Source organism: Eublepharis macularius, chromosome 1, assembly GCF_028583425.1.
Source record: "Eublepharis macularius isolate TG4126 chromosome 1, MPM_Emac_v1.0, whole genome shotgun sequence".
NCBI lineage: Eukaryota > Metazoa > Chordata > Lepidosauria > Squamata > Eublepharidae > Eublepharis > Eublepharis macularius.
This window is the reverse complement of record NC_072790.1, coordinates 75,768,424-75,840,512: the sequence shown is the minus strand read 5'-3', so window position 1 is coordinate 75,840,512 and position 72,089 is coordinate 75,768,424.

The window sequence follows — 72,089 nt, the reverse complement described above, 5'->3', positions numbered from 1 at the left end:
AAAGGAAACAGGCATCCTGCCTCTTGAGATAAGCACACAGCAGCCGCTCAAGGACCCTCAGCCTTACCAGGCTGGGGCCCTTTACCAGAAGCCTGCTGGCTGCCAGCTCCCCCACCTCCAGGTTTCCATGCTTCACCACCCTGTCTGATCTTGGGACAGGCATTGCATGAGTGGTACCCAGCACAGGAAGGGCACTCGTGCCTAAACCTACAGGGCTTCCGACCACACTGTCCCTTAAATGCAAATTTCCAGCAGAGCAGCCGGGGTTGAACCTGCTGCCCCACCACGGATCAGGTAGTATTAGTTGAAGGCGCCGAAGCCGTGCGCTGAATAGGGGTAACAACCTCAAGGCCCTCCCATGTGACCAGGTCACATTCCAGCTTGCCCTTGTCCCCAAGTGGCATCACCCGCCCATGTGGGCTGTGATGGCACCGATTGCTGCACCCCAGGCAGTCCCGAGCCTTGCAGCTGCCAAGGATGATGGCCTAAAGCAGTCCAGGCAGGAGGAAACTGCTGAGGGGCCCCTGAGGCAATCCCTGATGTCCCCTGAGTAGGTGTGTACCCCCAAGACCCCCAAGGCCAGGGAGAGCAGGTTTGAGGTGTGAGGTCCTTACCCACAGGCTCCACAGGATCAACCGCCACTGCCACAGGAGCAGGGTCCAGGGCCACTTCATGCTCAAGATCCAACACTGGTTCTTCATCCCTCTGGGCCGCTGCTGTCTGGGCTTCACTGGTACCACTCAGTGCTGACCCTGTAACATCTTCCAAAGCAGAGAGATGTCTAAGAATTTCTCTATTTGTAGTATCCCTGGAAGCCCCTCTAATAGGCCGAGCCCTGCTTTTACTGGTTGCCGCTGCCAAAGACACACCTCTGCTCCATTCCAGAGCTGCCAACCTTACCAAAATATCCTGCTGGCTAACCTGATCCCCTTCTTCATCAGAAGAGCTGGGCACCGGGGCCAGGCGCTTACCTGGTGCCCGTTTAGTGGGCTGCTTGTCCTTGGAAGGGCCAACACCCTTTTTAGGAGGCATCCTGCTACCCCAAGCCTACAAGTAACAACTGCTGCAGGCTGGGTAAGTGACTCAATGGCCAGTACACACTCCTCCCCGAATAACTCTAAAATGGCTGCCGCCCCAGAGGCAAAATGGCTGCCCAATTTACCAGCTGGGTCTTGTGAGTCCCAATGTCTCTCCAGAACCCACAGAAGCCCAAATATAGGGAGGATGTGCCCTAGGATGCCCTCCAAAAAATTCTCACAAAGGGCCCCCCGAAAGTACCCAAGGAACTGGGGGGGGTTGAGGGGGGTAGGCTTGCCCCAAAGTCACCACCCACACACAGGACCAAACCAACCCAGGCTCCTTGCCCAGCAAAAGGGGAGAAGGGGGGGTGGCAATGAACCCTTTCCCCCAAAGCACTCCAGAATAAACAAGCAGGAACCCCAAAGACTGGAGGCAAGCTTGCAGCAGCGCACAAGCAAGCTGCCTAATTCACAGCAGCAACGTTGTGAAAGGCTGCAGCCACACTTAAGAGAAACAGTGCTCCCGGGAGCTGGGACACCGCCAAGCCCAGTACGGCAAAAAAGCCACAGCCTCTGAACATGCACCAAGAAACACGCCGCCGAACCACACTGCTGCCTCAGGCCCGCTGCTGTGCCATGCTGAGCAGGCGCCGCAGCACACGCCGCCAATCCGCGCCGCTTCCTCCAAACCACCACCGCGCCGCTGCACCTCACAGCAGCCTGGCAAGTCACCGCTCCCAAAGCTCAGGAGAGTGAAAAAACGCATCTTTCCTCTCTGAGCGTTGGCGCAACTGAAACTGGGTGAGCGGAGCCGCCCAAAGAGGCTGTTGGCTCCACCCACCCTGGAGAAAAGCCCCGGATGCCCGCAAAAGCTGCGTTGTCCTCCCTCCTTCCAGGAGGGCAATGCACGGCCCCCTCTGTGAGCAGCTGAAGCTGCCTGGAGGCATGGCCAAATTATGCCAACACAGAAATAGATGCCAGCTCTGCCCCTATATCTGCCCAGGGAATACAATTACAGGACCCAATGGCATCAACTACACTGTCTCTGGCTCTTACAGCTGCTCATCCTCCAATCTGATATATGCCCTCATGTGCCAACAATGTCCTTCTGCTCTGTACATTGGACAAACCAGTCAACCTCTACGCAAAAGAATAAATGGACACAAATCTGACATTAGAAATGGCAACGTCCAAAAACCAGTGGGAGAACACTTCAATCTACCAGGACATTCCACCAAAGACTTAAAGGTCGCTGTGGTTCAACAGAAACCTTTCAAAAACAAAATCCAACGGGAGGCTGCTGAATTGGAATTCATATGCAAATTTGACTCTGTCAAGCTGGGACTGAATAGGGACTATGAATGGTTATCACATTACCACAGGTAACAGATTTCCTTTACAGAGGTGGGGTCTGGGGGAGCTCAGTGGCACCTGGCGTGGGCTTTCGGGAACCACAGTTCTCTTTGTCAGATGCATCTGGCAGGGAGGGCTGTGGTTCTCGAGGGCTTGTACTGCAGTGGAATTGGTTGGTCTTGGAGGTGCTGCTGGACTCTTTTTGATTTTGTTACTACAGACAAACACGGCAAACTCCTTTGAACCTTTACAGAAGCAAACTGATCCCCACACCAAAAGGAGCTGTTTGCATCTCCATATCAAAGGAGTTGTTTGCATCTCCCCTCTCCTCCCCCTCCCCTCTCCTCCTCTATATCTGACCAGTTTCTGTTGGCCCTCCATGCATCTGACGAAGAGAACTGTGATTCTCGAAAGCTTATGCTACAATAAAATTGGTTAGTCTTAAAGGTGCTACTGGACTCTTTTTGATTTCACAGAAATAGAAAGTGTATGTTCTGTACAATTGGATGGAAAATCTCTTGGTTCTTCTGTACCCTTGAAAACATACACAATTACAAGTTCATTCTTTTAATGTATTGATGTATGTGTTGTCAAGTCCCAAATGACTTAAGGCGACCCCAGCAAATGGCTTTTAAGGCAAGTGAGAAGCAGAGGTGGTGTGCCATTGCCTTCCTCTGCAGAGTCTTCCTTGGTGGTTTCTCATCCACGTACTGACCAGCTTAGCTTCTAAGATCCAATGAGACTGAGCTATTGCAGGACACCTTCCCTCCTTCCTTTAATGTAGACATTCAAAGTTCACATGACAACAACACGCGTAGTATAGCAGTGTCTTATTTAAAAATTCACTGCAATCTTCATGCGAAATCTAAGGAGAGGGCCCCAATGCATCAATTCTGGAGTGATCCGGAAGCAATGAAATCTCACTGGGTCTGATGCTGTAGGAATTGGTGCAAAACATGTTTTTGCTATGTTTTGAGTTGATTCTAAAAGAATTAGCCCTGTGAGACTCTGTCACTCCTGTGTTGCTCTATAAGTGATGTCATCATGGGCTCCCCTGGGAGCACGTCTGTGCCCATTTTGCCATGTGTCTGCAGCCTGTCTGTAGCCTGCCACCACACCTTTTCCACCCACCAGCCAGGTGAGTAGTGGTGCGTGGTTGTGGCTGGGGGCTGGCAACCCTAGCTGTGACCAGCCGATCAATAAGGTTAGCTTTGGAACAGAGGCCCATGTAGGTTTGCAGGGAATGCCTGGAAATTTGGGAGCACAGCCTAGGGAGGACAGAGTTTGGAAAGAGGAGGAAGCTCAGTAGGGATGGGATTCCATAGAGCCCACCATCTGCAGTTGCCATTTCCTCCAGGGGAACTACTTTCTGTAGTCTGGAAATCAGTTGTAATTCTGGGTGATCTCCAGCCACCAACTGGAGGTTTGCAACCCTATCTCTTCCTGCTCTCTGTCTCTTCAAATTTCTTTTTGATCCAAAAAAGAATTGATCAGAAAGTTACTCAAAATTCCAAAAAAATAGGGAAATAAAAGGATTATTGGATTTCAGGGGGAAACTGGGTAAAGAGAATTTCTCTTAACCCTAATTTCAGAAGAACTCCAGGCCCCACCTGAAGATTGGCAACCCTAGGCCCATGGGTATTCTCATCTGCAGGGCTCATCACATTTCACAGAGCATATCTCTGAATGTTAGTGTTGGACCCACCATTAAGAAATAACAGAAACTGGCAAAGTACTATCAATTTGCAGCACAGAGAGGAGTAGAGAGAACATGACAAATCAAATATCACTAACTTTATATTGCCTTATCTTGCTATTGATTTATAAAACAGTCAGTGTGCCTTCATGGTAAGAGCAGTTAAAGACAAAAGAAAATGGCCTGAAAATGTGCAAAATGTGCTTGTGATCTGTCCTCATAAGGGGTGTTCCACTGCTTCAAAGCACACAGGGACAGAGATGTTCTATTGCCTCTCTGCTCAAGCCAAATTACTTCAGAAAGTACAAAGTACTGTCTCATTCTTTTTTCTGTTAGCTTTTCCAGAAGTCACTTAACACAGATTCTGAAAATAAGAAACTGCAATGAAATGTGAAACTACTCACAGAATACTGGCTATGGGATTACAACAAATTCTTTAGAACCGACACATTTAATAACATTCAGGCTCTTCCAGAGAAAACTGTCAGCAGCACATGACTATTACTGAACAAGCTGGTACACAGTATGTTTTGAAAACGCAAAGAAGCTTTTGTATGGGGGAGTGCAAACAATTAAAATGTCAGTCTTCCTCACATATTGGCCCATTTAGCTCCATATTGTCTGCTCTAGAGGTCTTCAGTCTTTCCAGACCAGGAGCTCCCAGGTGGCAGCTTGAGACCAACTTTGCTTTATGCTCCTGGGACATCACACCTACATGTCATCATAGTAATATGACAGAAGGAGGAGCCAGGGTTGTATCTTCATCAGTGCCAAGGCCTTGATTGTGGGCAGAAGATGTCAAGAGCGGGAGGCAGGAAACACAAGTTGAGCACCTGGAGGTGTAGTAAAATAAGGAACTAGCCAACACAGGAAAGTTCAGAAACCAAACTGTTCAAAAGTTCTCCGTTGCCATATTCTGCACCTGACACTTTCCGTACCTGGCATGGCTCAGTGTGTCATACTTAAGAGCCCTGACCCATGAGTTGAAACTACTGCGCTACTTTGATTTACAGCAGCTTTCTAGAATATCAGGCAGAAAAGAGGTTTTCCAATGCATACTATCTGGGATCCTTCAGCCGTGAAATGCCACAAACTGAGCCTTGGGCCTTCATCATTAAAGCAGTCACAGCCCTTTCCCTACAGTCCAGTGGCAGCCCCACCCCTCCAAAAACCCTCTTTGTTCTCATTTGACTTCAGCCCAAGCAGTCCTATGGCTGCAATATGGAGAGCAACAAGAATTTACCCCATTGTGCAGACTACCAGGTGACCTTTAGGGATTCTTAAATGACATCACAGCATCCATATTGTTAAATGCTATAACATTGCTTTTAATACGGAATGTGTGTATTTGCCACAGGTATGCTGTTGTCCCGCGGATAGCCCTGTTCCATATGTCTGTGTATACACAAGTGTACTGAGTGGGATTATCAAAGAATTTGATTTTTATACAGTCAGGATTCATGGACAGGATGTCAAAAACCTGATGGGATCTGGGGAAGATAGCACTCTGAAGGCATGAGCTCATCCTCCTCTGCTTGGGAAATGCAGTGGCTTAAAGCAAGTGGATTTTTTTCCTGCCTCACTACCCACCTTCACCCCCACCTCTGTTTTTATGGTAATAACATCTGCCTTTGGTCTTAGTCTGCTGAATGGTTTTTGAGTCCAGGGTTTTTTGAAACAACATGAAACAAATGTCAATCAGGGATATACATCAGCCTAAGTAAAAGGTTGGATATGGAGCCATCTGTCTGCATTCCACCACCACCACCCTCCATATTTCAAGAAGCTTAGAGAAGCATACATAGTTCTCCTCTTTTTTGTGCTCGCAACAATTCCTTGAGGTAGGTGAAACTAAGATAAAGTGACTGGCTCAAGATCATCTGGGGAACTTCATATAAGAGTGGGGATCTGAACCCAGGTCTCCATATATAAACAAAGGGCCAAGCTACAAGCGATGAATGACACTTGAACGGCATGTGAACAGACTCGTGTGTATTCCTCCCTGTTCACTTGTGCTCCACTTGATCACAACTTGTGCTCCACTTGATCATTATGTGATCAAGTGGAGTGCAAGTGAACAGGGAGGAATACATGTGAGTCTGTTCACCTGCCATTCAAGTGTCATTCATCACTTGTAGCTTGGCTCAAACTCTACCAAAAGTTTGAAATGAAATTTTAACAGTAAAGTCAGAGAATATTTTGCATCAGTTGTCCCTTTGTGCATCAGCTACCATATTTTGTTTGAACGTGATTCCAAACTAATACTCAATTTGAAACACTCAGCAAATATTTTCATTGAACCAAGAAGATTATCAACATTAAATAACAGCAGCTATGCAATCTGTCCCTATGGTAAGCAGTACTAATTCCTTTAATACAAAGGAACAAAACTTCTTACTCATTCTTTCCCATATGCCTGCTATCACTGAGAGACATTGCATTTTGCCGATTGCGCTATCACAGTAGATTTCATCTGAAGCAAAAAGTAATCCACATTCAGACTCTGATAAGCAGAGAATTTTAAAAATAAATTGTCACTCTGTTCTGTGCTTCTGAAACCAATCATTTCATATTATTCTTATAGGATTCTATACAAAAACATTTCTTACCTGGAGTCTGCTTGAAACTGGCTTCAGGTAGCATAGGATTCAAAGGAGCGGCCCCAAAATGCGTGCCAGCACCTGACCCTGCAGGTTCATCCTGTAAAGTCTCTAGGTTGTCTTCTCAATCTCATTTTACTATGCAAATGATCACCCATTGTGTGGCTTCTTGCCATACTTTGTTACATGAAAAAAAAATCAAAAAGGTAACACACCACTAACATGATGAAACAGGAGAAGGGGAAAAAAACAGAAGTCCCAAGAGCTCCAAAGAAAGTTTTATACTGATAATGGTAAGTCATTTAACATGTTGCCAACATGCTATTCTTCTTCAGAAACAGTTACTCTTCTTTAAAAATTGCAAAGGCACCAGTAACACACCAGTAAGGAGAAGATCTAACCTCTTCTATTGTTCTCCTTAAAGGAAAAAGTTACCAACTCAATTATATGCTGTAATTTTTTCCCCTTAAAATAATAGGCTAAAATCTTAAGGGTCATTTTGAATGCCAAAGACTCCATTCTGGAAAGCTAAAAGAGCATATTTCATGTGAGAAAACTTTCATCTCTCATCCAGTCCTGTTAGATTTTAAGCAAAGAGGGTTCCCTCTTCACTATGGCCCAAAAGCAGAATCAGGAAAAATACTAGATGGCTCTGGATGTCATATAAGATTGGTGAGCTGCATTCAGCTTGATTGAACACCAGTCTTTAGACATAAAATGTTTTCAAGAAGGAAGGAAGGTAGGTAAGTAAGTAAGTACATACAACAGGGATACCTGCCTAACATATCCTTGGACTTTCCAAGTAGAATTGGCTGTTAATTTTGAGAATAACATGCTGAAAAATTATTTTGGAAGAGTACCTTTAAAAATATTGTCAGTATAATCCTTATGTTCTTACCACCTATATTTGCATTCTTTGTAGACAAAATTTGATTTATTGGGTTGAGTCCAGCCAGGTATTTTTGTTCCATCTTGGTCAATTCCTTACTGCAGCCCCCATCTGGCATGGCCTTTGCGGAAGAAGGTCCTGCAATTCACCACACAGCCTTTTGGGTGATCAAAGGGGCCTCTTTCCTCTCTTTTTCACCAGTAGAAAAGCTGATTGGATCCTACTCAATGCTTGCAAACAGTACATGAGAAAGTAATTTCTTAAGAAGAAATCAGAAATTAAGATGGAGAGAAAAGGTGCATCATAATTTCATTCTTTTAAGAAATCTGAAGGTGGTTCTTTATAAGAAACAAAAAATAGCATAACCCAATCTTTAAACAGAGCCATTATCCAGTTGCTATCAGCGGCAGTGTTCCACTTATCACAACACAGTTTCATATATCTATTTTCAAAACAACACCTTGATGTATTCATACCATAAACACAACTGATTTAGTAGTAATTCCTTGTCTCCTGAGACATGCTGTTGCCGATGAGAAGAGTCATGAAGAAAATTACAATACGTTTACAGAATTATGATACCCAGGACTCTTCAGAGAAAGCCATGTCACTGCCAGTGAAGTCCTAGACATAATTACCTTGTTCTAAACCCATTGACTTCAATGGGATTAGCTGGATGTAACTGTGCTTTGGATTGTATTGCTAAGCAGTTAAACCTCTCTTTCTCCCCTTAGTGTAAAGGTATCTTTCCCGGGAGAGACTTGAGATTTGAACCCAGATCAAGTTCTCAGGCTAATACCATCTATTGGGCATTTCCTAGTCTCTCTCTTTGTGTGTAAATCTCTGAAAGCGGCTGAAGAAAGTCTTGATGGAGTGCATTTTTGTTGCAAATAGATCCCTCCAGGACTGAGAACACAGCTTATTCTATCTGATACACCATTCTTGTTGGTGTTGATGGAAAACACTCCATTTTCTCTGTTCTAAGCATGAGGTGATTGTGCAGTCTCTCTCATTCAATAACACAGGAGGAAGCAGAATTATACCAAACAACTTAAAAGTGCATTAAACAGGAGCTCAAGGAGATGATTGCAATTAGTTTCAGACATTAATGTGTAGTTTGGCAGAAGTCCGATTTGGCTCTAATGGCATGGAGGCGTACATAGATTGAGTTTAACAAATGATTGGTATGCCAAAGGCCTTATATTAAAATGTCTATGGCTAATGCCAGAAAGTCAAAAACCAAAACAATGGATGGTTCAATTAATTACTGATAGCTTTAGAGTGCACAGTAACTATACAATACAAAAATAGGGAAGGCTTCACATTCATTGCCTTATAGCACATTAAACTCCAAACAAATCACATTTGGACAAAAGAGAAGGCATTCCAGAACATTTCAGCTGGAAAGGTATTCATTGAAAAGGCTTTTTCAAATACCTCCCTTTTTGTTTAAATGTATTCCTGAGCTATTATCCATTTTTTCCCCTGAGAAAATATTATCCCATAATTCAGCAAAGTGCTTAGCTATTTATTTTTTTCCTTCATTTATATCCTACCTTTCTCTCCAATTGGGAACCAAAGTAACTTACATAATTCTCTTCTCTATTTTATCCTCATAATAATTCTTTGATGTGGGTAAGGCTAAATGTGTGTGATTGGCTCAAGGTCACCTAGCAAGCTTCCATGGCAGAGTAGGAATTGAGATCTAGGTATCACAGATTCTTGTTTGACCTTAACCACTACATTACAGTGGCTCTCAAGCACAGGTTATATTTCAGAGGCGCTACAAAACTGGTCTGGAATAAAACCTTTGTAATTCTCAAGCTCTCTCAGCTACAAAGATCCTTATCATGCAAGATGGGATGCCACAAGATTGTGTATACTCCCACATTACACTACAATGACTGCCGAGATAGGGTACATGAGTACACACAACATGCTTGCATGATATTCAGTGCTTCCCCAAATAGGCATTATAGCATGCAGCCATTTTGCGAAACACCAGCCCTGGGCCCTGCAGGAGGGTGGACCGAGCTGTTGGGCTATCTACCCTACACGCCCAACTAGCAACCCCCCAGTGCCGCTTTTGAGACCACAGGGCAGAGCAAGGGGGTGGGGAACAGGGACAAAGATGAGGAAGGGGTGATCGGGCCCTGCAACCAACGCGCTGCTACATGAGTGGAGCGCTGCAATACCCGGCCCAACAACAAAAACCCCATTCAGCCTGCTGCCACCGCTTCGGTAAACACTGGTCTTGCCGCCACAAAAGACGCTTCCGCAGGCCCAACTGCTCCTGTCGGCGCCGCTGAAGACAGCGAGCCCAACACTCAAAGACACGCCGCCGCACGTCCCTGCTCTCCTGGGCAAAAGTGGCCACCGCCACTGCAACAGCCGCCGAGCCTGCGGCTCTGTGCATCCTTGCTCTCCTGGGCCCCGCCATGGCAAAAGCAGCACCGCCGCCACTTCAACAGCCGCCTCCAAACTCCCGACACACGGGAGATAAAGAGAGGGCGAAGAGTGCGCCTTGCTACCATGCCGCTCTAGCTAGCTCCTCTCCCACGCAGAGAGCCGAGGTACACAAGCCCGTTGCTCTCAAGCTTTCTGCAACAACTGCCAAGAGGAGCAGAAGGCGGGGCTGGCATATATAGGCCCAGGCCCCGCCTTCGCAAATGCCCGGATGCCCGGGAACGCAGCATCTTTCCCTCCATGCAGGAGGGCAAATTAAGGCACCCGGATAAGCGTATGCTGTGCGCTCCGGGAGTACCTTTTTGATGGAACATGCAGCTGCCATTTTGTTGGAAAATGTGTATTTATATGTTCAAGTCTCAGTGTATTGCTTGCTCTCTTCTTTGTCTATTCTGTTTGGGTCTGATCTGGCTACAAAGAGCTGTAGCGGCTGCCTGGATGTGCTAATTAGACTAAGGTCTTCAGAGAAATGTTTCAATAGAGTTAGCAACTGGAAATAGGTACCCCACATTAGCAGCAGGAAAGTGGATATAGATTTTGCAGAAATGAGATGTTAATACTATGATTTATTTATTAACAATAATTAATGTTAATTCATTAATATCATGCCCCACATTTCCTATATTACAAACTTAACTGAGAAAAAAAACCTACATGAGTGCCTATTGGAGACTCAATAGCTCTTGAGTAGAGATGAGCACGAAAAGCAGTATGAACTTTAAAAAGCCACAAACAGCCCAATCAGCTGTTCGTGAACAAGCTGTCCATGAGGCCCCATTCTAAACGAACAGGTGGTCGTTGCAAGCCTCATTCGTTGCTGTTCATTGCTGTTCGTCAAGCCAGACAATCTAGCATCTGCAATCAATTCCCTTGGCAACCGGAGGCAGGGACTGCCTGAACTCTGTCTGAACTCATGCTGTTGCCCTGGAAACCCCAATCTAAGCCCAATTTAGCTTGATAGGCAGGTCTTCCTTTCAAGTATGGAGCTCAAAATTTGTTACAAGGGAGCAAAGAGCAGGGGGGAGGGGAGCTCCCAGCTCTTGTTTTGCAGACAGTGCGGGAGAACTGGGAACTATGGCTGATTTAGCCGAGGCCTTTGCCTACACGGCAGAGGAACAGGACCAGATACTGTCTACCAATAAGTCACTCCTTGGGTCCGGGGCCCCTGTCCCACTTGAGGACTGGTCTACTTTGGAGCAACTTAAAATGAAAAAATGTCGGATGCTGCTTAATGCTGCCTCTTTAACTGATTATTCAATTAGTAAATTCATCCCGAGGGGCTTACGTATACATAAGCCTCCGGAGATGTTCAAAGAAAATGAAGACTTTAAGACTCTTTTGACTGCGATTCTTAACAAATGTTCATTCGATTTAATGTTGCTCTTGATTAAAACTTCCAATACAGAAGCAGAGAAAATATCATTAGAGATTACTAGACTGGAGGATGAGTTGAGGATCAAGGTTACTTTAGAGGAATTTGAGACTAAAAAAAGCCGAATTGGATCAGTGCATCACCGAGAAAAGAAAGAAAAATTAAAAGAGCTTAAACTTAAAAAATTTGAAAGGGACAGGAAGGATTATACAACCAGGCGGATTTATTATTGGAAAGAGGATACCAGCACTAAACCACGTAAGAGAGTCACGTGGGCTAGGAATTTACAGTCTGGCTCCAACTTTGAAACATCCGAACCTTCAGAGATAGAAACTTCGGGTGATAAGGGCAGTAGCATTAGAACACTTAGGAATCGTAACATCACCCATCCAGCAAGGGGTAATTTTTTAGGGAGACCTCTGTCCCGATTCAAAAAAACCAACAGAAATCGGACTTAATATTTAATTTGTCATCTAGAGTCTTGACTGAAGCCGAGAAATCCGTTTTAAACAAGGGACTGGGATTTGTCCTGGTACCCAGTTATAATGCCTTTAAGACTCGCATTGATTTCTTTAAGCTTGTCAGACTCATTAAACTTAGAAAATGCTTTGGTATCTCCCCTAAAGTGGATACACATGCGGCAATTAGGTCAAAATCTTTTTGTCCGGCTACCTCTGATCCTCTGATTTACTCTTTTGAGCAGGTTGTGCTCAGAGATATTGAGAAATTAGAAAAGAAGAAATGTCCCCGCAACTATAATTTAACAAAACAAGAATGGCTTGCAATGAACTCCTTAAAAAACGACCGCAGCATTGTCATCAAAGCTGTGGACAAAGGCGGCGGCATTGTAATTCAAGATGCAGTTCATTATGTCCAAGAGGCAGAGCGTCAGTTGAATATCATTACGGACTACAAGCGGGTTCCCTCCAATCCTCTAGCACAAATACAGCAAGTAATCAGGATTGTGTTGGAGGAGGGTTTACTCGCAAATGAAATTGATCAGAAAACCTACAATGCCCTCATTAACAACCAACCTCGTATACCAGTTTTCTATATGTTACCTAAAATACATAAATGGGGTTTTCCTCCTCCCGGGAGACCTATTATCTCAGGTTCTAACTCGGTATTAGAGCCCGTCCCTTTATATTGATTTCTTTCTTCAGCCTCTGGTGATTTGCACTGCAGCATATCTTAAAGATACTACGTCCTTAATATCCCACCTGGAACCTTTACAGATTCCGGACACGGCATATCTGATGACACTAGATGTCAAATCCTTATACACTTCCATACCGCATGAGAGTGCTAAAGCGGTAGTGGAAAGTGCATTGCTTAAACGTAGTTCTCAAATTCCTTTCACTCCTTTCCTTTTGAATATCTTGGTTATAATCCTTGAAAGGAATTATTTTAAATTCAACAATGAATATTTTTACCAGACAAAAGGGGTGGCAATGGGATGTGCTGCAGCCCCCAGCATTGCTAACCTCCTTATGTCTCGGATGGAAGAGCAATATATTCTGGCAGAGGCTAACCCCTTTAGAGACTTCATTGTCTTTTACAGGAGGTACATTGATGACATCATCATCATCCTCCGTGCAGAGACTCCAGCAGAAGGCTTTGGTAATTGGCTCAACACTCTTGACACTAATATACAGTTCGCTTGGGAAGGGAGCGAGCAATGTATTAATTATTTAGATGTCACAATCTACAAACGAACAGCTCGCAGCCTGGGAGTGCGTCCCTTTAGGAAATCCATGGATCGATGTTCGTATTTACATTTTGATTCATTTCATCCTAAACATTTACAAACCAATATACTGATCGGGCAATTTTTAAGGATTAAACGACATTCTACCAACAATGATGACTTTAGAGAACACAGTAGACATCTTAGCTTTTGCCTCTAGAGGATATCCGGAGAGCGTGAGAGTACCAGCGATTAGGAGGGCGGAGTTAACACCACGGGACATGCTTCTCCGCCCAAGGACCCGACAGCCCGATACAAGGATCACTTGGGCGTTAGAATATACTCCCTTGTCTGGGGCCATTAATAAAATTGTTAAGAGGCACTGGCACCTAGTAAGCGGCATCACCGGTTGTGAGAACCCCCCAAGAGCAGGTCTTAGACGCACCAGGAGCCTGAAAGATTTTCTTGTAAGATCTGAATATCAGCAGCCAAGTCGGGAGCGCTCCCTTCCAGGGGGACATTTCCCCTGTGGGGATTGCTCCGTATGCAACCTGATGGTCAATTTATCCACGCTCAGAGTACCTAGAAGAGGTTACTCTCCTTGTTTCTCTAATTTTAGATCATCGAACGTGGTTTATATAATACAATGCGGTTGTCATCTGAACTATGTAGGGAGCACCACGCGACAATTACATGTCCGTATACAGGAACATTTGTCGTGTATAAGAACTAATACCAGGGAGGCGCCCCTAGTGGAGCATTTTTTGTCTAGACATAATGACACCAGGGAGCTGTCTGTCTCTGTCTTGGAAGTGTTGGACACATATGCCAATATTAATCATACTAAAAAACTTTTACAAGCCGAAACCAAATGGATTTTTGAGCTTAAGAGCCTGATGCCAGGGGGTTTGAATCTCTCAATGGATTATTCCTGCTTTTTAGGTTAAGGGTGATTGAGTTCTCTTCTGCACCTCCCTTCCAGCTTGTATGTATTGTGTATATATGGGTGGTGATTTATTTTTCATTTTGCTGCTTCTGTATTGTAACGTTATTTGTATGATATTGGTTGTATTATCATGTCCTTGTGGTACTGATTCCTTTAAGTGCTCATTTCTTTATCATCTCAATAACGTGACCCAAGGCGCAATATTTAAATATGGGGTGTGTCTTGAATTAATTGTAACTATTGGTTTCCTTGTGATTCCAACGGCGTGTGGAGTGAGGAGAGATGCTTGTGGACAGTAAGGAAAAAGACTTTTTATTGAGATTATAGTAATTGGACATGTTTTACATTTTGTATAATATTTATTATTATTTTTTTAAAAAAGAATTTTTATTGGATTAGAAACATATAATAACAATTATAATCACATTCTTTAATTTTTTCTAATTCTAACCCCCTCCCTTTCCCCCCCTTTTTATTGACTTCCAACAGTTTTCCAACCCCCTATCCACTTTCGCTCTACTCCTTCATATTTATTTTATTTGTTTATTACAATATACTTTCAGATTCTTCTAAGCACTATTTCCACTTCCTTTCACATATAAATTGTCATATAAATTGTCATATAAATAAAATCCTCTTAATCTATCTTCTTCATTAAAACTACTAATAATATTATTATTATGTATAATATTTATTATTGATGGGTTAATTTTATTGTAGTCCATAGAGTCTAGCCCAGGAAGAAGAAAAACCCAAACGGGAACTGGTAACAGCAAGCTAAAGCCCATCGGCTAGGTGTCTCTGGACTCGTCCAATTTCCACCTTTGGACATATGGACTGTTTCCACATACCAGCGGAATGCTTTCTTTCCATTAATACGCACTCTCTTACCACCAGTTGAACTTTTTGTACTGAATTTATGTATTTATTTATTATCCGATAGACTACCTCATTAATGCTGATATATGCACTTTAAATTGTTCTTGTACACATTTGCACTTCTGCACTTTTGCATAAAATAATAATATATGTATCAACATTGTTGTTGAGTGTTTGGTACCCTGGTTGCTGTACTTTTGAGTTGACAGTGAGGGAGAGACAGTTGCTGTTGGCATTTTGAGAGAGAGAGGCAGGGAGAGTGCATTGGAGCTTGAATTTTCTTTGTGTGTGGTGGAATAGGGATCTACCTCTTCAAGTTCCTGGGCTGCTGCCAGGCTCTGGGCCAAGCTACTATTTATTACTGGTACCATTCCTGCTGCCTGCTCAGGTAGGGTTTCTGGGAGTGGTGTGGTAGGGATCTTGATGGCTGGAGGAGAACCTGCTGCCCCCCATGAACAATGAACAACGAACATGTTCATGAACAGGTCATGTTAGTCAATGTTCGTTGTTTGTTGTTCATGGATGGCAACAAACAACAAACACCATGTTTGGTTTTTTTCTGTTCGTGCCCATGTCTACTCTGGAGTCTAGCAGTAACATAAATGTATATATTTCATTACATTCAAGAAGGTATTAAAAATGTCTTGCTTTCTATTCAGTTATTCAGAACGCCTGCACAGTAAGTTTCCTTTCAGCACCAAGTAAATTTGGCTGACAGGAAGTCAACAGTAGAGTCTTTTGAATGAAGAGTCTTAATTTGTTGTCTACCTGCTATTCTTACTACTTTTCCATTGTGTGGTATGTTCAAGGTTCTATCAAGCATACAGAATAGAAGAGACCATATTGGAAGCCTGTACAAAATTCCAAAATTTGGATCAGTCTGACTTACCCCACAAAACTCTGTATGTTTACCCCTTCAGGCTCTTAGGTAGGGAAAAGTATTAAACACATCCCAATGGAGGGCATAATACAATATGTGAATAAGAGATGGAGAGACTTAGGGACAATCCCCCCCACCTACCTACTCTCTATTGCAATGATGCATGAAACACTTGATTAACTGTATATTCAGCAAACAACAGCAAGGAATGTGGTATATTCAGAGGCAGAACTTTAAAATATAAGGACCAGGAGTTTCAAGCTTATGCTTATACATTAGTTATCTGCAGATATGGCTTTCTGAAAACCTTCAAGCAATGAAGAAATTATTGGCCTTGAGTGTACAAAACTGCTATTAGCTTGACTGTAAAACTGCCATCCTGAATGCTGTATCCATTTTACCCTGCTGGTCCTGTTCCAGGCCTGAAAATAGAGGTGTTTGAGTCTGAATGACCTACTCGTATTCCTAAATAGTTCTGTAACTCACTAAGAACTACACATTACAAAGTCCTCATATCCCCCATGCTTAATCCCTGGTCCTGTAGACCAAACATGCTCTGGGAGTTGCATGCTCAGAATAGTATATGTACTGGAGCCCATTAGTAGGTATAAGTTTCCCCTATGGAAAGAAACCACGAATCCCTAGGAGCAACAAATATATAAAGGGAGTGTGTGTCTCCGAACAAGCAGCTTAAAAAATAATTTATAAGGAAAATAAGCTATCTTTGTTTGGACATGTCCAAATTTTCTAGCCATTAAATAGAAAGTCATTTTGAAAAAAAGTGAAGAAAAGACTATTGATAGATAATGTGGTATAATGGTTAGAGCATCAGTCTAGGAACTAGAAGGCCTAGGTTTGAATCCCCACAGAATTGTCATTGTGAGGATAAATTGACAAAGGGTAGCATGATTTGATGAACCACTTCGGGGCCCCATAGAGAAAAAGCAATGAATAAAAACCTGAATAATTTACATTTCCTCCTTTTTTATGTCTTTTAAAGATATAATCATCCTCGTACAGATGTAATTATATAAGTCAAAGTAATCAAAAAAGAAAATGGAATCGTGTACGTGTTGTGGCATGTGTTTAATGCTGCAATTTAATGGACATTAATTTAAGAATATGTTGCATTGAATTCAGTGCATCTTGCAAGTCTTAGTTAATACGATTCATGAAAAGACAGACACAACGTTGGCAACTAAAATGTAAACAAGAGACTGTTCCATCTATGCTTATACTAAATGAAAAAAAAATTCTTTTTATTGCAAGACATAAAATAATTATAATAAATGGCAATTAGCCTGATGTATTTCCCCAGAGCAAGAGCTTTTTTCCCCCCTCGGGTCCTGAATGCATCAAATAAAAATCTAAGACACTATAGTGTTAAATGGCATATGCTGAGACCTTAGAAAGTATGTTTTACAAAAACTGCTACAATGTTGAAATAAAATTTATTTCTCAGGAATTTCATGCAGCATTGACAATTCATATGTTTCAAAAATGAATATCCACCTGCGCTGAAGATATATAGCCTGACTTCAAAAATTATTTCTGTAATTTGTCAGTGGGTCATTTTGGCCAGTGGTTCCCAAACTTTTCAAATATGGGACCCTTTTTAACATCAATTTTTTTTGCAGACACCCCCATGTGATGGTCACTGTACTATTAGTATCCATTGATTGAGAAAATACATAATGACAAAAAGATCAAAATGACAATGTTTGGTGTGCATGGGGATTCGCACCCACCCAGAGGTCCATTGGGAACCACTGATCTAGACCATTTGATTATAGATACCATCAAATTCTTACATGACTGTAGATTATTATAAACAGTGCTAGAAAAATGTTTGACAGATAACCTTCATGTTCAATTTAAGAAAAACAAATGGAGAACAAAGGGAACTTGTAGGGAACTTGTAATATTTAAAAGGACAAGAAAGTCTTTAGCTACCTTTCTTTATATTCCTCTACATATTATATTTTATGAATTAGTTTCCTTGACTTTTGAAAGGTACTTGACATTAGCATAGATGTAAACTACGGGGGGGGGGGGGCTGAGGGGCTCGAGCCCCCCCGGATTTGGCCAGGGGGGGCTGAGCTCCCCCGGGTAGCCAGTGAACTACATGGGGGCTAAGGGGCTCAAGACCCCTCAGATCTCACATGAGAGTCTCAGTTACAATAGCTGATGAAGCACAGGATTGTCTCCCCCTTCCTGTTATATCATATTATAATTTCTATGATTTTGGGGGGCTTTGTTCCTTTTTTTTGCTTGTATGTATTAGTGTGTTTATTAAGAATTTATCATTTTTAAAGGTATTGTGGTTTGTATAAACAATTTACAAATAAATGTTACATAAGAATTAAGAGACTCTGATAGAAGATATTTGATTTTGAAAATCAGGCTCCTGGAAGGCAAGATTTACACACTAGCAACAATATATGCACCAAACAATGAAAGAGAAAGTTTTTATGAAAATGTTTTCCAATCCATTTTCAATTTTCAAGAAGATAATGATCTTCGGAGACATGAATGGGGTAATGGATCTAAGAAAAAGATGGGGGGGGGAGAAGGCAAACTCCCCCAAAATGTGCTCTTTCTCCCCTCCTATCAAGAAACTATTTTTTGAAGTAATATCTTAAATAGTAACAGCGCCGGATCCAGGCGCGCGGGCGCCGGGGGCAAACCTTGCCTGGGTGTTCAGGGCACGCACAGCGTGCACACTCCTGGCGCTGCGTGATGATGTCACTTTTGTGACATCATCACGCAGGGTGGGAGCCATGCCCGCCTGCACAACAAGCCGGCCCCTCCAGTGCCCGGTGACCCATGGAACTGGTGGTGGTGCGGGCGTGCGCTGGGGCGGCTGGCTGGCTTGCCACGCGCACAGGACGTCCCAGCCCTGCGCTCAGTCACCCGTGTGGCAAGCCAGCTGCCCCAGTGCATGCTCTTGCTGCCGACAGCTCCACGGCTCACCAGGTGCTGGGGTGGCTGGCTTGCTGCGCAGCCAGCTGAGCACAGGGCTAGGAGGCCCTCCGCGCAGTTAGCGTGTCCCACTGCCCTGTGCCGCCCGCGCGGCAAGCCGGCCGCCCCAGCACACGGTGAGCCATGGAGCTGGCGGCAGCAATGGCATGCACTGGGGTTGCTGGCTTGCCATGCTGGTGGCTGAGCGCAGGGCTGGGACGTCCTGCGTGAGCGGCAAGCCAGCCAGCCGCCCCATTGGCAAGGCTGGTGAGGGTCTCCCAACCCTGTGCTCATCCTCCCGGGCAGCTGGCAGCCACGCCCGGTGCCCCTCTTTGGCGGTGCCAGGGGCAGGCTACCCCACTGCCCCCCCTCAATCTGGCCCTGATAGTATATGATGGCTTCAGTGGGTTAAATGTCTAAAAGATTTTTGATCCTACAAAAGGAGCACAAAGCTTACAAATTATCAACCAAGCTTGTATCTCTTTTACATTGTGGGCAACTAAAGCGGTTTACATAAATAAAAGAAAGGACCAGAGAGCATGTGAGATTTTGACAGCTGTAAATCCAGAGAACATTTACCTCAGAAGTCTCTCTCTTTTCTTCACTTCCCCCCATCTTCTCCAAAATGTGTTTAATTATACAGAAATGTTACAATTGGAAGATGCTTGTAGGATCAAAAATCTCAATATTGGAGACTATACTTTCTTTTCTGACAGACACCAAACACATTCAAGGATTGATATGTGCTGGATATAAAAAACATGAGTTATTTATATTGTTTGTTATATTAGGTTTACTCTTTTTCTTTTGACATAATTATAATTGTGCTATTGTTTTTATTTTCTTTTTTCTGTTCAGCTTTATAAAAATAAATTTTATGTTAAAAAGAATTTATACACTGCCTTAAAATACCTTTGACTATGACACACTAATTAGCTTAGTCCTTAACCCTGGCTGGCTCCACCCATTTTCAATGTAGCAAGTCAGATTGCAAGACCTCTGTTGGATATAAGTGCAATTTAAGTGCATGGCTACAATTTACACTCAGGGAATGTTAGAAGATTCCACTTCTAATGCTGTTCCATTCCTCAGGTTTCAGAGGGAGAGAAACCAGAAAGTTAGAAAGATAGACAGGTCAGAGCATCTGTTTACTGTTTATTCCTTTTCTGCCCTTTGATGTGTAGATTACTACTCAGGACTGTATACTGGTTTGTTGGGTCATATTTACTGGGGCAGTTTAAACGGCCATTTCCCCAGTTAAATGGCCATTTAAACTGCCCCTTTAAGGGCCCTGCTGCAGCAGGTTCCCCCCCCCACTGCCTGCCAGCTGATAATTTAAAGGGACCTGCCTGGCAGGGCCCTTTAAACTGCCCAAACCCCAGCGGCCTTCCTGCCCTTCAAGAGGCTGAAAACGGCCTCCCTGCCCCTCAATGGCTGCCGTGGCATTTGAGGGCCATTTGAGGGGCAGGAAGGCCATTTTCAGCCTCCTCTGTCGCCCTGCAGGCCCCCAGAGAAGTGGAAGAGGCCAAAAACGGCCTTCCTGCCCCTCCTGGGAGGAGAGGAAGGATGCTGCACTGCAGCATAAGGTAAGTGTGGGGCTGGGGCTGGGGGGGGGGCTGGGGTTTGGGCAGCTTAAAGGGCAGGTCCCGTTAAACTATCAGCTGGCAGGCTGAGAAGGGGGGATCCCCCCTGCCAGCTGATAGTTTAAAGGGACTTGCCGCTTGCAAGGCAGGAAAGGGCCCTTTAAACTGTTAAATGCCCCTTTCCCTGCTATTGTTAAGGCCAGAAAGTGGCATTTAAACCCCACGAACCATGAACTGGTTCATAACTGGTCCAGTTGCGTGGTTTGTGAAACCCACGAATCACGAACCTGCTGGTTCATTGGGTTTTTTGTTCCATGTCCATGTCTACTCATGAGGACTTCCTCCTCAGAACAGATCTGTAGGTAGGAAGCTCTCTTCACTTTCCTATCAAAGTATGGAGTTTCTATAATAAAGAACTCTGACCTTTTTAAAACTAAATTTTTTCTAAAACTGCTTCCCTTTTAAAACTTATACACTCACACCAGCCAGCATGCTCCAGCCACCCATCATCATGTTTTCTCTGCAGTCAATGCTACTCTGTTAAGGACCAGTTTCTATTCCTTTTAACAGGGAAAAAAGTGAGCATCTATTTTACTTTCCAGTAACCTTATCATTACATTGTATTTTGGAAATGGAACACTGGGAAAGGGTAGGCCTTATGTTTCCTTGTTGAAATAGCTTTGTTTGCTTGTTTGTGGCTTTTTTTTCTGGGTGTGGGAGAACAGTTAGTTTTTTTCATAGTAATGTAATAGTGGCTGCTTCAGCCACTCCTAAACAACTCGTTCAATTTCCATTCCATGTTTAAATGGAGAGGTGGTATCTATTGCAGAAAGGGACAATTCCTAAAAATGAGTTCTGTCTCTCTGAAGCAATGAGAAGCCCTATCTGCATGAACAAGATTGGAAGAGGGGGGGGCATGCAGATCAGAAGCCTTTTTAAAATTTTCTTTTGCCCTGTGTCGAGGCTGTGATTTGGTTAATAATGTCTTTTAAGGTGGAGTTTAAGCAGTGTGCTAAGAAAGCAAGGTATATAAAATCCTGGGTAGTATAACTGCGAGTTTTCTTTGGGGTCATGACTAGCACTGCCTCAAAATGTGCTTATATTCACTTATAGGATATGAGTTTGAAGTGAGAAGAAGGGAGTTTGCTACTACTTTGCACTCTGTACACTGCTCAGAATTCGAGTGCACAGCAACTGTTTTGTATTCTGCCCTGGTTCAGACTTCAACCATGCATTTACCAAACGAAAGCATCTGCAATGCCATAATTTAGTAAATTTCAGTACTAAGTCACCCTTATGAATAAGGCAGAATCAAGACTCCTGTAAATGAATGTCCAGGAAAACTTTAAAAATGTTCTCTTACAGGCTTTTCTGTGTTGCCTTTCTTAGTGTCAAATTTATGACCATTAGTTTGTCCTATACACATGGTATGTATAATTATAGATCATAAAGTGACTATCCTAAAAGTGAATTTCAAAAACAGGACACAGAAAGAGATCGCTGAGATAGCACTATAACCACTGACCAACTCCCACATTTTCCTAGCTTTGGCCCAGCTCAGGGACATTGTTAGGGGGGTCCCCATGGGTGCCTGGGTCCCCCTAAATTTGTGCGGAGCCCCTCCCTAAATCTCCCATGGCCCTGCCTCCATAGATGGTGGCAATGGAAGCCCCTCCCTGTGATGTCATTGGCTCCTCCCTGTGATGTCACTGGCATAGCAATACCTCTGGCCCAGCCCCAGCCCCCCCCCAGGGAAATTGGAAAGTCTACACCCATGGACATTAGAATTAATTACTTCAGTCTCTTGAATCCCTTACCACTCCTTAATTACTCAGTGTTTGATAGCATTTAGAGTGTTGGACTTAAACCTGTGATGTCTGGGTTCAAATTCCCACTCTGTTATGAAGCTTGTTAGGTAAGTTGTTGTGGTGATGATACGGAAGATGGTAGCATCATGTATACTGTCCTAATATCCTTGAAAAAATGGCATGAAAAAATGGAATAGATGGATAAAAAACCCATGTGTATAGCTGAGAAATACGAAAATTATATTGCTACTGAATATGTTCCACAATTAAATATGAAAAGCCTGACCATCTCTTCTTGAAGGTATTTCCAGACAGTATTTCTTGTACTGTTCATCCTTACGTCTTCATCCACTCCATATCTGAAGCAATTTCTAAAATATCTGTTCACTGTAAATACTAGGATAGATGAGACCAACATGACAACAATACTCTTTCTTTCTACATCCTCACAGAAAAATCTCCCTAATCAAAACAACCCTCCATTTGTGGTCCTTGGAATAAGAACCATGACCTTCTAGTTCAGCCTGCCATAAATGGATAAACACTCTGTTTACAATCTACAATTATTCATGGAAAATAAGAAAAACGTTTTCCCTCACAATGTACTGATCTATGTGAAGAAAACACATTTCCATTCTCATCATATAAAAACACAAAGTTGTAAAATGATAGGAAGACTAGTATGAAACATGATATACCAGAAAAACAAAACCTTTCTAAACATTTTTTGGAAATGAAACTACAAAGTATTTTTGGGTCATGAATTAAATAGACCTGACATATTCAAAGAAAGGCATGGAAATAGGAGTAAATTACATTGAGTAAATTATATGCTATTGCCACTGACATTCTGAGGGCTAGAGTAAATGTCTCTGCCTCAAAAATATCCCAGGGCAACCAAGCAGAATCAATATCTTAACTGCTCTGCAAAGTCAATAAGGACATAAAATCTCACCTCTAGGACCAGCCATAGAATCTATAAAGTCCATACAAACTATGGTGGTTGTGGGTTTTCCGGGCTGTATTGCCATGGTCTTGGCATTGTAGTTCCTGACGTTTCGCCAGCAGCTGTGGCTGGCATCTTCAGAGGTGTAGCACCAATGCCATACAAACTCTTGAAGTGTTTAGGCACTAGGCTTGCACATGACCAGTATATTCTGGGATGCTCTTTTAGTATTGAAGATGTGTTCAGCCTCTGAAGTGCAGTATTAATAATAAATCATAACAGCTATATTTTCAAAACGGCAGCTAGATGAGGACTGTTTCATGGCATTGAGAAGTCTAACCCCAAGATTAAAATTAAAGCTTTTTTCAAACAAAATATGTCCTTGGTCAGAAGAAGGTTGTGTGAATATCATTATCCTGAAAGGTAAGTATGCATTACATGTATAAGAGAGACCACTGCTTCTAAGAAGCATGACACAGAAGAATATTTAACACCAGAATAAGGACAATCTTTCCATTGAGAGTACCATTCGGAACAGTAAGTCATACTTTTCACCAGCTATACTGGAGGAAGTGTCAAAGTTTGTTCAGTAAAGTGGTAGGATCCGTCAATGTTATCACAGATATAGTTTGTTTTATCTCTATCACTTGACATAAAAGAAGAACACAAGAAAGTATTTTTATGTAGCTCTACAAAGGTAAGCCAGTAGTGTTGCTCAGCATGATATAAACAAGTCGGCCTGTTTTAACTAACTTTTAGGGATCACAGTTAGGGAGGCTGCAGACTGGTGAAACTGTGAATATTCTCAACCCTTTCCAATCATACTAATGAAGGAAATCTGAATTAGTGATTGTGAGTACTCATCACCCACACAATTTATTTTATTTTATTTATTTATTTTTTCAATTTATATACTGCCCATCCCCAGGGGCTCTGGGCGGTGAACAGTTAAAATCGATAAAAACAAAAACTAAAATCAATATACAAATAATAAAACAAATTAACAAGGTGCAGTGGTGGGGAGAACCTTCCCCACCCCAAAGGTGGGAGGCCGACATGGCACCGCCCCCTTCAATCACCAAACGCCTGGCGGAACAGCTCTGTCTTACAGGCCCGGCGGAACGATAATATGTCCCGCTGGGCCCGGGTTTCCATTGACAGAGCGTTCCACCAGGCTGGGGCCAGGACTGAAAAGGCCCTGGCCCTGGTTGAAGCGAGGCGGGCTTCCTTAGGGCCGGGGACCACAAGTAAATATTTATTCGCTGATCGAAGCGATCTCCGGGGAACATACAGGGAGAGGCGGTCCCGAAGATATGCCGGTCCCAACCCACTCAGGGCTTTAAAGGTAAGAACCAACACTTTTGAACCTGATTTGGAATTCAACCGGAAGCCAGTGCAGCTGGCGCAGGACAGGTGTGATGTGTGACTGGTAAGGTATACCAGTCAGGACCCGTGCTGCCGCATTCTGGACCAGTTGTAGTTTCTGGATCAGGCCCAGGGGTAGCCCAGCGTAGAGTGAGTTACAGTAATCTAGCCTGGAGGTGACCGTTGCATGGATCACTGTAGCCAGGTCCTGGGGCGTCAGGTAGGGGGCAAGTTGCCTGATCTGACGAAGATGGAAAAATGCAGACTTGGCAACCGCCGTGACCTGGGCCTCCATCGATAGGGAGGCATCCAGGAGCACACCCAGACTCTTTACCACTGACAAAGTTGCCAGTGGTGTCCCATCCAGGGCAGGGAGCTGGATCCCAACATCTGGCAGCCCCCGTCCCAGCTGCAGGACCTCCGTCTTCACTGGGTTCAATTTCAGCCTGCTCTGTTTCAACCATGCCGTCACAGCCTCCAAAGCTCTGGCCAGATTTTCTGGGGCCGTGTCTGGCCGGCCGTCCTTCAACAGAAAAAGTTGGGTGTCATCCGCGTATTGATGACAACCCAGCCCAAACCTCCGCACCATCTGGGCGAGGGGGTGCATATAGATGTTAAATAACATCGGGGAGAGTATCGCCCCTTGGGGAACCCCGCACACCAAGGGGTGACGGGGCGATAGATCTCCCCCGAGTGCCACCCTCTGTCCCCGACCCTGGAGAAAGGAGACCAGCCACTGTAAGGCTGTCCCCCTAATCCCCACGTCGGCAAGGCGGCTGGCCAACAAATCATAGTCAACCATGTCAAACGCTGCTGTGAGATCAAGTAACACAAGATTCTAGATTCGTCTTAATCACAAGGATCTGAGGTTGTATAATGGAGCATATTTCAAGGTCTCTTATTGTAAATTAGTTCGCATTTAACACTCTTTAACCAGCCTTCCATATTCATAACCAGGTACCCCTTAAATGTTCTACCAGCCACATGGGAATTATTTATTCATGAGCTTTTCTCATGGAGCTGGTAGAAGGTTTGAATGATCCAAGTATGTGGGCTGGGAGCACCAATTCTATAGAAAAGACTAGAGATGGGCACGAACCAAAAAACAAACCAAAGTCTGTGATGAACCAGGCCAGCTCATGGTTCACGAACCAGCGGTTCATCAGAGCCCATTTCTGACGAACTGCCACAGACTTTAAGCTGGTTCATATGGTTCATTTTTTGGTTTGTCACTGCAGACAGCCTGGCGCCAATCAATCAGTTTCCTAGGCAACAGGGGATGGACTTTCTGCAGACCTTCTGCTGACCCGGAAGTGGCCTTCTGCTGACCCATAAATGATGATTTGCTGACCTGGATGTGACGTTTTCACGAATCAAACGAACTGGTTTGCAAACCGGGGCAGGTTTGTGAAAAGTTCATAGTTTGTAGTTTGTGAAATGCAATGAACTACTAACCGCATGGTTCGTTTTTTTCCTGGTTCGTGCCCATCTCTAGAAAAGACTCACAATAGCAGCTACTTCTTACATGGTTGGATCATTTCGACATTTCCCAGCCATGTGAGAGTCTCTCACAGTTAAGCACCTCCCATGCAGTTGAAAGATCATGTAAAAGCATCAGTGAATGGCTAAAGCAAAGGTTCTTTTTATGCCTTCTGAATATTCTTAAGTGCACCATGTGATAGTATCAATGATAATGAACATTGAACTTGAATGAATTAATATGGTGCAGGGTTGGGATCTTATGTATGGACCCTAAGAATAACAGGAAGATGATAGACAGCAAATTATATAGGTGCTTTCAAAGCTGCCTGGCTCATTTTACAATGCTTAACCAGACTCCTTCATATAGAAGATATTTTCCTTTAAAATACTGTTCACTCGGTTAATCAGACTCCTTCATAAAGAAGATATCTTCCTTTATAATACTGTCCACTCGGTTATTTAATTATGATTCCTATTTTATGTTATGAGTGTTTGACACTCCTTGTGGTTCATGTTCAACACTCTGTACCATAAATCGCCAGAGAATAAATGCATTCTTTCCATCAAGAAGCTAAGCACCACTTGGCTGTGATTTAAGCAAATGGTCTTCACCTTATCATTGACAATATCCTTGGGAAAATACCTGATAACTTTTTGGACAAACATCTGGATGTCTGAACACTGTTAAACACAGATCATAGATCAATACTCTCATCATTTCTCATTTTTTTATTGTGTTACAATTTACCACCTTACACTATATAGCCAGTGAAGTAGGGAACATGAAAAATAAATGACATATTGAGTCTTTAATTTTTGATATAACTTTTATTTTTGATAATATTTCTTGCAAACAATGTTCTTGCATATCAGTGCAATTCTAAACAAAGTTACTCAGTTACACTTCTGAGTCCATTGACTTCATTTGTATTTATAAGGGTGTAACTCTGTTTAGGACTGCACCATATATTTGCATTCTCCTGCAGGATATGACATAAGCCTAGCTTACACGATACTTCTGTAGTATGGATGCTGCGCCCAATAGTCATCTCCAGTAATGTTCAGTTGCTTAGGTCAACTTGGCAGTTTTAATACCAGGCCCAGTAGCTGTGGAGTTCATGCTGATGTGGGAAGAGCTTACATTGCAGAACGTCAGCCACATGATGCAGAATAGAACAACAAGACCAGGGAACCACAACTATATATAAATGTTGTTAATCAATTTTTGAAGTGCAAAGTGCAAAAGTGCCAATGTGGACAAATACAACAATAGTTACAATACAATTATACAATACAAAATTACAGAGTCCATCCATGTATATCACATAAAATCCAGAATCCGTAGAGCTTTTTCAACATATTTAAAGTGCAAGATGCCAACAGTAATAGAAAAACCAGTAGGTAAGGAGTAGTGCAAGATGTTTTTTCTTTCACAGTCCAACAGCTTGAATTAATATATCAAAAATCGCCAACGGGAGTATGCAGGCAATTTTTCATTAACCCGTTTCGTGAGTAAGAATTCACTTCATCCTGGGCATAAAACAGTTCGGACCGGACACACTGCAAGCATAAAAATGCATTGTAATGAACAATTACTCATACACCATTCCATATTAAACAATACTCCAAATCATACTCACGGTGCGTTACATGCTCAAGACACACTCTCCTACGGCTCATGAAAGGATGGTATTAACGGACTAGGTGATGAATGAAAATGGCTACTGTATATATTGCAATGGGGCTGAATTGCTTAATGTTCTATGTAAATCAATCACAGCTGGAGGAAAACCTGGAAAGACCTCACAACTTACAGTGAAGTCGCTGAGGGTCATAAGAAACAAGAGAACATGATTTCCAAATTTAGTCCGTGCGGTGTTAAGGACTGAAGTTTGAAAATCCACTTAGATTCCAATTGCATAAGAATTTTACCTATATCCAAAACGTGTGGGCGGTCCAAATGTTCAAGCACAGAGACTTTAAAGTCGTTGTGTGGGTGTTTGCACTCATGGAAATGGCTCACTAAGGGTGCCTCAAGCACTCCGTTCCTGATCCTAGAGATATGTTCTTGGATTCTTATCCTTAGGGGGCGGGTAGTGCTGCCTATATATAACAAGGGGCATTTAAATTGAATGATATAAACGACATTTGTGGACTTGCAATTGGAAAAGTTATTCCGGTGAAAGGAATAAGTCGGTAGAATCTGGTCAAGCCTAACCATATGGCTGCACACATTGCATGTGCCACATGCAAAGTGGCCCTTGGGCATGTTTGTGCGTGAGGGGGTACTAGAAAACTCCGACCTGATCAGGATGTCCCTGATGGGACTTCCAGTTTGGGATTCATGGAGGTCTGAAGCAGCTCCATTCGCGGAGCTGACCGGACTGCCGTTTTAAGTGGCCGGCGGGGGAAATTTAGCCCGCGGCTGACTGCTCTCAGGCGGAGAGCAGGCAAAGAATGCTCAAGACCTCAGGGCGCGTTGATCTCGGGCGAGGGGGGGCTCTGCGCAATGGGCCCCCTCCCGACCCTTGAGGTCCCACCCTGCGACAGGTCGGCTAAGATCTCTGCGGCAGATTCGGGGCCAATGTGGTTGGCATAAGACCTACGTACCCAAGCTTCAAAAGGGGAAAGAAGTGGAGAGGAGAAATTAAGATTGAAACAGCGATTACAACCCAAGGAAAGTGAATGAGAAGGTAAAGATCACTATCTTCTGATACGGGACAGATTGTAAAAAGTAAAGAAGAATTAAAGTAGATTTTCAAACTGCAACAGGCTAGTAAAAAGGAGGGGAAGACTCGGCAAGAGTTGCATAAGAAAAGAGACTAAGTTTAAGGAGTTATTAAAGAAATTGGACTATTGTTTTGAATACTTGCGGTTACGGAGCTGTGAGAAAAATTTACCATCGCGAGAGCTACTGTGGGTAGTCGGGAAACAGGAAGTATGTAATAACAATAGAGTGGCTGGAGAGAAGCGGCCCTTGCCGAAGGGCAGGAAGAAGGGAATTGCCATCTTTGAAAGGGGAAGGGTCGCGGCTTCAGCGGAAGAGGAAGTAAGCCATTTTGGATTACAAAAATCATAGAAAAACCATAGAGAAAAGACGCCCGACATTTTGGACTTTTTAAAAGCCTTTTTTTTTTTTGCAAGAAGACCGGGACATTTGAATTTAAAAAGACATTAAATTTTACGCCACGGAGTTAAGGAAGAGAGCGGACTCGTGGGAGCGAGCTAAAGCAAGCCCCACGATGTCGAAAAAAGAGTGGCAATCGGCAATAGAAACCTGGATAAAAAACTTTTAGAAGTGATTAAAGAACTTAAGGACACGAAACTGGAGCTGATTAAAGAGGTTAAACAGACAGTGAAAACTGAGCTGTCAGAAGTGAAGAAAGGTATGGAAATAATACAAAACGAATTGCAAGGGACACAGCAGAGAGTCAAAGTAGTGGAAGGTGCGGTGGAGAACTTAGCTGACACGCAACAAACAGAGATGAGACTGATGAGGGGAAGAATGGTGGTTGCGGAAAGTAAACACATGGAGAAGCAGCTGAGATTTCGCGGCTTGCCGGAAGTGGAAGGAAAGACAGCGCAAGAACAGATGACTGAGGTGTTAGCTGAATACCTGGGAAAGGAGGAGGAGGAAGTTGTGGCTATCCTTGATGTGGTATATCGTGTAAATTCAAGAATCGCGACCCAGAGGAAATTACCAAGAGACGTGATTGTGCAGTTCACGACTCGAAATATGAAAGAGAAGATTGTGACTAAACAGTTTCAAGATCCATTGGAGATTGATGGCAAGATGATTATCATCATGAAGGAACTACCCAGATCGGTGTTACTAGATCGGAAAAAATACAAAGCACTAATTCAGATTCTGAAGGACATGAAAATCAGGTATAGATGGGAATTACCAGAAGGTGTGTCCTTTGAATTTGGAGGGGCCAAAAAGCGTATCAGATCTGAGCGAGAGATGGAGCGATTCTTAAGGGACAATGAAAAAGACTTACCAGCAACAAGACTATGAATATGGAATGTAAAGTTTTATCTTGGAATGTAAATGGACTAAATTCACCAAACAAGAGAAAAAGTATTTTCCACTGGCTATTAAAACAAAAACATGATATTGTATGTTTGCAAGAGACCCATATTAGAAAACAAGATGTAAAATATTTGAAACTGAAAAAATTGGGTAATGATTTTGCAGCAGCCTCTAATAAGAAAAAAAGAGGAGTGGTGTTGTATATAAAAGAGGAGCTGCAGCCAAAATTTGTAATGAAAGATGTGGAAGCCAGATTTATAGCAGTGGAATGTATATGGAATCTAAAGAGAGTTCTGGTAGTCGGAGTTTATGCACCTAACGGAGCAAAAGAAAGCTTCTTTGAGGATTTGAGGAGGCAACTAGATGAACTTTCATATGACCAGATAATTCTTGCTGGAGACTTCAATGGAGTGACAAATTTGGAACTAGACAAAAAATTATCAACGGCACAAAAGAAAAGAGGACTGTTACCAAAGCTCTTTTTTGAATTGATACAACAGGAGACTTTAGAAGATGTATGGAGAAGACAAAACCCCAAAAGTAGACAATTTACGTTCTTTTCTGCAAGGCATTCTACACTATCGAGAATTGACATGATCTGGGCCTCAAAAGACTTAGCGTTATGGACTAAGGAGGTGGAAATAATGCCGATGGTAGGCTCAGATCATAATCCAATCATGTGGAAATTGGGGAGAAGGAGAAAAAGGAAAGGATGGAGAATAAATGAGGATTTGTTACAAGAGGGAGAGAACTTGGAAATGTTGAGAAGAGAGACAAAATTCTTCATACAATATAACATGAATAAAGAAGTACCAACCAACAAGGTTTGGGATACCTACAAGGCGGTAATTAGGGGCATACTAATGGACTTAAATGGTAGAGCCAGGAAAAAGAAAGAAGGGAAGAGACAGGAGATTGTGGAAAAAATAAAAGTCAAAGAAACACAGTTAAAGAAGAGACCAGGGAAAAAGAAAATTTATCAGGACATCAAAATACTTCAAGAACAGCTGACAGCAATGAATAACAAAGAATTGGAGTGGAATCTTAAAAGACTGAATCAAAAAGCGTTTGAAGGTGCAAATAGACCTGGGAAATACCTGGCATGGCAACTGAAAAAAAGAAAGGAAAAGAAAACTATAAATAAAATATGTGAAGATAATAAAACATATTTGGAACAGACAGCCATTAGTAGAGCCTTCTACAAATTTTATGCTAAATTGTACAACAAGAAAGAGGTGAACAAAGAATTAATAGCGACATACTTGGATAAAATGAAACTCCCAGTAATTTCGGAAGCTTGGAGAGATAGATTGAATAATGAAGTAACGGATGAGGAAATAAGAAAGGCAATACAGTCAACAAATTTGGGAAAGGCACCAGGGCCAGATGGACTTACAGCTAAATTCTATAAGGTAATGGCCAATGAACTGGCACCATTCCTAAAAGAGGTGATCAATGGAGTTTTAAAGGATCAACGGACTCCAGATACTTGGAACGAAGCTAACATATCATTGATCCCTAAAGAGGGTCAAGATCTGACTAATGTGAAAAACTACCGACCTATATCGTTACTTAATAATGACTATAAAATTTTTGCGAAGATACTGGCGGAGAGAGTGAAGGGATGGCTTTCGGAAGTTATTGAGGAGGAACAAGCAGGCTTTTTGCCAGATAGACAAATTAGAGACAATTTAAGGACAGTGATTAACGCTATTGAATACTACGACAAGCGTTGTGATAAAGAGGTTGGTTTCTTCTTTGTTGATGCTGAAAAAGCGTTTGACAATTTAAACTGGGACTTTATGTTTGCCACTATGGAAAAGCTACAAATGGGAGAAAGATTCATAAGAGCAATTAAGGAAATTTACAGAGACCAGAATGCAGCAATTGTAGTGAATGACGAGACGACTAAGAAACTGACTATAAGCAAAGGAACAAGACAAGGTTGCCCGTTGTCTCCGCTGTTATTCATTTTGGTATTGGAGATCCTGATGATACAAATACGACAAGACGAAGAAATTCGGGGAATAAAAATAAAGGACTTTTCTTACAAGGTCAGAGCATTTGCAGACGATATAATGTTAATTGTAGAGGACCCAATGGAGAATATGCCAAAAGTGATAGACAAGATCAAGGAGTTTGGAGATTTAGTAGGTTTCTATATTAATAAAAAGAAGTCAAAGATATTATGTAAAAATATGACTAAGCAAAAGCAACAATTGCTAATGGAAATAACAGATTGCGAAGTAACAAGTAAGGTGAAATATTTGGGAATTGAACTGACGGCTAAGAACATAGATCTATTCAAAAATAACTATGAAAAATTATGGACTCAGATAGAGCGAGATCTGATTAAATGGAATAGATTGAATTTGTCATGGTTGGGAAGGATTGCAGCAGTTAAGATGAATGTGTTACCAAGAGTAATGTTTTTGCTACAGACAATACCAATTATTCGGGACTCTAAGCAGTTTGAAAAATGGCAGAGGAAAATATCAGATTTTGTCTGGGCAGGCAAGAAGCCTCGAGTGAAAATGAAAGTTTTACAAGATGCAAAAGAAAGAGGCGGAATGCAACTGCCCAATCTAAGACTTTACTATGACGCAATCTGCCTAGTGTGGTTGAAAGACTGGATGACGCTGAAGAATAAGAAATTATTGGCCCTAGAGGGATACAAAAAAATATTTGGATGGCATGCATATCTATGGTATGATAAAGTAAAAGCGAATTCGATGTTCTTACATCATTATATACGGAGAAGCCTATATGCAACCTGGAGGAAGTACAGAGACTATATGCAACCTGGAGGAAGTACAGAGACTATTTACAAGAAGGAACCCCCCTGTGGGTGGTTCCATATGAGGTAATAGATCCGAGAGCTGTCGATACTGAGCAACAGTGTTTAACTTACAAGGAGATAACCCGAATAGAATCTTCTAAACTTAAAATAAAGACACAGGACAAGTTATCACCAAATTATGACTGGTTTCAGTACAGACAGATCAGAGATCTCTACAATTCGGACTCTGCAAAGGGAGGCATAAGAACAGAGAATTCGGAACTAGAGCAGACACTTTTAAAAGATGACAAGAAGGAAATTTCTAAGGTATACCAAGTACTGTTGAAATGGTATACTGAAGATGAAACAGTTAAAGTACAAATGGTGAAGTGGGCCATAAATTTCAATAAAGAAATAACAATGGAGGCATGGGAATACTTGTGGAAGACTACAATGAAGACTACGACGTGTACTAATATCAAAGAGAACATTTACAAAATGATTTATCGTTGGTACATGACACCAAAGAAGATTGCGCTAGGGAATTTGAACACCTCTAACAAATGCTGGAAATGTAAAAAACATGAGGGTTCCCTGTATCATATGTGGTGGACGTGTGAGGTAGCTAGGCAGTACTGGGGGGAAATAATAAGAGTAATAAGTGAGATTTTACAATTTCAAATTAATAAGAACCCAGAACTCCTGCTACTGAACTTGGGAATGGAGGGCATTCCAGCTCAACACAGGACACTGTTATTTTACATGACAGCAGCAACTAGACTTTTGTATGCGCAAAAATGGAAAGTACAAGAAGTGCCAACTATCGAAGACTGGATTTACAAATTGCTGTATATGGCAGAAATGGACAAAATGACAAGAAAATTGAGAAACCTTGACCCAGGACAGTTCAACACAGACTGGGAGAAGCTGAAACAATATTTGGTGAAGAAATGGGAGGTGGGAGGAGAACTGTGGCAGTTTGAGAACTATTGAAATACAATAAAATGCAGAGGGGGGTGACTTTACCGGGGGGGAGAAGAGGTAAATGAAAATTTCTAAGCAGTTATGTCATTAGATTATTATATGTAGAATAATATATAGAATATTGATAGAAAATAATTAACCATAAGGATTAATCATAAGGACTGACTAATTAACATTATTTTTGGTAAAATTTGTATAATGTACCAAACTGAATAAGTTTATCTGAAGATTTATATGAGTCAAATTGATTGATATTATATGATGATAGTTATATAGATTTATAATTGAAGGGGAACAAAAACAGTAATGTAATTAAATATAACTAAAGCAGAAAGAAGAAGATATGTAGAATGAGTAACACATAGAGCATAAGTTAAATTGGCTGACTTATATGAATGTATGGTTTATATGGTTTATGATCTATAGAAATATTTGAAATTATGAAAAATGGGATAAATTGTTTATCCAACATGGAAAAAGGGACTCAAAGTTAGGGTACAGAGTATCAAAAATAGTTAAAGAATTATTGCTTAGAATAAAGGGAGAATATATATTTGTTAGATAGAGGAATATAAAGAGTAAGGGAAAAGGGACAAAGGGTTGGAAAACTGTTGGAAGTCAACAAAAAGGGGGGGAAAGGGAGGGGGTTAGAAATTGGGAAATGGGAGAATTGATTGTAATGTGAAAATAATTGATCCTAACCCAATAAAAAAATTTTCAAAAAACAAAAAAGGATGTCCCTGATGGATTTCATCCGTCTATAGCCGACTGACAGTCCCGATTCACACCCACGGACATCGGCTATAATGTGCCAGTGCTGTCTTATAATGGAAGTAATTCTGGGGGCCAGGGGGGTATATTCTAATCCCCATTTGATTCTATTATCCAATGCCCTCTGTCTAGGGGTGAATAATGTGGTCCTGTCCGTTATGTCCGAACGTTCCTTGGCCCGCTCGATGACATGGCTGGGGTACCCTCTAGAGGCAAAGCTTTCCCCCAGCTCCCGCCGCCAGGTTCTATAAAAATACGGATTGGTTGAGTTCCGTTTCATCCGCAAAAATTGACCCAGGGGAATGTTATCTCTCAGGCTCCTCGGGTGGAAGGACCGATAATGTAAATAGGAACAACAATCGGTTTCCTTCCTAAAGGGACATACCGCCAGTCTATTGCCTGCTTCCCTATAAATGGTAACATCTAGATAATCAAGGCTGGTAGTGCTCCCAGTCCAGGTGAACTCAATTGCCGGGTGTAGGGAGTTAAACCAATTGCCAAGTTCTTCTGCAATTCCCTCCTGTCTCAACAAAATAATGACGTCATCTATGTATCGCCTGTAAAGGAGAATCTGATCTTTAAAGGGATTCATATCATCATTAAATACCCATTGTTTCTCCAAAGCCGACATGAAAATGTTGGCAATGCTGGGAGCAGCCGCACATCCCATGGCCACCCCCTTCAGCTGGAAATAGAAACAGTCATTAAATCTAAAATAGTTTTTCTCCAGTATGATGTCTAATATATTCAGGAGGAAAAAGGTGGACGGTATTTGCTCCCTACGTGAAAAAAGAGCATCCTGTATAACCCTTCTCGCCTCATCATGCGGGATCGATGTGTATAATGATTTAATATCTAAGGACATTAAATACACGGATGGGGGAACCTCCAATGATTCAATGAGGGAGATTAAGGACATGGTGTCCTTCAAATAGGCGGGTGTATTCAACACAAGGGGTTGCAGGAAATGATCTAGATAACGAGATAAAGGTTCTAGAACTGAGTTTGAACCAGAAACAATGGGACGTCCAGAAGGGGGACGTCCCGGTTTATGGATCTTTGGTAATGTGTAGAAGACAGGTATTCTGGGGCTAGGATTGATCAGGGCATCCCTAATTTTCTTGTCAATCTCGTTGTCTGCTAACCCCGGAATTAACTGGTCTCCAGGCCACAGAGAAAATGGCTACTTTGGGGGGTGGACTCTATGGAATTATGCCATGCAAAGGTCTTTTCCCTCCCCAAACCCCACTTTCTCCTGGTTTCTCCAGGTTTCACTCCCCAGATCTCCAGGAATTTCTCAACTTGGAGCTGGCAACCCTAGAAGTAAGTGTAGGGTAATATATCATGACATATAGAAGCCACCCCAGTGGTAGTTCTAGTAGTTAGGGATAACACAAACTTTGCGGGGAGCTAGTTGGGCATGCAAACAGACAATTTGACAGCCACAGCTGAACCTCAATATCCTTACCTCACCACTTCTGGCTTGCTGATGAACAGCTTTGTAGTTGCATAGTTGTTGAGGGGGTTCAGTTTCATTTCATTCTGCTTGGCAACTTTGCAACCTGCTTTGGCATCAGTGAAGTTAGTGAAATTGTTTCTTCCTCACTCTTCTTCAATCCTGGATAGTTGAGTCAAGAAGTTAAATAATATGGGGGCAGGGAGAGCTACTGTAGCATAGTGGTTGGGTTGTAAGTCAGCATTCTGCCAGTTCGACTGCCACTACTGCCATGACTGCTCAGTACTGCTCAGTAGGTGGCCTTGGGTAAGCCATTTGTCTCAGTCCCGGCTCCCCAGCTGTATTGTGGGGATAATAACAACACTGACTTTGTTCACTGCTCGGGAGGTGGCATCTGGAAGAGCAGTATATAAACACACTGTTGTTGTGGTTAGGCTATGTGAAAATGTGCATGCATGAAATTATAATTTAAACAAACAAAAACCTAACAGTAACCCTTAAAAAAAAAGATTGCTGACTGATTGATTACTTTGTTTACTGCTTTTATTTTCTTCCTTTCCCTGTAACTTAGCTACAAGTCATACGTTGAAGTATTTTGTAAGTGATTTGAAACTGCACAGATCAATATAGCTAAATCACACGTGCACTTTTTTATCTTACCTGACTGTAAGATCTTTAGTTTCTGTTGTTCTGAAATGTTCTGTAGCCAGTCAGTCCAGATAGTAATATATTTGTTATGAAATAAAATATAACGAGGGCAACTAAAAAGGATATGGGTGGTTGATTCAACTTGATCTTTACAATAAGTATAGTAACATGGGGGGAGCAGGTTTCTACTAAAACACCTCATCTCAAAAGAAAGTAATGCATTACATCTGAGTAACAGGAAAGAGCAATGATTCTTTGGAACTGTTAGATAAAAAAGGTATTGAGACAGCTCAAACATTTTCTGATAAGATAATTGGAAGTAAATAGGGGAGCATTCCGATTTGCTTGAAGCTTTAACATAGCCCATTCTTTTTGAAGTAATACTGTGGTTTCTCTTCAGATCTTTCGCCTTTACTGCTTTTATTTATACACTTGGCTGTCAAGCATGAAGCAGCAATAACGGAGCAGTGGGAAAGGGGGAAAGAAGGAGTGCTCTCGGGCAGCATAAAAACATGTATTTGTGCAGTACTGCCAACTGCACAGTACTGTACTGTCTGAATACATGAAAAATAACTTGATATATAGGTCCAAGCTGCTTGTGAACAGCTGAGCAGCCTGTTCAAAAAATCAACTCCTTGCTGGCTGTTCTGCTTTGCAGCTGACAGGCAGGCAGGGAAGAGTCGAGGTGGAGAGACACGGGAGTCAGGGCATGTATGCAAGTAAGCCAGTAAAGCCAAGGCAAGAACAGCAAGTCTTGTTAGAGTTGTTCAACAAACAAAGATTCCTTAGTCTTCCTTTGTGCTTGATGCTGGTGCTCTGGGAAGGACTTCGTAGGGTGTGGGCCCTTGGCAGGGCCACTGCAGTGGCTCCAGATTGTCAGGAGATACCAACCTAGTACAGGGCTTCTCAGGTTGTTCCTGCTCTGTTGGCTTTTGGGGGGCAGAGTCCAGATCTGACTGCTGGGGACGGATCACAGTGTCCCCTGCAGAGCATACAGAGGGGCATGCAGTGTAGAGATCTCAGGGTCTGGGAGAGACTCCTCATCCTCCAAAGAGTCTCCCTTAGTGGAACCGGGGTGGGCCATGACGCCTGCAACCAGTGAGCAGAATGTGAGCTGAAGTTACAGGTGCTGAGCAGTCCCTAGTTCTAACTGATGAATATTTTCTGTACTTGCTGCTTTTGTAGATGTAAACTTGCTGCATTAGGTCCCATACTATCATGTATGGTTTTATTTAGTTTTTGCTAATATAATGGCAACTGCACATCAATCAGTATAACAAAGTCATTATAACCATTTCCTCTGGTTTCAATGAAGCAGTTGACATTTGAATATACACAGTCCTCATCATGCATAATAAAACCTTAAACATTATGCAAGTGTAAGTGAGGTGTCTTTTTCTTAATTATAATTCAAATATCCATTCTCAACATTCAGGTCAATGTCTGTACTATGATAACGACAAATCAATCCAAAGACGGGATAGCTATGCTTTTTTCAAAATATATAGTGAAAGCTGCATTGCTATGCATACTGATTTGGAAATAAATCCTACTGAAATAAAGGCAACTTACTTCTGAGTAAGCAAGGCTAGATCAAGCGGAATGCCCATTAATTTCCTTTTATAGTAATAATTCTCTGTGCCAGTGGGGAGCTGGATTGCAGCTAAAGAAATTTCAACAAGTTACCCTTGCAAATTCTACTCAAAGGGCTGCTAAAGTTTTGAAATGTGAGAATTACATATTGACAGTAATTACAGTAATTGAACTTATGGTGAGTGAACTGTGGTCATACAAGTCTTCAGCCATTAAATCAAGCACCACCTCTGGCATATTGTTCTCAGGGTTTCATTGAAGGCTCTGTTGGATGTTAGCAATAATGAAAAATGCCAGTTTCTCTACAGAGACTGACCTAGTATGCAATTAGTTATTCCTATCAATATCATATTCCACAAGCTGTGTTATGACATCTGTTTTTCAATATCTGAAACAGAATTTGGAAAAAACAAATCATACAACACTGTTCTCTATTACATATATACATTTTCATTATATTATCTGACTAAAACAAATCATATTTCACTGACATCAACAAGGATTGTTAAAATTCATCACATTTATTCCCCTTGAACACTTCTTCCAAATAGCTTGGGGCTGTGCATATAAGGTTACTTGGTTTTGCTACTTCCATCATTCCTGTGAGGTAAATTTAGGCTGAAAAATAGTGACTTGTCCATATGTCAGTCTCCCGCTTTGTGGGGTCAGAGTCCAGGGCTGTATCACCCTCCAGCATCCCTTTTTCTGGATCCATCTAGGAGAGGCTTCCTTCCTACTCCCACAACATCTTGAGAGTGTTCAGGACATTCCCCCTTACTACTCCCTGAGCTGGCCCAATAAAGGATTATCTGGGGGTATGCTGTCCCTGGAATCCCCCCAACCATTTCCTCTCTTCAGGGATTGGCCGATGAATCTTGGCCAATGGCCTCCCTGGTCGGTCCCTTTCTTCTCCTGCCCGGCCCTCCTCAGAAGTTTTAAGCAGCTGCTCTTCCTGCCTGGCCAGACCCCAAGAGGCTCCAACTGCTGCTGACCTCCTCCTCTGGCCTATTCCCAGATGCAGTCTGCTTCCTTCCCCCCTTCTGAAGTATGTGCCGGGCCTGCAAGGCTCTGAGGCCACTGCTGATGCACCTCTGGGTGTGACTGAGCTTCTTGCCTCAGCAGTGTTTGAGTGAGGCTGCCTCCAGCCGGAGGCTTCTCTGGAGTAGGTAAATGCGGAGGTGGGCTGCCACCTTCAGACACCAGTAAGAGTAATGCTACATTTGGATTTAAATACAGGTTTCAATGGGTCAAATGCAACACCTTCTATACAGGAAAAGCATGGATCAATTTAATCTAATTTAATTACTATAACTTCCTGACAGATTCAGATGTGTTCATTCAAATATTATCACTGTGATAAAAAATCTTCATCTGCAGGCTATAGTGCTTTAGGGGCACAACTGCTTTTGCAAAATGAACAATCATTCACTAGATACACCGCAAGCATTTTTTGTATAAGGGAGATCCCTGAAAGACAAAAGACAAGCCCTTTTGCCACTGTCACTCTACCTTTGGTTCTTTTGGAGTCCACACTGCAAAATAAAATTCTTTCATGTTATGTTATGTCATATCTAGCACCATCTGATAAATGAAATTAATTGTTCAGCCAAGAATTTTCTCTTCCTTTACTGGCCCATTGAATAAGTTGCAGCACTCAGTGCCAAGGCAATCTTATTTCTGTCTACAATGCAATAAGGACTAAAACCAAAATGCCATTTGATCAATTCCAAATTACAAGAAAACATTCTGGACATTGAGAGCACACAACCCTATTGATTTGGGTGAAAACAGTAGAACCTGGAAGACTGTACAAAACAGCACCTGCTGATAATAAGTACAGTATGTGAAGACAGGAGAGAGAGAGAGAGGTGGACAAAATATTGGTAATTATCTTCTTAATTCAAAATGGATCTACTTGGCAGACTGCTGCCACTAAATGACACAAATAATGAGTCCAGAAATACATCATAGTAAAGAGTCCAGTAGTATCTTTAAGACTCACCAACTTATTTGTAGCATAAGCTTTTGAGAATCACAGCTCTCTTCGTCAAATGCACCATACAGGGGTCATTGGGAAGGGTCTGGAAGTGCTGCCACAGTGCCTGACTGAAACGGTGACCGGAAATTGGCGAGTCAGGAGGGGGACAAAGGATTACCAGCTGCAGTGTGGCATGGGGCTAGGAAGACGGAGTGAGGGGCAGACTGCAGGCAAGGACAGTCCCAAGAGTTTTGGATTTGGAGGAGCTGGATGTCTCTCCAACACCCCACCATTCCTCCTGAGATTGCCCCTTGTCATCTTCCTCAAAAATTTTGAGGATATCCACTTCCACTCCCACGAGTGGTGAGACCTGTTCTGCCTCCTCCACAGCTCCCCCACAGGAGTCTCTGGTGCCTCCGAGACCTCCCCCCCCCCCCGCAATATTACTGAGCTCCAATGGGCAACCAGGACAAGCTGAGCAATTCCTCCACCCACGACCACCCTTGCCCTTCATTCCATGCCTCATAGTGATGCACACAAAAATAATTTGGAAGCAAAAGAAAAAAAGATAACTTTGAGGAGTTTCCACCCTCAGGCAAGGAAGCCACACAAAGCTGTGCCCCAGAGCCAGGCAGTGGCCCTGGGACTGGGCTGGGTGGGGGGAGAGCCCCTAAATACCACAGAGACACCTGTCCAGGAAGGAGAGGTGCTGAAAATAAGAATGAGATGCAGACAGTGGGTGCACAAAACAAGAGTGAGCTGCACCAGTCAAATGAACAACAAGAGAGAAAGGAAACAAGAGAGTGAGGCCCTCAGGAACCCACGTAAAGCTGGGCCCCAGAGCCAGGCAGTGGCCCTGAGACTGGGCCTGGGGGGGAGAGGTCCTAAACCAAAACCAAAGGAAACAACAAGAGTGTGAGCCTTCAAAAGAGCAGAGAAAATATTAAGAAACAAAGACAATCAAGGGTAAGTGGCCTACAATTGGGATTTCCAATGGCAACAAAAAGTCTGGGCCTATTGTTGCCTGAGGGATCAATAGATCAGCACCAGCCTGTCTGAAATTATGAATCAGTCACAAAGTGTATTGTCGAAGGCTTTCACAGCCGGAGAATGATGGTTGTTGTGGATTTTCCAGGCTGTATAGCCGTAGTCTTGGCGTTGTAGTTCTTGACGTTTCGCCAGCAGCTGTGGCTGGCATCTTCAGAGGTGTAGCACCAAAAGACAGAGATCTCTCAGTGTCACAGTGTGGAAAAGAAGTTGGCAGGTAATTTATATCTACTCAGGAAGGTAGGGTTGGGCTGAGTCATCCTGTAAGAGTTTCCCAGGGTATGGAATGCTAATGGAGGTATCCTGAGGAGGTTCTTTTGCATATGGATTGGTGATATGGTGATATGCTAATCTTCTCTGCAGGGCTATTGGCGGGTATAGAGTATTTTGTTAGCCTGGTGTTTTTCAGGACTGGAAACCATGCTCTATTCATTCTTAAGGTCTCTTCTTTCCTGTTGAAATTGTGCTTATGCTTATGAATTTCAATGGCTTCCCTGTGCAATCTGGCAAAGTAGTTGGAAGTGTTGTCCAGTATTTTAGTGTCCTGGAATAGGATACTGTGTCCTGTTTGAGTTAGGCTATGTTCAGCCACTGCTGATTTTTCCGGATGGCCAAGTCTGCAGTGTCTTTCATGTTCTTTTATTCTTGTCTGGATTCTACGCTGTGTGGTCCCGATGTAAACTTGTCTACAGCTGCAGGGTATGCGGTATACTCCTGCAAAGGAGAGGGGGTCCCTACTGTCTTTTGCTGATCGTAGCATCTGTTGTATTTTTCTGGTGGGTCTGAATACTGCTTGAAGGTTGTGCTTTTTCATAAGCTTTCCCATCTGATCAGTGATTCCTTTGATATATGGCAAAAACACTTTTCCTGTGGGAGACTGTTTTTCCTGGGTTGTTTGATTTATTCTTGGTTTAACTGCTCTTCTGATTTCATTTCTGGAGTAGCCATTTGCTTGAAGTGCGTGGTTTAGATGATTAGTTTCCTCGTTGAGAAAGTGCGGTTCACATATCCGTCTTGCACGGTCTACTAATGTTTTTATTATGCCTCTTTTCTCTCGAGGGTGGTGATTAGAGTTTTTGTGTAAGTACCGATCTGTGTGAGTTGGTTTCCTGTAGACCTTGTGACCTAACTGAAAGTTTGCTTTGTGGATGACCAAGGTATCTAGAAATGGAAGTTTCCTCCTGATTTCTTTCTCCATGGTAAATTGTATGTTCATGTGGATATTGTCAGCACCCTCAACCCACTCCAGGTGCCTATCTGTGAAATGTGTGAATTGGCCCTCAGCAAAATATAGCGCCAAAGGAAGGCCATTTCCACACACCTAAATGAATGGCCCACTCACCGTATGCTGACAGCTTTTACCCAGGAATCCACATGGCTTTATTTGCAAAATAGCTGCGGGCTGTTTAGCTTCTGCTTGCCTTCCATGTTTTCAGCACCTTTTCTGGGAATGCAATTTTCGTGCTCCGAAAAAAGAGGCTGAAAACATGGAAGCCAAACAGCCCACAGCTGTTTTCCAAATGGAGCCATGTGGATTCCTAGGGGAAAGCCACCAGCATTTGGTGAGTGGGCCATCCCTTTAAGAGTGTCTGGAAATGGCTGAAATGGACCACTTTCAATCAGGCTTTGTGCTCCAGTTTCACAACCACGGTGCAGCAATTTGTCTACTCTGATTTCCTTCTGTGTGTTCTCTAATTTTTCCAGCAGTTTCTCTTTGACGCCCAGACTGTTTTCTTACATAGCACTGCTGTAGCACACCTGAGCTCTCTTTGCAGACCACATCCACTAGCAACAAATTAGCTGCTTGAAGGGGTTGCTAAGCTGGGACTCTTACAGTGGATTCCTTTTAAAGGCTGACTCCTGCTTTCCATCCTCCATCTTTTAAATACTGTCTGAAATCTCTTTTCCCACCTCACTTCAGAGAAAGACTAGGCAGCATTATAGCAAAATCAAGGTAAGGCAGAATCACAGAGTTGGAAGGCAGCTCCAGGGCATCTAGTCCAACCCCTTGCACAATGCAAGAAATTCACAACTACCCCCCCCTCCCCACGCACACACACTCAGCGACCCCTGGTCCATGCCCAGAAGATGGCAAAAAGCCTCCAGGATGCCTGGCCAAACTTGCCTGGAGAAAATTGCTTCCTGACCCCAAAGTGGTGATCGGCATTACTTTGGGCATGTAAGAAGGGGCCACAAGAACTAAGCACTTATGTAACCCTTCCTGCCCTCTCCCTTATGATCTGCCCAGGTTCACAGAATCAGCATTGCTGTCAAATGGCCATCTAGCCTCTGCTTTAAAACCTCCAAATAAGGAGAGCCCACAACCTCCCGAGGAAGCCTGTTCTACTGAAGGACTGCTCTAACTGTCAGCAAGTTCTTCCTAATGTTTAACTGAAAACTCTTTTGATTTAATTTCAACCTATTGGTTCTGGGCCAACCTTCTGGGGCAATGGAAAACAACTCTGTGCCATCCTTTATCTAACAGCCCTTCAAGTACTTGATCCAGAGGAGTTAGCCGTGTTAGTCTGTAGTAGCAAAAGTTGGTTAGTCTTAAAGGTGTAGTCTGCAGTAGCAAACGTTGGTTAGTCTTAAAGGTGCTACTGGACTCTTTACTATTTTGCTTCAAGTACTTGAAGATCATTATCATATCACTTCTCAGTTGTCTCCTCTCCAGGCTAAACACACCAAGCTCCTTCAACCTTTCCTCATAAGACTTGGTTTCCAGACCCCTCACTATCTTTGCTGCCCTCTTCTGGACACATTCAAGCTTGTCTATATCCTTCTTAAATTGTGGTGCCCCAAACTGAACACAATAAGGCCTAAAATTGCATTTGCCTTTTTAGCTACCACATCACACTGCTGACTCATGTTCAGTGTATGGTCTGCTAAGACCCCTAGATAGAGGTGGGCATGGTCTGGAAAATGGATCAAAATTTTGCACAGTCCAGCCCAGTTTGTGGTTCATGAACACACAGTTCATGGGGCTCACCTTTTTCATGAATTTTGGTCCATTTGGGCTGGTCCGTTGGTCCATGGTCCATGAGTCCCGACATCCTAGCGCTGATCTATCAATTCCCTAGGCAATGGAGAGGATGTCCACAGACTTTTTGCAGCCCTTAAAAACTTAATAGGCAGCTTTGCCTGCCAAGCAGAGAGCTCCCATTCTGCTCTATGGAGCAAGGAGCAAGAGTGAATTCCCTAGGAAATGGAGGAGAAGACATTCTGCAGCCAATCTTATCCCTCAAAACCTTGACAGGCAGCTCTGCCTGCCAACCAAAGAGCTCTCATTCTGTAAGGGAGGGGTGGACGCTCTGCAGCCAATCTTGGCCCTCAAAATCTTGATAGGCAGCTCTGCCTGCCAACCAGAGAGCTCCCATTCTGCTCTATGGAGCAAGGAGCAAGAATGAATTCCCTAGGCAACAGAGGGGTGGACATTCTGCAGCCATGGCAACACCAATCTTAGCCCTCAAAACCTTGATAGGCAGCTCTGCCTGCCAACCAGAGAGCTCCCATTTTTCTCTATGTGAGCAAGGAACAAGAATGAATTCCCTAGGCAACAGCTGGGAAGGTGTCTGTGTGGTGAGTGAAAGGGCTCTTCCCCCACCCTTTTCTGTTTGATTTTGCCTCATTGCAACTTTTTGGTGCTGCTAGCCAATGCAAGTCAATTGGCATCTGTGACTTCAGTATCTACTGGAAGTTTTCTGGGGACTGCCGCTTTGAGGGTCTGTAACTCAGATGTCCGAAATGCAATCTTGACCAAACTTGGAGGGTGGCTGAAGGAGAGGCTGCTGAAGACACTGCAAGTTTAACATCTCTGAGTGCAAAGGGGGCAGTGCTAGGGCCTCCAGAAGTGACAGCCCATGGACTGATGAACTGGTCCATGAACAGGGCTGGCCTGTGGAAAGTTCGTGATCTGTGGTCTGTGAAAATTGATGGACCATGGGCCGGTGATCCATGGGGTTTTCCCGGTCCGTGCCTACCTCTACCCTTAGATCCTTTTCACACATACTACTGCCAACACAAGCCTCCCCCATCCTCTAATTATCCGTTTAATTTTTTCCTACTTAAATGCAAAACTTTACATTTATCTCCATTGGAATTCATTCTATTTGTTTTACCCAGTTTCCAGCTGGTCAAGATCATCCTGTATCCTGACTCTGTCTTCTACCATATTTGCTACCCCTCCCAATTTATATCATCTGCAAAATTAATAAGCATTTCCTCTATTCCTTCATCTAAAACATTTATAAAACTATTGAATAGGACAGATCCCACGGCACTCCATTTGTCACTCTTTAAGAGGATGAGGAACCATTAACAAGCACTCTTTGGGTGCTATCTGTCAATCAGTTACAGATCCACCTATCAGAAATAGGATCCAAACCACATACTACCAACTTGTCAACAAAGATATTATATGGAATTTATCAAAAACTTTACTGAAATTGAGATAAACTATGTCTACAGAAGTCCCCTAATCGAGCAAGGTAGTAACTTTCTCAAAAAGAGATAAGGTTAGTCTGATATGACTTGTTCTCGAGGAACCCATGCTGGCTCTTAGTAATCACAGCCATCCTTTCTAAATGCTTAAGGACTGACTGATGATTTGTTTCAAAACTTTTCCAGGTATAGATGTCAAGCTGACAGGTTGATAGTTACCCAGATCTTCTATTTTCCCCTTCCTGAAGATGGGGACAACATTTGCCCATCTCCAGTCTTCTGGCACCTTGCCAATTCTCCAAGAATTCTCAAAAATAACAGACAGAGGCTCATAAATTACATCCACAAGTTCTTTTAGTACCCTTGGAAGTGATTCATCTGGGCCTGAGGACTTTGTTCCATTTAAAGAAAATAGGTCTTTATGTATTACCCCTATGCTAACTCCTTCCTTCATCATGTGTTCTGTTATTGCCATATGAGTAAAGCTGTGTGCCCAAACACAAAGGTTTGGTTAGTGTAATTGTCAGAATCTGTACTACTCAACTAACTATGGATTATTAACTACATAGAACTGGGGTCTGAAATTAGTTTATTAACCCCAGTTGCATGGGATCCAATCACCTCTTCTGCTGGTGACAAAGGAAGGAGAGATCTCCTTTGATCACCAAAACAGCTATGCTCAGGATCATGGGAACTGCATGTACAAAATCCACATGGGATGGAAACTGTCATGAGGAATGGAATTGGGTGAAATTGAGTGAAAAAGCTGACTGCATCTAACCTCTGTGGTTTCTTATGAAGTATGATGCATCTGGGCTTAAGCCTAGCTTGTTCCCCTGAACCAGGGTGGGATACATGCCAGGTTTTTATGGAAAAGGCAAGTGAAAATGTGAAGACAATGAAGCTAGTGTTTGTTGAAGCAAACCACAGCTTGACTCCTGATTTCAACAACTAATCATAATTGTAATAAACTGAGTCACAGAGTAATATCTAAACCTTGGACTTGTATGGCAAAACTAAACAATATATATATATATATATATATATATATATATATATATATATATATATATATATATATATATATATATATATGAAATCATTCATGAGAACACATCTAGTAAATTTATCTAGAAGCTTCTGTGGTGATTAAAATGAACAGAAGTGGATTAGCCAATGCTGAAGCAACCTCGTACTGCATAAATGTGATATTTACATTGATTTTGATATAAAACTTCTGTTCAAGGGCTTTCAGGGTAGCTAATGAAAATGTTAGGTGTTTTGGGAGCAGAGAATTAAACTACTGACCTAATTTCCTATAGAAGAGAGAAAAAGAAAGTGGCAAAAAAAGTTAAGCGGTCCTCCTCAAATGCACGGTGTGTTATTCTTATACAGTGTATATAGCATAGGGCAGTAAACCATGGCTACTCCTTTTATGAGCGCACAAGAAAGCACACTAGCTTCTATTACAAGAGTATGTATGTTGAATTAATTCAACCAACATATGTTTGCTAAAGCAATAATTAGACGTTGAAGTATTTGACAATTCTTTGCAAGCCTGAACACTCAGCTGAACACATTCATAATACCAGCATAAACTGTAATTTCAGGCAGTTACTATACAGCAACCAACCCGCTTAAGCAAGGAGGTGTTTTGACACCTACACACTTTATACAATTTGCCCAAAGTGCAAATTACTTTCAGGACATAATATACATCTGAGATAATTTTTTAAACGCAGATTCTTGTCAGAAATGTTCCCATCTTAATAGCATTTATATTCCTGAACAGAAGTTCCAATAGCTCCCCTTTTTGCATTTGATAATTTGGTTTCTATTGATTCACTGTATTTAAAAAAAAATTAAGCAACAAAGCTTCAATAATCTGGAACATTTTTATTATATGCCAAGGAAAATCTACAGCACTAACAGAATTAAATGCCTAACACACACTGACACAATATTTAAAAGATCCCAAATGTCCTGTTTCAGTATCATATTAACTCATTTCCCACCCCATACACATATCTTCCTTTTATAATTACTTGAAATGGGACCATGCACATCAACACTCACGCATGCAGGCGAGCACACACACACACAAATGGATACACATATATATATATATGTGTCTATGCATGTTTACACAGAAATGTTTCACTGCTCTCTTTGTTTGTGCAGAAATGTTTCGAAGCTCCCTTTGTCAGATACAAGTAGGAATGTGGGATTTCTTGGGGGCAATCAGCAGCCCGTCTGCTTCAAGTCTTCCAAAGCCCTTGCTTTTGTAAGCCTGTCTGTCTATTGCAGGGGGTGCAAGCCAAACCTCTGCCCACTCTGCCTGTCTTTGCCCAACCACCATTTCCCCTCCCCTCCTGGCTGGCTCACCTCCTCTTGTATTAGATGTATCACAGATTTGCAGTTTGCAACCTGAGAGCCTTAACAGTCTAGAAATAATATGGGAAGTTATAACTCAGTCGTCAAGACTAGAGATGGGCACAAACAGAAAAAAAATGAACATGATGTTCGTTGTTTGTTGCCATCCACGAACAGGGACTCATGAACAACCACGAACATGGCCCTGTTCATGAACATGTTCATGGTTGGCTGTTCGTGGGGGCCAGGAGGCTCTCCTCCAGCTATCATCCAAGTTGAGATCCCTACTACATCATTCCCAGAAACCTGACCTGAGCAGGCACCAAGAAAGGTACCAATAATAAATAATATCTTGGCCCCAGAGCATGGCAGCAGCCCTGGAACTTGAAGGGGTAGATCTCTACCGCACCACTCTCAGAAACCTTACCTGAGCAGGCAGCAGGAAAGGTACCAATAATAAATAATAGTTTGGCCCAGAGCCTAGCAGCAGCCCTGGAACTTGAAGGAATAGATCCCTATCCCACTACACACAAAGAAAATTCGAGCTCCAATGCACTCTCTCTATCAAAATGCCAAGAGCAACTGTCTCTCCACTGTCTGCAAAGTCAGAGCTGGGAGCCTCCCTCCTCCCTGGTCTTTGCTCCCTTGTAACAAATTTGGAGCTCCACACTTGGAAGGAAGACCTGCCTATCAAGATAAATTGGGCTTAGATTGGGGTTTCCTGGGCAACAGCAGTTCAGACAGAGTTCAGACAATCCCTGCCTAAGTTGCCAAGGGAATTGTTGCAGGTGCCAGACTGTCTGGCTTGACAAACAGCAATGAACTAGGCTTGCAACGACCACCTGTTCGTTTAGAATGGGGCCTCATGAACAGTTTGTTCATGAACAGCAATTTGGGCTGTTCGTGGCTTTTTTTGGTTCGTATTGCTGTTCGTGCCCAACTCTAATCAAGACCATGGTTTGCACGCAGAAGGTCTCATATACTTAGCTTAGTGACTGTACATAAAAAGAATTTAAAAATAACTCAGCAGAAAAATTCCTTTTTCTTTACCGTATACCTTTTCACAAAATAAATCAGAAGAGCTGTTATCAGGTCATTCCTGCAGTTTGAGGTGGACCACGCTGAAGACATCAACAGGAATCATGATCAAACATGGGCTTTTCATTTGCAGGAAGCCTCCGGAAAAGCCAAGTTCTCCCCAAAGTCATTTTAAGCAGCCTGACATTCCTTTGATCACCTCCACTAATGTTTGCCTCTTGGGACCAAACCAATACTCTGAGCAATGAATGTCAGCTTCCGTCTTCATCTGCCAGGCAAGAATCTAACAGACAGAATAGGAATGAGCTTGCTGACCTGAAGATGTTGGTTTGACAGCGTTTGAAAATGTTGTAATACTTTGGCTCTGGTACAGCTTATTTGATAACATCCAGCTACGACTGGAATGGTAAACAGCATTAATGTGTGTTGTTATTTTTTTAAAAAAACAACAACACCTTGCCTTTTATGTTTTTATCAGAATTATAGGTCTAGTGGAACACGAGGTCTTTAAGTCTAAAAGCGACACAATCTTTCATGTAATACATTAAAGTTGGTGATTATAACTGTGTTCAGCAGCAATGGTTGCACTTGCAAGTTAACATTTGTTTCTAAATTAGATGTGTCTTACCTCACTTTGCATAAATTTACATTAACAACCTGAGACTTTCAATATTTATCAGACATTCAATTTTTATGAGATTTGAACCATAAACAATTGTTGGCTCATTCATTTTCTGTATCATTTCTGAGCTCCTTTTGACATCTATGCGACTCTTCCCTCCTCAGCCCAATTAACTAAGCTGCCAGCTCAATCCAGAGTCAACAATTTCTGCTGCATCGCCATAACTTAAATAAGGGGTAGAACGTGTAGATGCTGGCTAGAGAGGACTTCATCTTACTGGTTACCAGCACTCCCTGGAGGGTTGTATCATGGGCTCAGTAATATCCTTTTACCAATGTAATCTCAAAATTCGTTTAATCACATCTGTGCTGGTTACTAAGGGCCTCTTGTCAAGCAACCGCATCATATCTTCATTGATCATCCATACTTCAATACACAGATAACTACATCTTTGGCTAATTGACCTTTGGTTTCAGCTATCATCATGTTTTAAATCTCATCCACTACATAGTATTGTCGCTGTTATTTGGTTCCATGACAGTACTGCACAACCAATGACGTTTGGCTACATGATATCATCTGAACCAAAATCAAAGCAATAGGAATGCTTTCTGACCCCTCCTCCCACTCTGGCATTTCATGGGTAAAAAACCTATAGTGCCTCTATGAATGAAAGGCTTCCAAAATGCCCTATTATTAACAGACTTGCTCAGATCCTGCAAACTGGAGGATGTGGCTTCTTTTATTGAGTCAAGCCATCTCGTTTTAGCCATCTCTTCTTCTTTTCCTACTGCCTTCCACTTTTCCTAGCATTATTGACTTTCCAGAGAATCTTGTCTTCTCATGATGTGACTTAAGTACAATAGCCTCAGTTTTATCATTTTATCTTCTTGGGAGAATTCAGGCTTGATTTGATCTAGTACCCACGTATTTATCTTTTTGACCGTCCATGGTATCCGCAAAACTCTCCAACAGTACCAATTACATTGCTTGTTAGAGGTCTCATCCTAATGATTGCATAATCTGCCTTACGTCTTAGTGAGAAAGGTAGACTATAAATAAAGTAAATAAAATAAAATATATTCAACCTGTCTAAGCAATTACAGCTGCTATTGCTTGGCACTTGCTTTGTTCAGTAAAGTGCATTTTTAAAAATTGTATTTTATTCAACTTTTCAACTTTTTCAAAACAACAGTAACAGATAAAAAACAATAGAATTTAACAATTAACAACTTGAACAACATCCCTCCCCCGTCTCATAGTTTAGTATACATAAGAGAAGCTATGTAGACAATATATGATAGACAAGGAAATAATTGCTAAACTTGATTACCTAGATTTAATGCTTAGTAATTTTTTATTCTTTATGATAATATCAACCTTATTCATAAGAATGTAAAATTTACCTGTGTGTTTCTTCTGTGAGAGGAAATTGGTATGCGGTATGTGCGCTCTCCCAGGGTTTTTATTCAGGTTCTGCGTGGAGAGTTCTAAAATATGCAGTTTGCAGGTAATGTTATGTGGAGGTTCTGCTGCAAGAGTTATGTATGGCATGATAGAGGTGCCACCTCTAGGTGGGGGATTTGAGGGTAGAGACAGGAAAAGCAGGATATGGGGAGGGGAGGTTACTCAGCGAGATATAATGCCAAACAGTCTACCCTCCAAAACAACTATTTTCTCCAGGGTGACTGATGTCAATAATCTGGAGATCAATTGTAATACCAGGAAATTTCCAGGTCCCACCTGGAAGCTAGCAAACTGAGGCAAGAAGCAGAGAGATTGAATACATGGGCAGGAGTTGTTATGAATTGGGTTGTGGGGGTCTCTTCTTTCCACCTCTGATCCCCAGTACCTCTGCTAGGGCTGCCACCATCCCAACTGTAATAGACTTTTCCCTTCATCAGCTGTTGGGAAAGGCTCGTGATGACTGAGCCTCTGGAGGTATACAGAGTTCTAGCACATGACCAAGTTGTAGGCATGTAAGTGAAGACTAACAAAACATAACCTAACCAAGAATAGTCTTTATTGAACTACAACAGACTACAGAGTAAATTTAAGGAACACACAGGTTAGGGAAAATAGATCTTGCACAAGGTTTGCAGCTAGAAAAGAAAAGAAAAGAAAAGAAAAGAAAAGAAAAGAAAAGAAAAGAAAAGAAAAGGAAGTTGCTGCTGCCTAACTTTAATCTTAAGGATTACCACAGTTAGGGTTGCCAGGTGTTTGGTTTTCCCCCTGGACAGTCTGGTTTTTTTTGTTGATCTGTCCAGGGGAAACAGAGTTAAAATACCAGACACCTGCACACCAGGCTGGCCCTTCTGGCCTCCTGCATGCCAGGGGAGTGGCCAGCCTGCTTGCTTGCCCAGCCTCCTGCGTCACTTGCAGAAGTGATGATGTCACTTCCAGAAGTGATGCTGGGGCCAGGAGCATGCCCATGAAGGCATAAGAAAAATGTAAGCGCCAGTGTCCCGTCCTGTTTTCTGGGGGTAGCCATCTGGCAACCCCAAGAGTACCTTGTTCATCTCCTTCTTGAGATGAGTATCTGGTGCTCTGGAGGAGAAAGCAAGCCCACAAAGCAGGACCTCTGTCCTTTGCATCCAGAATCTCACTGGAATAGTGCAGCTAAATAACTTCAGGGACTTTTTGTACTCTCTCTTTCCCAATGTGTGCATGTGGTGGGGATCCCTCCCCTAAATCCAGCTTCTTTCCTAGCCAGCCATGGCTAGCTAGCTCCCTGTCATGTATTTCTTGCCCCTTAGATTCCTATGATGGTACCAAAAGACTAAAGCAACACACAATTGTCTATTCCAAGTTGTAAGTTTCCTCAAATGTTCCTCAAGTTGTATTCCTCAAGTTGTAAGTTTCCTCAATGGAGATACTCCTCAAGTTGTAAGTTTCCTCAAAGGAGAGGTGTCAAGGGGAGCAAATGGCATTTCATTTGCCCTGTTTTTCCTGGCTTTCCAGGCTAACTCAGAGCTTGATTATGAAAAGGTGAATCATAGGCCAGTTTGATATTAAAAAGCCCTAGGCCCAACCCTAATGTGTTTGGTTGAGTTTGTGTGCAGATGGTACACTGAAATCAGCAACAGAAAGTTGTTCCTTCAGGGTTAATGTGAAAGCCTAGCAGCTGGGCAACTGAAGTGTATATGTGTGGCTTGCCAGTCAATTACCATTCCAAGAGCAGCTAAAGCTTTCCAAGAGAAGCTTCCCCTTTGCATTGGCAGCAGCAAGTTGGTGATGCAGAGTTTTTGCCATCATTGGAATACTGGGGGTTGGTGACGGGGAACACAGGGAAAGAATGATAGAGCTGAAACTAGGAGTCCGATCCTGGTTTCAGTACCTAACCACAGCTAAAATAAGCCAAAGTTTCACATTAACTGAAATCTTTGCTGGAGATAAAATCTAACATGTTGATTTCTTTGTGCAGAAGCAATATGTTTGTCAAGACATGACAACCTTATCATTTCTGAAGAATTCTTTTTTTAATATATATATATATATATTTTATGACCTTGAGAGTTTGAGACAGGAAAACAATGTTCTCACTGTAATGGTAACATAAAGCTCTATAATGCAGCCTAGAAGTAATTATGGGCTAAACAGAACTCTATCAAGCAGAAAATAGCCATGGCAATCTGTGGTACTCAGGCTCACATTAATATTTCTTTCCTATCCTGACAATTCTTCTCCTTGTCTTTACCTCAGAGACCATTCACAATTACATTTCTGCCTACTTGTCTCTACTATTAGATCCCAATGATTTTTCATCTTTATAATTCATTTTATACCTTTCAATTGTTGCTGTATAATTTTGTTTGATAGAGGCTTAATACTACCATCTGTAACCCTGACTGTGTAAACAACTGTTAAGATCACAAGATATGTTGCAATTCCATGTAACTATGTTGGATGTCCCTTTTGACCTAAACACATACACCTTCATGAAGCTGTGGGCACAGGTGGTTGTTAGGGAGTCCACATTGTTCCATGTATGAATTGTCAGGATCAGGGGCGTAGACTTTCCAATTTGGGGGGGGGGGCGGTTGGGGCTGGACCAGAGGCATTGTATATCTGGTCCTTAAAAGAACTGGGGGCCCAGTGACATCATAGGAAGGAGCCAATGACATCACAGGGAGGGGCTTCCATTGTCACCATCTATGGAGGCGGGGCCATGAGGGATTTAGGGAGGGGCTCCCCACAAATTTAGGGGGACTCAGGCACCCATGTGGACCTCCCTAACAATGCCCCTGGGCTGGGCCAAACCTAGGAATAGGTGGGAGTTGGCCAGTGGTTATAGTGGTATCTCAGGGATCTGATATAAAGTATAAAGTATAAATTCTTAATAAACACAGAAATACATAAGAGCAGAAAACAGGAAAAAATCCCAAAGCATCATGGAAATTGCAATATGATACAACAGAAAGGGTGGACAGTCCTGTGTGTCATCTACCATTATAACTGAGTCCCTCATGTGAGTTTGTTACTGCTTGCCCCCCCTGGCCAAATCCAAGGGGGCTCAAGCCCCTCAGCCCCCCGTAGTTTACACCTATGGTCAGGATGGCAAGTGGTTAATAATAAAGAATTGGCTCTGTCATGGAAGCTTAATGGGTGACCTTGTCATGTTCCCTCGGGTTAAGCTACCTCACAGGATTGTTGTGGTAAGGATAATACAGAGAAGAGGGAATGCTGCTGTAAGGTGCGGTGAGTCCCACTAGAGAGAAAAGCAAAGTATAAATATATAAATAAACAACCTACGAGAATAGTACTTCCTAGATATTTTCGAATAAACCAATAACATCCCATATAACTCACACCTTCCCCACCTCCAACCATCATTCCAATTCAGCACAAAACAGCTGTCACTTTTCCCAGTGATGACTGGCATATTAGTCACAGCACATCAAAATGGTTCATGCTCATCCTTTCTTTCCCTGGAAGAGCTACGTTGATAAAGAGGGAAGGATGACAGGTAAATAAGCAACACTGTGCAGCTGCAGCAATAAGAAACCAGAGCAAGTGCTGCTCGTTTTCACTAGAAGCAAGACACAATTTTTATTTTCTTTAAAATAGATACCAAACTTCAAGGCTTGCCAAGCAACATCTTGAGGTGAATTGATTGAAAGGCAGAAGAGAGATGGGAAAACTTGGGATATTGCATCAGCTTGATGATGCTCATATAGTACAAAGATTTTTTAAAAATTGTATAGCTTACATGGAAGAAGATAGGGCTACTCTCAGCTTGATTCACACATTAAAGTTTATGACTTGGGGAGGTCAAGAATTTGGCTTCAAATGTGTTTGACTGTCAAACTTACTGTGTCTGAACTGAACAAACATGAACCAATCATCTGGTCTGTTTGGTTTGTGTCGAATGGTCACAAATGCCAGCCAAACTTCTTTTTCAAACTGAGGGCCAAGCTACACATGACGAATGACACGAACAGCAAGTGTATTTCTCCCTGTTCACTTGCCCTCCACACAATCCACTTGCCGTTCAAGTGTCATTCGTCATGTGTAGCTTGGCCCTGAGTATGAGTCAAAACACTACCCATACAAGCACATCAGCAGCTACTAACTAAAGTCTACCAATGTCAACTAAGGCCTGCTAAGAAAAATAACAAATGATAAGACAAATAACAAATGACAATCCCCACCCCACCCCAAATAGCACTTGGTTTTTACTAATTTATATGGTTTGGGACTGGTTTAACAACCTATAGTATCCACATTGCAAGCCACCATTTTCTCTGCCTTTTATTTGCCTGCTGTGCAACTGGAAGGTTTTTTTAGTTATTTTTTAAAAAATCAGTAATTACTACTGTGCTATTGTGAACTAACATTCTAACAATATATTGCCATAATCTCCCACTTTTCTTTTTTTTAAGAGTAAGTCTACAGCCCCTTCTATTGGGAGTCATCAGGGGCAATGTGCTGCCTGTACCTTTCAGATTTCAGAGATCATGGCGATTCGGTTTTGTTTTCGCGGCCATGTTGGACGCTCCTCTTTGCAGGTCCGAGAGGAAACGTCCGAGCAGCCTGACCGGGCGGCTGATCTGCAAAGATTAGCCCCCAGGACACCCAGGGAGGGAGTCAGGGTCCGGGATGCTGCGGGAAGAGCCCTCTGGCAAATCGAGGCAGGGGGTAAATTGCCCGTTTGTCCCCATGGAGGCCGGCAGACGTGCGTGGCACCTTGCGTGCTGCCGGGCCACGGAAAACGGCAAAGAACAGGACTAGGCGGAAGCCTGTGAGTAAGCGAATCCCTTCTGTTATTACAAGCGTATGTGAAGGAGTGGTGGGATCTGAAGTTAAGAAGGCTCGGATTTCTTCCCCCTCGCTGAGTTTCAGAAGGTTGGCTGTCCCCCCCCCTAAAATGGCAGCAAAAAAGCAGAGTCCCCCTTTGGGCAAGTCAATTTCGGCTGCCCCGCAGGGGAAAGCGGAGTCGCTCGAGGAATTGGTGAAAAGATCGGTCATCGAAGCCATAAAACCCTTTGTTGACAAGCTGAATGAAACAGATCAAAGGGTGGGCTTAATTGCGAGCGATGTGAAAGCCATTAAGGAAGCAGTGGGGGGGGGCAGAGAAGTCTGCTCGGGAAAATGCGTCACTCATGAGAGCAACGAACAAGGAGCTAAAGCTGGTGGAAAACCAGCTGATTGGGCTGCAAGTGGAACGAACACAGACTGTTTTGCGTCTCCAGAATGTTAAAGAGGAGGAAAACGAGGATCTAAGGGAGCTTGCCTCGGAATTATTGGCGTCACCCGCAAGGGCAACTAAGGAAGAGGTGAAAAGCGCCATTTTGGAAGTCTGTCGGGCTTCTTCAAAATATGCAACGAAGCATCAGCTGCCTCGCGAGATCATCATCGATTTTTCATCTAAGAGGATCCGAGACACTATCCTATATAACTCATACAATGCGGATCTGGACTTTCTGGGTAATAAGGTTAAGATACTGAAGGACGTTCCATTTCTAGTTCGGAAAAGAAGATTTAAGTACAAAAAGCTCGCAGCTCTCCTGAGGGAATGAGGGATAAAGTATAAATGGCTATTCCCGGAAGGAATTTGGTTTAATTATAAAGATCAAGCCTACAAGATAAACTCAGAGGATCAGCTAAGGGATTTTGTGGACAAAAATCAAGAATTCGGGCAAGATACCATGCAAAATGAAGAAGACTCAAAGCCTGAAGGGAGGGGGGAGGCAGTGAGCGCAGTGGCTGAGGCTGCTCAGAGAGAACTGCGTCCGAGGCCCGGGGGGGGGGAAGAAAATTTAATATGGGTTGTATTTTGTATTTTGCAAGGTCAACCACTCCATCATTACTTTATGAAGGCTTAAATTTTTAACTATGGCAGTATGAAGGGAAAACATTGTAGTGTTTATTGTTTGTATGTAACCCCCCCTTTTTTTCCAGCCCTCCTTCCCTTTTTCTTTCTTCTTTCCCCTTTCCCCTTTCCTAGTACTTTTGTAGTTTTTTTTGTAGGTTTCTGTTTTAGATATTAAAAATTAAAAAAATTAAAAAAAACAGATTTCAGAGATCATGGCAATAGATCATTAGGAATGTTAGCTCACAACAGTGTGATACGGATTCCTGAATTTTTAAAAACCACAAAAAGCCTTCTGGTGACAAGGCTAGAAAAATAGCAGTCATGGCTGCAGGAAAAGCTGATTGCACTGTACTGAACCGTTAGGAAGAAACATAATGAAACAGCCTATCAAACAACCATGAAAAAGTCAAACTGACCATTGAAAAACAGCCTCGTTGTTTGAAACCCACGAACAGGATATGATCCAAACCATTAGGTATTTGAGCTTATCTCCTGTAATGTCAAGATCTGACATGCATGTATGAATGGGCATCAGAGCTCAAATGCTTCAAATCCCTTAAACCACAGATACAAGGATTGTGGAAAGTGGCCAATATCACATCAGTTTTTAAAAAGAGGTCCAGAGGGAATCCAGGGGACTAAACCCAGTTAGTTTAAAGTTTTTTTCCAGATAAATTAGTAGAACCTGTTTTAAAGAAAGAATTATAAAGCATATCAAGGAATGAAGTCTGCCAAGGGGAAATCAGCATGGCTTCATCAAAAGGAAATCGTTCCTCACCAGCCTTTTAGAGCTCTTTGAGCAGATTAATAAGCATGTGGGTAAGATGGCTTTAGAAGGGGGTGAGATAGATTCATGAAAGATATGTCCATCAATAGCTACTAGCCATAGTGAGTAAAGGGAACATCTATAGTCAGAGGCCTCTGAGACCCAGTGCTAGAAGGAAACATTAGGGGAAGGCCTTGGCCTCTGTGCCCTCCAGGGCAGCTGGTTGGCTGCTGCATGAGGCAGGCTGATGGACTGGATGGAACAATGGTTTGATCCATCAGGGCTCTTCTTATGTCCTTATATGGATCTTTCCCACATCCCCCTCCCCAGCAATCCTTTCTTGCACAAGGAAATTTCACTTCTGGAGCCAACAGGCCCCACATGGTCTAATAGTAGGGTTACCAGGTCCAGGTTTGAAAATTCCTGGAGATTTGGGGGGTAGAGCCTGGAGAGGATGGAGTTTGGGAAGGGGAGGGGCTTCAGTGAGTATAATACCATAGAGTTCACCATTCAGAGCAGCCATTTTCTCCAAGGAAACTGGTCTCTGTTCCCTGGAGATCAGTTGTAATTCCAGGAGATCTCCAGCTACCAACCCTATCTAATAGTCATGTGAGACAGGGAGCTGCAATGGTGAGGGGAAATAGGTTGTCTTTGCCTCTCTCTTCCATAAGCAAAGCTGCATTTTCCCCTCCCTACTGTTGCCTCCTGTCCTATATAAGACCGTGTGAGTCCTTTACCTCGCTGAATTCTTTTCTGGGATCAGAAAGTACTTGTGGGAGGAGGTGAATGTGGGGACTATCGATGACCATCAGTGCCTTTCACTAATGGATCCAACCCACAGTTTCAAAATCACCTCAGACATTCCATGGAATTGAAATGTCCTACTGCGAGGATAGAGTTGGCTCCAACCCCTTCTACTCCTTTTGCAAACAGAGATCACTTCTGCTGTACCAGCAGGAAGTATGGCTTTTGTTGGTCCCAAATTCTCACAATGGCCTCCTATGCTGCAGGTAATATAGTTGCTTCAAGTCTGAACATGAATGTTTAGGCACTTAAATTCCCTGAGAAATACTTCACTCATACTTTACAATGCCCAGTAAGGAGGTGAGCATTGGATACTGAAGGAGTTGGATATTGTTAAATAAGTCTGGACATTAGATTGACTAAGGTGAACAAGAATAGAGGAGGCTATGTGATGCAATGTTTTAAAAAATGGTAAACTGACCAAGCTAACAATGTTGGGATTTTCCCTAACTAGCCTCTTGGGGCTGACCAGGCACATGGAAACTGGTGAGAGGATTGCCCCTGTGTTCAGGTTCCATCAGTTGAACCCAGATGCTACCCAGCATGGGGAGAGGATAATGGTCACAATATCACACAATTGTCACAATATCAATTAGTGTATAGGTAAGAATGAATGAAGCACAGAGAAAACGTCCCGGAGATGCTTTGAATCAGGGTGCAAGTGCCCATAATTCTGGCTCATAATTTTTCTTTTGGGTACCAATTACAACACAAACATGTCTAGAAATAAACATAGCTAATAATGTTCCATACTTCTTTAAAACAGATTTTTTTAAGAACTGAAGGAAAATTGCTTACTTTTCCCTTAACGCAATATGAATTAGGAGCTGAAAGCTAAAAGCTTATAATGGCTGGTGAACAACTAATTGCTTGGTCAAGGTTCTTATAAGATTGATTTAAGTAAGTTGTTTTGAGCTTAACTCCAGCAGTAGGTATTCTGAATGGTTACATGGAGGGGGAGGAATGGTTGTACTCAGAAAATAAATCAGCTAGGAATCCAGAGGAGTGAAAATAAAGGAGAAAGTAACACAAATCAAGAGTTCCCTACAAGAAAAAAGAAAACTGTACTTATGCCCCAAACAACTTATTTTGCAAAAGAAACCCATTTATTTATTTTATTTATTTATTCAATTTATATACCGCCCATCCCAGGGGCTCTGGGCGGTGAACAGTTAAAATTGATAAAAACAAAAACTAAAATCAATATACAAATAATAAAACAAATTAACAAGGTGCAGTGGTGGGGAGAACCTTCCCCACCCCAAAGGTGGGAGGCCGACATGGCACCGCCCCCTTCAATCACCAAACGCCTGGCGGAACAGCTCTGTCTTACAGGCCCGGCGGAACGATAATATGTCCCGCTGGGCCCGGGTTTCCATTGACAGAGCGTTCCACCAGGCTGGGGCCAGGACTGAAAAAGCCCTGGCCCTGGTTGAAGCGAGGCGGGCTTCCTTAGGGCCGGGGACCACAAGTAAATATTTATTCGCTGATCGGAGCGATCTCCGGGGAACGTACAGGGAGAGGCGGTCCCGAAGATATGCCGGTCCCAACCCACTCAGGGCTTTAAAGGTAAGAACCAACACTTTGAACCTGATTCGGAATTCAACTGGAAGCCAGTGCAGCTGGCGCAGGACAGGTGTGATGTGTGACTGGTAAGGTATACCAGTCAGGACCCGTGCCGCCGCATTCTGGACCAGTTGTAGTTTCCGGATCAGGCCCAGGGGTAGCCCAGCGTAGAGTGAGTTACAGTAATCTAGCCTGGAGGTGACCGTTGCATGGATCACTGTAGCCAGGTCCTGGGGCGTCAGGTAGGGGGCAAGTTGCCTGATCTGACGAAGATGGAAAAATGCAGACTTGGCAACCGCCGTGACCTGGGCCTCCATCGATAGGGAGGCATCCAGGAACACACCCAGACTCTTTACCACTGGCAAAGTTGCCAGTGGTGTCCCATCCAGGGCAGGGAGCTGGATCCCAACATCTGGCAGCCCCCGTCCCAGCTGCAGGACCTCCGTCTTCACTGGGTTCAATTTCAGCCTGCTCTGTTTCAACCATGCCGTCACAGCCTCCAAAGCTCTGGCCAGATTGTCTGGGGCCGTGTCTGGCCGGCCGTCCATCAACAGAAAAAGTTGGGTGTCATCCGCGTATTGATGACAACCCAGCCCAAACCTCCGCACCAACTGGGCGAGGGGGCGCATATAGATGTTAAATAACATTGGGGAGAGTATCGCCCCTTGGGGAACCCCGCACACCAAAGGGTGACGGGCCGATAGATCTCCCCCGAGCGCCACCCTCTGTCCCCGACCCTGGAGAAAGGAGACCAGCCACTGTAAGACTGTCCCCCTAATCCCCACGTCGGCAAGGCGGCTGGCCAACAAATCATAGTCAACCGTGTCAAACGCTGCTGTGAGATCAAGTAACACAAGCAGCGCTGACCCGCCTCGATCCAGATGCCTACGAAGGTCGTCTGTGAGGGCAACCAAGGCTGTCTCCATCCCATGGCCAGGACGGAAGCCAGACTGGAATGGGTCCAGGACTAGAGCATCATTCAGGAATTCCTGCAGTTGTACCGCCACCGCCCGCTCAATCACCTTGCCCAGGAACGGGAGGTTTGACACTGGGCGGTAACTGGACGGGTCGGTGGGGTCCAAAGATGGTTTTTTCAGGAGGGGCCGCACTACCGCCTCCTTTAACACTCCTGGAAAAACCCCAGAGCTCAGGGAGATGTTAACAATGGCCTCCAGATGGTCCCGTAGCCCCTCTGAGCTGGCCTTCACCAGCCAGGATGGGCAGGGGTCCAGAGGACAGGTGGTTGGCCTCATCCCCTGCAGGATCCTGTCAACATCGTCCTGAGAGAGCAGGCTGAAATGGTCTAATACGGACCCAGAAGACAGCCAAGGGGTCTCCAGTTCCCTTACTGTATCAACAGTGGGTGGCAGGCCACGGCGAAGGGACAAGATTTTACCCGCAAAATAGCTCGCAAAAGCCTCGCAGCCAATAGTTGAATTAAGAATTTGGTGGTCTCCCTGAGAGAGGGAGACCAAGGACCGAACTGTTTGAAATAATTGAGCCGGGCGTGAGCTAGCGGATGCAATGGAAGCAGCAAAGAAATCCCTCTTTGCTGCTTTCATTGCCACCTCATAGGCTTCAATAAACGTCCTATAAGATGTTCTTGCCTCTTTGTCGCGCCCCCGCCTCCACACTCGCTCTAGTCGTCTCAGAGACCGCTTCATCTGGCGAAGCTCCTCGGTAAACCAAGGGGCTACCCGTTTGCGGGCTCGGAGAGGACGGCAGGGGGCAATAGCGTCGATGGCTTCGGAAAGACGGCCATGCCAATCATCCACCAGCTCATCTAACGTACTGCCAGGGGGCATCGGATCCCGCAGAGCCGCCTGGAAACCAATTGGATCCATAAGCCTCCGCGGGCGAGCGTAAATCCGCTCACCGCCCACCCGGGAAAGGAGCGGCATGCTCAGACGAGCCTTCAGAACAAAGTGATCTGACCATGGCACTGCATCATAGGCATCCAGGACCACCATCATCCCTGCCCCAAAAATCAACTCCAGCGTGTGACCTGCTTGATGCGTGGGAGCCGAAACAAACTGGGAGAGTCCTAGGGCCGCCATGGAGGACACCAGGTCAATGGCCTGCATGGAGGCATTGTCGTCAGCATGGACGTTGAAATCCCCGAGAACCAAAAGTTTCGGGAATTCCAAGGCCCAGCTGGCCACCGCCTCCAAGAGACCAGACAGGGAAGATGCAGGTGCAGTAGGCGGTCGGTACACCACGCATATTGCCAACCTCTTTGAGTCTGTAATAGAAAGGTATGCATAATCACAGTTTATTTCTTATATTCAGGGTTTATGGGAAACCTGTAAGTCTGATTTTTTATTGTACACACACATACAAATACATGACATTTAAGAAAAAAATTGTATTGCTTCATAAATAATGGTCACCAGAACTGTTAGCAATATTGTATAAATATTTGTTGTATAAACAGAAATTGAAATCTAACTTCACTGTGATGTTAGGCGATTTAGAAAGCCAGTGTAAGCCCATGCAATATTTTATGAAAAAACAAGATGTGAGCTCTGTTCCTTTACTACTCCGTTCATCACACAGTGTGCATGCTTTATCCCACTTGCACGTGATCTCCCTTTTACCACTGGATTCAGTCCCCAGGTCTCTACCAAAGATGCTCTCTCTGAACTTGAGGAACTCCACCTGCTGGTTTCCACCCTTGGCTCCTCTGGCCTCAATCCATGACGTATTCCCAGGTACTAGAATGTTGTCCTTCAGAAGCTGGCAGTCCTGTCAGCAATATAGACTTCAACAAAGGTGAATGACAGTCATTGTTAAGAATTATAGTGGGACAAATGAAGTAGCATCAAATAGATCTGTAGAAATATTATGTTTTCACGGTGGAATATTTGTATTTTAAGCAGTGATGTACAAAGTTACTTTTATTTATCTGATTTAATTTATACGCCACCTTCCCCACAAGTGGGCTCAGGGCAGCTCATAACATTCATACATTACGAAGGTCAATCGTGAAAACTATAAAATCAGTAATAATTTAAAACTATCATTAAAACAGTCCAGGCGCCTTCTATATATGGCTACTTAGATAGATAGTCGGGCATAACACATGACCAAGGGCAGTTAAGGAAAAGGGGGCAGTCTTAGATGGAAAGGGAAAGGATACCTGCTGGTCCTCAGCCAAAGGCCCACTGGTACATCTCCATTTTACAGGCTCTGCGGAACTGTAACAAGTCCCGCAGGGCCCAGATCTCCAGCAGGAGAGCGTTCCACCAGGCCCTGGCCCTGGTCAAGGCCAGACAGATGTCCTGCAGGCCAGGGGCCACTAGGAGTCGCTTGTCTGCAGAGCACAATGCCCTGCAGGGGATATAATGGGAGGGGCGGTCCCGCAGGTATGCTGGTCCCAGTCCGTGTTGGTATCATTTTGTGTTGGTATCATTCAAGACACTTGCATGAAAGTTTATATTGTCTTTGATACTCTTGCCTTTGTTCCAGATAAGTATCTTTAATATTTTTGTGCCTTTTATTTTGAAAATAAGTTACTCCAAGTTAATTAGTATACTCTTTAAAGTTCAATAATAGTCCTATTCCTGATACAAACAGAAAGAACAATGGATTTGTCCCAAATTGTGAAGATGATCAATGATGAGTGAATTGGGTTGGCTACCACACTGTTAGTTTAGACAACTGTTACTTCTTTCCTTCCCAGTATTTACAATATCATGAAGCAATGTTTTAAAAGCTAGACTTAATAGAGGAATGACGGCCCCTAGAGTGGAATGACAGTTCCTGGGAGTAGAAAACCTGCTCTGGGGCTGGAATGGGAAGGGAGAGAAGTACTCTTTGAGGGGCAGTCAAAGAGATGTTTTTGGAGAAACAGGAGGAATATTCTTTTAAAGGACACAAGGACAGAGACAATCTATGAAAGGAGGTTAAATTCGGGGGGAGGGAATGAATTTCTTCAGGAGACAGAAATAAAAGCTTCCCTCTCCCCCCTCCTCTGATGGGAGGGAAGAGAAAGAGGTTCCTCCACCCCCTCCTCCCCCTCCCATCCAGTGAAATAAGCAGCTGGAGCTTCCCCAGGGTTCAGCTGGGAGGGGGGAATCCCCCTCCTCTCAGCTGAAGTTTAAAGCCCATTTGGGGCTTCCCAGCTTCAGCTGGGAGGTGCTAGAATGCCTTTCCACCGCGTTCTGGCTGAAAAAAAGCCTTGATTGAAAGGATGGGATATTTTGAACATGGATTTTTCATTTATATTGTTTGCCATTTTTGACTATAATTGTCTTCGAAGTCATATTTCTTCTTTACTTTCTATTATTATAAGATGGAGATTTTGAGATATTTCACCTATTTTAGGCTAGTGCTACCTCCATGTTGTTTGATAATTAAGCAAATACACAGTATTGTGCTTGGTGAAAAATCCAGATCTCTCTCCCTCTCTTTCTCTCTCCATTATTACAAGACAGATTTATGTGACATATATTGATTGTTGTTACTTGCCATTGAATTTTCCACTAATGAATATTTGCAAAATGCAATATGATAAATGTGGTCTTTGGCCCCTAAACCTAGAATACCATTTGTAAAACAAAATATGTTATGAACAACCTTTCTATCCCATCTGCAATCATCACCAATTCCTTTTCAGATCCTTCTTTTGTGAAAAAATAAGAGAAAGACGACATGCTTTATTTATTAAGAACATCAGAAGAGTTCTGCCTGCTCAGAACAACAAACTCATTTAACAATACTTAATAAATACTTCTTAACAAATAAAACATAATGAATAAAACACAATAAATAATGCTCAAAGGTACCCCGCCCCAAACTGTGATCAACTAAGTGACCTGTGAAGAACCTCCTACAAATTTCTGAGTTGTGGCCCTGATGTAAAACTAAGATGAAGCCTGCCTTAATTCATCTGGGAGACAGTTCCATGGGACTGAGGAAGAGTCTTTCTACATGAGACCTCTTACACAAGGATGCTCAAGTGTAGGGAGACGCAATGTTAGCCAGGAAATGTAGTTTAAAAAGACAGAGCCAAAGGCTCTGTCAATTTCAGCTCTCTACATAAGGGTAGTTTTAAAAGACAGAGCCTGTGCAAATCACTCCTCAGAGGGTTTGTTAATTTTATCTTCACCTTCCTGAAGAGGAAGTGAAATTGACAGAGCCTGCAGGGAGGTGAAGAAGAAAGAGACCTGCTTTGTAAGCCTCCACCATCTGAGGCTAAACAGCTGGCAATCCATGAAAAGACCTTCTCGGTTATAGCACCAAAACTCTGTCTTCTGCCAGTAGGTGCAGACTTTTTGTTTCATTCAGCATACCCCCAGTAATTGTTATTGGCCCTCCTCCTCAGTTTTGGTGTTGTGTGTTTATGTGCTTATATGTTTTTATTGAATTATTGTATATATTATTTTATATGTTGTTTTAATCGTCAAATGTTTCCGTATTTTCATGTTTGCTGCCTCGGGGACCCTATTTGGGTTGAAAGGTGGCCTTAAAGTTTTCTAAATAAATAAATAAGCTATTGTGTTAAAATCAGTCTTCACCACCTTCTTAAATCTACTGGATTGTTTACTAGAAGGAAGATCAGAGTTACATCCCTCTTTCCTTGATGCTATCATTAAGAGAGAGAGAGAGAGAGAGAGAGAGAGAGAGAGAGAGAGAGAGAGAGAGACTTCTGGAACCCTGGACCCAACCTAAGAACTCTGTCCACCATCAGGCATTCCTTTTCACCTCTCTTCATACATGGGCTGTTCCTGTCTGGATCAGGATCATGGTACAATGAACAAGCTGATCATAAGAATATAAGAAGAGCTTGCTGAATCAGATCAGTGGTCCAGCTACTTCAGCATACTGTTTCACACAGTGGCCAACTGGTGGCCCTGGAAGGCCAAGACCTTCCCCTGATGCTGCTTCCAAGGACTGGCATTCAGACGTCTGATGCCTATGATGAGGGAGGGTCACTTTAGGTGTCATGGCTAGCAGTTACTGACGGGCCTCTCTTCCATGAATCAGTCTAACCACTTTTAAAGCCATTCATGCTTGTGGCCATCACTTCATCCCCTACCAGTGAATCCCGCAATTTAATTACTCTTTGAGTAAAGAAGCATTTCTTTTTCCTGAACCAACTGGCCATCACGGGATGCCCCAGCCTTCTTCCACCCTTGTGCTGTTGCTCTAAACAGAAATGTTCTGGTGGGGAATTGTTTGTCCCATTGTAGAAAACCACATGGTCTTCCACAATGGGCCGCACAGTTCCTTCCCCCTGCCATTTCTGTTCAGGGTAAAAGTGCAGGGGAAGGCTGAAGCTGCTTCTGCACTGCAGTCCCTATCCACCTCAGGAACAGCACACACAGGAACAGAAGAGAACATGCAAGTAACCTGTGATGGATTTTACAGGTTGGGTCAATATTGCAGAAACTGGCCCATAGAACTGTATGTCCTAGCTGATATATCCATAAATGCACATTCAGTGAATAAAGACCCAAACAGTAGAAGAAGTATAATAGGTGGGAAATGGAAAATGATTCACTCACTATGAACATAATGACATAATAAAACATTTTAAATTCCTAAGTGCTACTAAAGTGTTATGAATGCGTGAGTTGGTTGTGGATTGTTGCCTACAAAAGAGAAGGTGGGAGGCTGAAGCTGCCCCAGTCAATCATTTTCCTTTGGAAAGTACAGTACAATCAACCATGCATACCAGTATTGAGGGGTTATTAATTAAAAGCTAGTTATTATCCACATTGTTATTTTGCACGACTAGCCTAGAGAAGCACCACCACATGCATATCAAGAAAAGGACTGGCACATCTCCACACACAAAAATATTGAACTGGGTAGCCATTTTGGTCTGCAGTAGAACAACAGTATTTGAGTCCAGTGGCACTTTAGAGACCAACAAAATTTTCAGGGTGTAAGCTTTCAAGAACTGGAGCTCTGTTTTTCAGAGATGAGTAGGAATGGACCTACTTGTGTCTGAAGGAGGGATCTCTTGTAACCTTACACCATGCATATCTTGTTGGTCTCTAAGATGCCACTGGGCTCAAATACTGCTGTTCTACTGCAGACCAACACAGCAACCCACTTAAAAATATCCATTGAAGGAAAACCAGCAGATATGAGATGCTGGGAATATTGTCTATGGCTGGCAAGAATCAAGAATTTAGCAATGGATGCAGGCAATTCCTCCAGCTAGAATGAAATTTGCGTGGGAGAAACTCTATGCAGAGATAGCATCCTTAGCAGGCAACCACTAGTACACTACTTCCAGGATCCCAAAGGATGTTCTGATAGAGGCAAGCACACATCTGAGCGCTATGAGAAGGGTAATACAAAGTGGGACACCGCCACTACTTTTCAATCATCCATTCTAGCATGGCTTTGCTTATAGGTGTAGATATAGCAGCTTCATAGAAACAGAAACACAAGCCTTGCACTCTTACTCTTGATACATTGGAAATAGGATTCCACTTGTACAGAAGCTCTTTGAGGAAGGATATTAACAGATGGGAGCTACTAAGTCAGTGGGATCTGATCCAATATAAACTATAATTACAAAAGCATGGGAGGGATCTAGCAGCAAGATAGCAAATAAAATATTTAAAGAACACCCCCAGGAAACCATTTCATTTAAAATCAAGGTAGAGAAGATGCGCTTCCCTTTGTTTTCTGATTTCCTGCAACAGGGCTAGGAAATGACTGGCTTCTTTTTAACTATCAGTGTCTGATGGCACTCATTTTGCCCTTCCCATGAACATTTTTCAGCAAACCAAATCTTGGCAAATGATCTGCACCTAAAGCACTATCATCCATAGGCTCACATATGCTTATAGTTCCCATGTGCATATATTTGTGCATATAGAATTGTTCACTCAAACATTAAAGTGAGAAGGGAATCTTTTTTTTAAGGGTGGAGGGCTGTCTTCATTGTTTCCAAAAATCATAGAATCATAGAATCATAGAGTTGGAAGGGGCCATACAGACCATCTAGTCCAACCCCCTGCCCAGTGCAGGATCAGCCTAAAGCATCTCTGACGAATATTCATCCAGCCTCTTCTTGAAAACTGCCAGTGAGGGGGAGCTCACCACCTCCCTAGGCAGCTGATTCCACTTTTGAACTATTCTAACTGTGAAAAAGTTTTTCCTAATGTCCAGCCGGTACCTTTCTGCATGTAATTTAAGCCCATTGCTTCAGGTCCTACCCTCTGCTGCCAACTGGAACAGCTCCTTGCCCTCCTCCAAATGACAGACTTTAAAATATTTAAAGAGAGTAATCATGTCCCCCCTCAATCTTCTCCAAACTAAACATTCCCAAGGCCCTCAGTCTTTCCTCATAGGGCTCAGTCTCCAGAACCCTGATCATCCTCATCGCTCTCCTCTGCAGCCTCTTGATTTTGTCCACATCCTCTTTGAAATGAGGCCTCCAGAACTGCACACAATACTCCAGGTGTGGCCTGACCAAGGCAGTATAGAGAGGGGCTATGACCTCCTGATCCATTTAAAATCTGTTCTAATATCTTCCCAGCAACAGAAGTCAGACTGACCGGCCTGTAGTTTCCCGGGTCATCCTTCTTCCCTTTCTTAAAGACTGGGATAACATTCGCTCTTCTCCAATCTTGTGGCACAAGGAGGCCTTGAAGATGATGGACAGGGGTTCTGCAAGTTCTCTAGAAAGTTCTTTCAGCACTCTTGGGTGCACCCCATCTGGCCCAGGAGATTTGTATTCATTCAGTGCAGCCAGATGCCTCTCCACAACCTCTCTGTCAATGTCAATTAGCCACTCAGGTGTCCTGCCACATTTTCTACTATGCAGAACAAAGAGAAGCTCCCTTAGTATAACACGAGCAACAGAAGTGGACAACCCACGACTAAGGGATACAGCCAGTAAACAATGATTTAAAGAATATAAAGAATTTTAGTGTAGTAAAGTGGCACAGTGCAATATAGTCTTATAAATATCTATATAAATACAGTCAAAAGGAATAACAGTACAATATATGGCTTAGAGGCGGCCAGCTGAAAATCAATATTAAACCGTGGTGCAACCTTCATATCAGAGATGAGAAAGATGAACCGTGATGACCCCTTTTTCCTGCTGAAATTAAATTCTTGAGTCAAAGTCTTCTTGCTTTTCATAACAGGTGGAACAAGGTGGTGGATCACTCTGCAGGACCGAGACCGAACAAGGAACCGGTCATCAACAACGCTTGTTTCCAAACTGTATCAGGGGCCAACAGACCTCCTCACCAAGCATCTCTGGAAGCAATACTGACGCTTTACAAATTCTTAACGACAGTCTGGAGCGCCTCTCTTAATTGGCCGTGTGGAGAGGTGCTCCAGACTGTCGTTAAGAATTTGTAAAGCGTCAATATTGCTTCCAGAGATGCTTGGTGAGGAGGTCTGTTGGCCCCTGATACAGTTTGGAAACAAGCGTTGTTGATGACCGGTTCCTTGTTCGGTCTCGGTCCTGCAGAGTGATCCACCACCTTGTTCCACCTGTTATGAAAAGCAAGAAGACTTTGACTCAAGAATTTAATTTCAGCAGGAACACGGTTCATCTTTCTCATCTCTGATATGAACTTGGTTGCACCACGGTTTAATATTGATTTTCAATTGGCCGCCTCTAAGCCATATATTGTACCGTTATTCCTTTTGACTGTTTTTATATAGATATTTATAAGACTATATTGCACTGTGCCACTTTACTACACTAAAATTCTTTATATTCTTTATATCATTGTTTACTGGCTATATCCCTTAGTCATGGGTTGTCCACTTCTGTTGCTCACATTTTCTACTATCTCTAGATGTGCCTGAGTTCTTCAGGGAGAAAACAGAGGCAAAAAAGTCATTAAGCCTGTCTGCTTTTTCTCTGTCCTGCATTAGAGTTTCTCTGATGCAGGACAGGGATTGCTCTGATGTAGCAATCCCTCTCATGGTACATTTAGCACAATCCTACCTAAGCAGAGTTACACCCTTCTAATCCTCTTGACTTCAATCAACTTATAAGGGTATAACTCTACTTAGGACTGAATTGCCAATTCTGTCTCTCTTGTCCTATAACCAAGCGATTCAAATATCTAAGAGATTTCTGAACGCAACTAAAGCCAACTCATTCCCTGAGATAAGATATTTCAAACATTAGGGGGAAACGCTTGTTGGGTCTGGGGTCCACACCCTGTTCAGACATAATACATGTGAGTTGTGGGTTCTCTTCGATCCCTATATGTGCAGTGCCCAGTTAGGATTAGTGCGATGCATGTGAAGAATGATCTTCAACCCCTCTTACCATTTTCCTAGCCTGAAACAGACCCCAAGGTCACTGCTGGGGCAGCTGGTGACACCAGCATGTATCCCAGAGAACATGTGAATTTCCCCAAATAGTGCCCTCCCCCAGTATTGTCTGGAGCCTGTTCTTCACATGTGCTGATCCTGTGTGGGAACTGAAGAAAACCTACAGCTCAGGTGTGACTATGTTTCTGCTGACATGGGGTGGAGACTGCATACCCAACCAGTGTACCTTCTGTAACTTATGAAAAGCAAGCCAGACTGCAGTGCATGAAGGAATGCTATGTATGCCAGGAAGCCTCAGCATTCTGTGCCACCACAAATTTAGTCTAAGTCTTCAGAAAGATCTTCAAAACAAGCCAGTCCTTCTCTGGATATATGATTTTTTTAAGGAGAACTTTTCACAGCCACTTTAATAAAATTTTGCAGTCTCCCTCCACTTACTAATTTTCTGAACCAGTCAGTTACTGACTTAGACTGCAATATTTCTGTAGCACAGGGTGGGGGCGGGTATATTTCATACATTTAGTGTTTTGATATTTGACATCAAGTTGTTACTGCTAAAATCATTACCCAATCAAAAATGGTTTTTAGAAGTTTGGGTTTATTTGCCAGCTGCACCCATTTTTTGGGAAAGAAGATCTTGTAACCATCATCCAGCCCTCAGTAAGTTTCAGGTGCATTATTGCAATAAGGTTCACATGTGGCTACCTCTGAAAAATGTTTTGAAACTACAGGTAGTTCAAATGCAGTGGCTAGGCAGTTAATTGGGATTTGCCATTTTGAGCATACTATACCTGTGCTCAGAAGATTTTACTTGGCTTCCATTAAGATTCTGGGAACAATTCAAACAGTGCTGGTGTCCACCATTAATGGACACCATGTTCCAGGAGGACCTCCTCTACTCATATGAACTACTTCTGGGGCCTTTCCTATGTTGGTGTCCACCTCTAAACGCTTAGAGATGTATGTTCATTTACTTATGAGCCTCCTTGCTCCCATAGGACTCAAGGCAGCCTCTCCCCCTATTTTCTCTTCCCAGCAAATGATAGAAAGAATTGTATTTAGTTGTCTAACCTACACAGGCAGAAGTACAATGATATTGGCAGGAGGTGTTCTGGATTTTTTAGGCAGTTAACTGGGATTTGATGGAAGGACAGACTTTATAAAAAGCTCTACTTGAATCTACATCTCTGGTGTTTTTAAATTTTAGGAGAGGGAAGCTGATTGTTGCTGAGAAGCATCTAGTTTGGGAGGATTTGTCCAACAGGGATGACTATGTTCATCTTCTAAATGAGGGTAAAGCTTAACAAAGATCACACAAAAACCAAGAGAGCACTGAAAAGTTTAAAAGATAAAGGGATATAGTATGCAAAAAACAAAGAAAAGAAAAAGATGTGTAATGAGATGATGTTCATGCTATTGCTTCATGTCTGAAAGCTAAGATTAGTGAATCATAGTACCTGGCACTGGAGAATATAGATATAGTCGGTATATTTGGAAAAACAATGATAATCAATGAGATAAAAGTATTCCTAAATATAAAGTGCCGTAATAGATATCAATATGTTGTTCAGTATCAAGGAAGGTATACAATATACAGTCACCATATTACAAAAACAAATTAATATACTGAATTGTGTAAATAGAACTACCAAGCCAAAAATAATCCTCCAGC